At 42.5% G+C, this 72,089-nt stretch overlaps 2 long non-coding RNA genes across 18 annotated transcripts; both read right to left on the minus strand.

Moving 5' to 3' along the window:
- Positions 1-9,236: 9,236 nt before the first annotated feature.
- On the minus strand, positions 9,237-16,830 carry LOC127332323 (uncharacterized). Of its 9 annotated transcripts, none has more exons than XR_007870380.2 (15): positions 16,268-16,830; positions 15,807-15,830; positions 15,522-15,675; positions 15,168-15,224; positions 14,609-14,735; positions 14,461-14,524; positions 14,313-14,359; positions 13,657-13,765; positions 13,390-13,533; positions 12,974-13,139; positions 12,680-12,779; positions 11,640-12,311; positions 10,727-10,797; positions 10,581-10,644; positions 9,237-9,768 (listed from the first exon to the last, which is right to left on the minus strand). It is a non-coding gene; the product is annotated as an uncharacterized lncRNA (long non-coding RNA). The 9 variants fall into 9 exon arrangements; XR_007870381.2 differs by lacking the exon at positions 16,268-16,830 and adding an exon at positions 15,960-15,988; XR_011744263.1 differs by lacking the exon at positions 16,268-16,830 and adding an exon at positions 13,890-13,958 and having other exon boundaries at positions 15,807-15,944.
- An 815-nt stretch (positions 16,831-17,645) lies between these two features.
- Positions 17,646-23,688, minus strand: LOC127332324 (uncharacterized). Of its 9 annotated transcripts, none has more exons than XR_007870395.2 (6): positions 22,940-23,688; positions 22,530-22,631; positions 21,414-22,417; positions 20,736-20,862; positions 20,108-20,186; positions 17,646-20,015 (listed from the first exon to the last, which is right to left on the minus strand). It is a non-coding gene; the product is annotated as an uncharacterized lncRNA (long non-coding RNA). The 9 variants fall into 9 exon arrangements; XR_007870398.2 differs by having other exon boundaries at positions 21,414-21,577; positions 22,940-23,682; XR_007870394.2 differs by having other exon boundaries at positions 21,414-21,577; positions 22,374-22,417; positions 22,530-23,681.
- Positions 23,689-72,089: the final 48,401 nt, after the last annotated feature.

Below are 72,089 nucleotides of genomic sequence, written 5' to 3' on the forward strand. Positions count from 1 at the left end.
GGACATCACGAGGAGTTCCGGAATGGTCCGGAGAATAAGATTCATATATAGGATGTCATTTTATGTGAAATAAAATGTCGCGGAAGGTTCTATGGAAGGTTCTAGAAGGTTCTAGAAAAGTCCGGAAGAAACCACCAAGGAAGGTGGAGTCCACAAGGGACTCCACCTCCATGGCCGGCCAGCCCTAGTGGGGGTGGAGTCCCAAGTGGACTCCACCATAGGGGGCCGGCCACCCCCCACATGGGAGGTGGGAATCCCACCTTTGGGTGGGAGTCCTAGTTGGGCTAGGTTTGCCCCCTCCTATGGAAGGTTTTGGTTTCGGGTCTTATTCGAAGACTTGGACACCAACACTTGGGATCCACCTATATAATGAGGGGCCAAGGGAGGGGGCCGGCCACCCCAAAGACCACAAGCTGGCCGCCCCATTGAAGTGGCCGGCCACCCCCTCCCAAACCCTAGCCGCCCCCCTCTCCTCCATATCTCCCGCGTAGCTTAGCGAAGCTCCGCCGGACTTCTTCACCGCCACCGACACCACGCCGTCGTGCTGTCGGATTCAAGAGGAGCTACTACTTCCGCTGCCCGCTGGAACGGGGAGGTGGACGTCGTCTTCATCAACAACCGAACGTGTGACCGAGTACGGAGGTGCTGCCCGTTCGTGGCGCCGGAACCGATCGTGATCAAGATCTTCTACGCGCTTTTGCAAGCGGCAAGTGATCGTCTACCGCAGCAACAAGAGCCTCATCTTGTAGGCTTTGGAATCTCTTCAAGGGTGAGACTCGATACCCCCTCGTTGCTACCGTCTTCTAGATTGCATCTTGGCTTGGATTGCGTGTTCGCGGTAGGAAATTTTTTGTTTTCTATGCAACGTTATCCTACACATGACCCAAATGGGACTTTACAACAATGTTTCCTTGAACTTTGTCGCTTTTGCCCTTCTGGCATGGTTGGACAGCTCATTAGTGTGATTGGAATCTGCACACATCAGAGGACAACAAATTCATAGCAAAAATTACATATAAATTATATCTTAACTGATGAGGGAATGTAAATTATAAATAAAAACACCCTGAAGTGGGTATTCATTATTCCTTATGCAAATGGAAATAGATACTGTGGTCTACAAAAAGCAAAAACAGCATGAGAAACTGGTTTCTTCCTCGATAAACATTGAGGTACTAAGCTACTTAAAGTTTAAGGGGTTGTGATTAATGCAGAACTAAACACATATTAGGTACCTGAATGCCAAGTTCTATGATGACATATTTCTTCAATCCACGATTACCAAATGCACAGGACATTGCCATAATTCCATACACTCAAGGTATAACCTATAGATGAGCTCATATGAGAACAAAAGAACAAACAATAATTATACAGGTCTTCTAAATAACTTCAACTACTGGAAAAAAATACGAGGAATATGTGGGTGTTACACATGTACATAATTAGTTGTATACCAGCATTCTCAATTTTCTTTCGCTCATCTTCTCTGTTAGGTTTATGGTACTGTGAGAGTGGTATAGATACAAAACCAGAGAACAATAAGTGTTCATAGTTTGCACAGTATAGCAACATAATAAATTATGCAAGCATGAATGAATTTAGAAATCTGAGGTGAACACTTAATAAATTTTAGTAGGCCAAAGTTTCTATTCCTTACCAGTAGTAAAATAAATAAATCACTCATTTGGTAATTGAGACTCAAAAGGTACATCCCAAATCTCAAGAAAATACTATTTTAAGCAAGTTTGAAACTACCATCAACTACTTCAGAAACGTGAGGTGAGGCCCGCGGGATAATTTACTTCAGGAAACAACTCAATTATGATATTTTCGTATCTCTGTTGAACCAAAAGATAAAAAAACTGCAGAAAATCAAATAGATGGATACATCAACTATATTTAAGGGGAAACCTAATTCTAACACAGATACGCATGTATCTCACTATGGACAATCGTCGCTTGTCACATTTACAGAAGCAAGGTTAAAGACCATGATCAACAGAGGGCGATTAATCTATGCATGGATATTGTTTTTACAAATCATCTTGATCGGTTCAGCCAAGGGACCAATTTCTTAAACTCTTTCTACTAAGAAACTTAATGGAGAGCTCCTAATGTGCTTTCTTTAGACCGTGTTGTGGTTCGCGCCGCCGCTGCCATCGGGAACTGGCTGCAGGGAGGCAGCAGTGCCTGCTTCTGGAGTTTCGGATTCGCCATCACCGTTTGCCCGACCAACTGTACACATCACTGTTTTTCTAGAGACCAAATGTGAGATTTTGTGCCACCGAGATGCATCAGTTCGAACAAATTTTTCACACAATAATAGGAGTTAACTACCTTTCACTTTTACGTCTAGTAGCAAGTAGCTAAAAATGAGCCCATTGCTTGTATAATGAAAACCGCTAAACTGACAGTGCTCTTGGCAATATTTGCATCAACCTACATGTGTTGAAAAAAATCACATCTTTATGGATGAAGCATATAAAGAGATCACATGTTCAGCATGGGTGTGGGTGACGGAAACACCCACACCCACGCGTGGGTGTACAAAATCCACTCTCATAAAGAGATCACATGTTCAGCATGTACTCAACACTACACACTACTTATTATAGACCGAAGGCAAAAGATAAATTAGTATATAGACAAAAGGCTATATTTGCAATTGATTGTGTAAGTACCTCATTTCCTTTGTTGCCATAATATATGTATATCTCTGTCCCGGACCCAACAGAGCTTTCAATGGCTTGTGCTTGAGAAAAAAAAAAGAGGAAATTCGATCAATGACCTGCAAATATGTATCAATTTGGAAACACAATTAGTGTGAAGCTAAAAAATGATCGCTATGACCATGTGCGAGCCACTGAGGCACAAACATTGTTTCTTTCATGGTAATTATAGAACTGAAAGATACCTTACTCATTTGAGGTAATAAATAATTGCATTGGCATTACAAAATGCATTGCATAATAGATCGCATGGACTGAATTTTTCAAATAGCGAAGCCTGGTCGAAGATATCTAATATAAATGATAATCTCTGAAGAATTAGATTCATGCCCTTGAAAGGCTACAGACACAATCAACACCTATCATGCCAGAAAGTGATAGAAATGCAGGCGAGACAACATTCTCCAAGATGAAGAAATAAACCGTGGATAAATCTAAAAGTAAAACTGAAAAACATGAAAGAGGCATGCACAAGGTTACCTGATGACCAACGGCAGTGAATCACAAGTATATGCATATCATCCAGGATAGCTCTATGACATCATGATGATAGAGATGACATGTGGTTCTGCTCTTTCCTCTACTTCTCTTGCTCTGTACTACCCTTGTCCACTTCTCTATCTCTCTGCAACTTCGAGGCAAGAACAAAAATTGATTTAAAAAATCATACATGCAGCTAGCTTCACACAATAAATCTTGCAATGCGACCCAATCAATAATAAAGCAAGATAAGGAGGCGAATATGTCACTCACTCACCAAGATGCACGTCAATGTGGACTACTTTGCTACCTGGCAATTCTTTCAGGCAAGGATCAGCCATGGGCAGGAGAGAAAGGGCTGTGGGGTTTCTTTCTCTGCGCCATGGTTTATGAGTTTCCACTTTTCTCCATGGTTTCTTTTGAAAGCTATTTAAAAATCTACATTAATTTAAAGAACAAAATAGTGAATGGAATGTGCACATATTCAGAGTACTCACTCGACCCGATTTACATACTGAAAGTACTAAGCCCAAAATATTACTACCAAAGATACAATTTAATCTTAGATGATTTAGATCAGCAAACGATGAAGTTCTTTCTCTGCTGCTGGGGTAGAGATCATGGCCGCCAGATCATGGCCGCCACCATGCGTGTTCGCCATGAATAAATTTCCATGCCCATATTTTCTAGCAAAAATGGATGCAACATTCAGGAATGAGAATCTTATGAATGGGACATACAAGAAATTTATTCAAGGCAAAAGTCTTAATTTGCACAAAATCCATGGCGACATGGCTTTATACTTGAGAAATATTATCTGATGCATGTCTCATACAGTCAACCGAAGAATATTTTCGGACTACTCATATAGTTTATCAACAATAGCTTAAGGGGAAATATGTTGTATATTCAAGCCAAGTAACTAAGTGAGGTAATATGCTTTATACACAGAATATCTCTGTATACTGCTGATTAAGCATCTCAGTTGAATCATTAATACATGACAAGCAACCTCCCTCAGCCCCTTCTTCCTACCCTTCACAGCTTCCTCAGTAACAACAACGAATCACCCACACAACAACTGGTGTTGCACAGTACTCGCAAAAAAACAACTGATTGCACGAGAGAAAATTGCCTCAAAATTTAAGGGAAATCATGCCAAGAAAATTCAATGGGGAAGAAAACACTCACAGCGTCGGCCTCTCCCGTGGTGCAGCGGTGGCCCTTCCTCTGGTGCATCTTGGCGGCAGCCTGGCGGCTCCCCTCTCCACCAAGAACGACGGAGCCACAGCATCCGCCTCGCCGGCCTGAGGATCGGATGGTCCGCGCTCCCTTCCGGCGGATTGAGAGGAGGGTTGGCGGCGGGTCGAGGCGGCGGCCGACGCTGATGCTGTCCGGCGGCTCGAGGGAGCAGGGCTGGAGGCGCCTCGAGGCGGCGGCCGGCGACGACAACGGGGCAGGGGTGAGGGCGGGGCGGGGCCGCGAGGCGCGGCTGGAGCGGCGGCCGGCGACGGGGGCGGCGCGGTGGGCGCAAGGCAGCGGCCGGAGGCGGCGGCGGGCGAAGCGAGGCCGCGAGGCGGCGGCGGGCGACGGGGGCGGGCGCGGGGCAGGGGCGCGAGGAGGCTAGGGTTTTTTTTGCCCTGTGGGCTCGGTTTTATACCATGCCAGGATGAAATTACGAAAATACCCCTGCGGGGTGGAGATCACTGCCCGTTGACAATGTGCACCGACATAGACCCTACTGGCAGTGGCTGACATGTGGGGCCGGCAAAGGTGGGGCGCACATGCAGCCAGACGCGGGTAACAATCAGCCGTTGCATGGGGTTAGCTAGTAGATTCTGAGCCAGGAATCAACGGCTGAGATTCGTCACAAGGAAGATCTAACGGCTCACGTGCGAGGATCGCTGTGAAGCCCCCTATGGGGGGCATCCTTTATACCTTTAGACTAGATTTAGATGTGCGCCTTGGCGCACGATCCCGTGAGATTCGTGTATATGTAAGAAAATGATACGGAGTACTGGTTTTTTAGGTTTTAAAAAAACCTTATAACGAACCATAGTAAATTATAAATAGAAAAACAAACATTTATATACAACCAGGCAAACAAGAAGAATATATATTATAGAAACTAACAATTGTTGATTCTGCGGAGAGCAACAAAATCAAGAAACGATTTGGCAAAATCACCTGAAGCAATAAATTGCCACGGCATGGTCTTCAAAAGTCACGACACAAAGGAAATGTAAATCTAATAGGACTTGCAAACATTGAGCGGTATATGACCACACTCCCCCCATTTATCCCCCACTCTTGGACAACATTGCTGCGTAGCGACTGTCTGCCGCCGCCTGCGACCACCTCGTTCCTTCTGTCCACACTCCCGCAACCGGCTGTAGATGAATCTGTCCAACATAAGTGGTGACTCCTCGATAGATGTGTTGGTGTTAAAGGACACGGCAAAAGTGATCGTCAAATGTGCGGCAGATGTGGCGACGCGGCGGTTGATCTGGCCGTAGCCCCGATGTGGTAGCACCTGTTTCAAATAAGCATTAATTTTGTGGAGTGTCGTAACTAACTAATATATGGTATCCTAGGTTGCTCTATATTATCATGACATATTTTTCCCGCAAGCAGGAGAATAAATTGATAATTAAAATTTAGAGTGAATTCTACTTTTACCCTGTGTTTATGATTTTCTGACAATAGTTACCCAACAGCACAAACCTTTACCTCTCTCGTCTAGTAAAAGCACTTTGTCCTTATCTTACCCCTCGCTCTGACACTCACGTCCATATATTCTGGTTAGAATTTTTTTAGAGGAAAATTCTGGTTTTTTTTTTTTTTTTTTGAAACAGAGGAAAATTCTGGTTAGTACTATATCCCTTCATCATTATTCTCAAAAGGCACGGGAGCCTTCTCACCAGGCAGCATGAAGCAGGGAAGGTCAGCTTGTATGGAGGGGATGAATCGATGGAGCAAGGCGGGGCTGCAGGCACACGGATCACTGCGTTGCATTGCATAGGGAGAAGCCCCAAGACGGCTAACAGATAGCTTAATAAATTACGGTGCCACGTCGGCAGAATCTGCGATAAAAAACCGGCTTTGGGAACGGCCTAAGTTTACTGTCAGAATGCGGGTAGCCCATCAAGCTGATTTCGGTAGTATCGACAGAGTAGAGAGAATCGCTTGCTCTGAAGGAGCGGATGGACAAAAAAAAAGGCAACCAAAAAAGGAGAACGGAGTGGAGCTGCCGCGGTCCGAGCGAAGTGGAGCCACCGCGGCTGGTGCGGTACCCTGCAAGTCGGGGAAGCTACCTAATACTTACCTATACTAGATTTTGATGTGCGCCTTGGCGCACGGTCCCGTGAAGTTAGTGCCAATGTTCCCGTGGAATTAGGGGTGATTTATATTTCTTATAACAACAATAAAAAAAGCTGGTGGAAAATGAAGGTTATTGGATAAAATTATGCTAAAGCATGAGAAATCATGAACGGTGTAGCAAACACATATACAATCAGTAAAATAGGAGCTGCCTATGGCCATTGTCGCAGCATGGTCTTTAGAGGCCACGACACACACAAACGTGTAAACCTAATAGGTACTTGCACCACCAAAAATTAATATTACTACAACTGTAAAGGTAAATTAAGCAACAATTAGATCAAAGAAACATTAAGAGTAGAAGATTAACCCATGCTCGATATAATAAATCACCATAATGTACCTTGGTTCTAGATCTAAGAGAAGTAATGTTCCTCATTTTCTCCTAATTCTTTTCTAAAATGGCATGTTCATGTTTAAGGTGAAGCTCAAGTCTTTAAAAATAGAAAAAAGAGCTTGTTCCAAACCGCGTCAGTGTGCTCTATCCAACAAAATAATTAAGATACATTATATTGAGCACTTGTTTAGAGAATAAAAACATATGCCTCACAAAAAGAAACCAGCCTCTAGCAAGTCTTTTCTACTTTAGACTAGTCACAATGCATAGTATCATATAGAAGTATCATGCGTATGATACTACTAGATGTTACTATCTCCACAATGCAAGGTATCATATACTAGTATCATAGTCTTCATATATTAATTGTTTTGTAGAATCTCAATGCAAATATATGTACAAGATTTACTTGACATTAATTTTTTTAGTAGTATGTGCTATGATACAGTATCTACCTATGATACTAGTACCCTCTCTCTCATCCTTAAATGCACTGCCACATCAGCATTTTGCATGCATGGAATGCATGATACTACCTATGATACTCCCATTGTGGGTAGTCTCATGTGCTTGTTTTAGTTTACACATTAAGCATTTATTATGTCCTTTCACCTCTAGTAGCTAGCCGTCTCCTTTTGAGGAGAGTTATGCACTTGTTCTTCGTTAAAATTGTGGGTGTGTACAAAGGAAATTTCCCTCTCCTACAGGGTGTTTTAGCTCTTAAAGTTATTTGTACATGTCATAGAACGGAGGGTGATGCTTTGGCACATGGGAGTATATGGTTCCTTTATTTTGAAATGCATGTTAGATATATTTAAAATGTTAAAAAAATTGAAACAAAAAATTCGCGCGTACATCTTCATGTGCTACGCGCTCACAGTATCGTTTCATGAAAAATCAACTTGTCGTGTCGCGTGTGTAAAAAAGATAAAATTCAGTGCTGAAACAAAGCCGTATCACAATATAAGTTTTCTCTTTTTTACATAGACTACAGAAAGTCAGAAACTATGGGTTTTTCGTGAAACTTAACGAACAAACATATATTATAAAAATATACCTGTAATTTCTTTTGTTAAAATATTTTAATACTTTAAAATATGTTTTTTTAGTAGAGAGGTCATACAGATCCAGGAGCCGAATTGAGTTCTGGCATATAGCGTAAAATTTGTCGACGATGCTTTGTGTGAACTCGTCGGTCACACGACAAGGACACTGGGCAACCGAAGCCTCACGTGGAACGTAGCAGGAAGGAAGACGGTGACGCGTGCCTGCATGCAAACTTGGCTCGTTCTACTCGATTTTTTATTTTATTTTATCCTGGGCATGGAGCGAGCGAGCTCTGTGTGCTCCAACCAAGCCACCAGGCGACACCTCCTCCGCCCACCACAGTACCACACTGTCACTGTCCTCCCTCCTCCCGATCTCCCGCGGCGCAGCTCCGCGTCTCAAAAACTCGGCGGCGATTCCGGCAGCACGTGGCGTGCGATGGCAGGGGTTGGTATCGACAACAGGGCCCGCGGCGGCAAGGGAGATGTTGGGCAGCGGTGTACTGGCACGCAGGACGATGGCGTGCTGCTGCCCAAGGAAGAGGGCGCGGAGGATGCACATGAGAGTTACACCCTGCCGCCGTCTCCACCGATGCGGCTAGCTGCAGGCCAAGATCCGACAGCTCGGTGTCGCTAAGTTCATCAACGATCTTAGAGAGGACGAACCAGCGGCTGGTGGTGATAGTCGGCAGCGGATGGAGAGTAGCAGAACGTGAAGAAGGACCGGTCAGTAGTACTACCAACTTACCAAGCATCGGCAGGAAGAGCAGCGGAACGCGAAGAAGCACTATCAGTGTAGCAGGCTGCGGCAGATGGAGAGGAGCAAAAAGCGAATTGGGGGAAACGATTGAAGCGACCAGTCCAAGCGATGCAAGCAGATCCATCAGCTGACTGGTATGTTAATATTTCTTGAATAATTACTGTAAAGCCTTATACTGAAAGCGAGTATCTTGCTCTGCAACGCTAGAAGCATCAACATCTGAAAAGTGGGCTATATAATTTGAATGTCAATTTGACAGCATAGTACTATTTTGCTGTGAACAACTGAACTATTGTGTTTGCATATTAGCTAGTACCATCAAAATAAAGGAAACTAATAAGAAAATGTTTCAGGAGAAAAGTGACCGTAGTCTACTGAATTTTATTTTCGAGTTGGATAATTTATTGATTCTTGTTTTGGACAGTATATAAATATACTAAATCTAGAAAAGTAAGGCAAAACCAATTATATATAAAGATAGCTCATTGCCAAAGGAACCAAGCAGAAAAGTAAGAGATAATATTGAAACAAAAGAAGCAGAAGTTCTCCAATAGATACTGGTTATGTGACAAACATAGAAATGGACACTAAATTACAGAAGAGGGGTCACTGAACATGGCATATATCAACTGCTAATTTATTCTTGAAGTGCGGTAGTTCTTGTAGGTAGCCTAAGCAGTACAGTCATCTGCAGATACTTGAAGTTTGGTACTTAAGAAATATCAAGCTCCTGCAATCAGTTGTATCTATCTACTTATTGGCACCGGGGTTTCTGTGTTAAAATCCTGGTTTTGCATATCCAGTAATTAATGCCATCTTGCTAAGATAAGCTGATATGCTAAAACTGAAGCGTTGCAATTAAAACAGCTCCATAGCATCCATACAAACAGAACACATGATCTCAAAAGGTCCCAATACAAACTACTGGCTGCACTTGTATTCCAGAGGCAGCTATCCGGCATATTGCCATGAGAAACTCCAACAACAAATCGAATGAGCAGAAAACTCAATGTCATCAGTAGAAATTGAATTCTGTAGAAAAAAGAAAAGTGAAAAACAATGTTAATAAACTGATTATCCAAAATACATATACCTATAATCTAATAATATGAAAGGATAGTGTTTGGTAAGGCGTAGAAAAAAAATCAATATCATTTCAAAAGCTTAACTCGCACACGAACATCTGTGTGTATGTATGATGAATAATAAGTACTGGCCAAGGATGCAAAACCACCGCTGAAGAATATATTTCAATAGGTGGGTCCGAACACTACTTCATGGACATAGTCCGATTTTCCCACAAAAACGGTACATTTGCTTAAGAACTTAGAGCCAGACAGCCGTCTATTGAAGTTGCTGTGGTATCATTTTCACGAACCTGGATAGCAATCATGTATAGCTAGATGGGTTTTCCATTGCCTTATTTATTTTTTGATGTGCTCTATTGCAAAATAAGGTCCAAGCTCAACAATATTACTTGTCCACATATGCAAGGGTAGTTCTTTTAATGTAATGGATAACGACTGTTCATCAACAATTATAGTTCTTAGGTGTACTAATGTGTCACTTGCAGGTCCGGTAGGCACAACAATTAGTGCACAAAGTTTCTTCTCCTCCACCAAGATTAATAGTTCGTAATGATTCTCTGAAAAGGAAATCGTAACTTTTTCGGCGGTAGACAAATTAGCAGTCATACCATGACATATAACCAGCTTGTTGGCGATAGATTTAACCACTATACAAGCTGGCACCCTCTTACATTGAGAGTGGTTATGCATTGTATGCAGGATGAAGAAGTGCAACACGGTCATGTTTCATTCTGCTTACTGCCACTAAAAAATTACCTTGGTATGCAGACAACACCTGCTTCCACCATTCATTCTGACCCTTGCATAGATGGATATATCTCTACAAAAAAGTTCTAATTATAAAAGGTGGAATAGCAAAAGTGAAGTAACCGATGAGAAAAATGTATTTGTAGTACTCATACCTACGATAGCAATTGGTTGCTAAAATTGGAATGAATGCCCAATTCTGTGAGTTCTTTGTGAGAGGGCGCACCTGATAAAATACAGTCCTATATAAGGACAGCAGAATCTATATGGAATGCATTTTTTATTTACTGCAGTGAGTATTATAATTAAGCAACGTAAAACCCTAGAGTTAGTGTATATTATTTTATCCTTAAGTAAGAAGCCTGGCTATTCTTCTTTGACAATGATACTGCCGGTAAGAAAATAAATTTCACCATGCAATGTGATGATAAATAATGTGATGTTTCAGTATTAGCCTAATAGAGTTTTGTCTATCATTGCAATTTAGGAAACATATATGGAGCTAAGATAATCTAAAGAGTGGAAGAGCACAACATAATAACGTTTTTTTACTACTTCATACCAAATATTTCATGCTTTTTAGGTATGGGCAGGTTAAGTACACCAGCTTCGAAAAAGTATACACCGGCATGCTGCCTACGTCCATATTTTACTTCATTTCTAAAAACTACAACAAACTTCAGATATGAAGTCACCAGAAATTGTGATGTGCGGTAGGAAAATCACCTAAAATAAAGGCGATAATAGCAGTGCTAGTTAGATTTTGCTACAACCAACATATATTTACCTCACTTTACTTTCAAGAAACTACAACCAACTGTATATGGAATAAGAAAATAGCATAAAAGATGCATGTTGCTTGTATCCCTATTTCCCTTCAATTTCAATAGATTTTAAAAAACTTCAAATATGCATCAGTGGACAGTGTGATGTATAATAGATAACTCAACTGAAATAAAGGTAAAACAGGCTGTTAGATATTGCTGGAGCTGAGCCATCGATAGCATTGTGATGTCCTTTTTGAAAGATAAATTAAGAAAACAACATTGTAATGCACAACAAGAATACCTATAGAAACAATGTTGGGTACAACACCTATATCTTGCTGCAGCTGACATTGAAAAATTTATTTGTTACATCAATTCACAGGATCGAAATCCATTGTTAAGCAGCTGTAAAGAAAACCAAGTACTAAACCTGTCACATATAGGAAGAGAACAATCGGATGACAAAATCTGTACTAACCATGGATGGCATAGAAGATGTCCATAACAGAAATTGGATCTAGCTACTTAATGGATATAAGATGTGAAGAAGTAAATGAAAAATGGTAGGCGGCCATCTTAATAAATACTTCTGAACATAAAAAATAGCATGCATCTTTCATCAACTAATGCTATGCATCAATTGAATGCCCAAAAAATAAACAAACTCGCTTGGTTAGAAATCGTTCTTTTTTCTACATATGCTACATTCTGCTGTTTTGATACAATCTATAGGCAATGCACATTTTCCCCTTAAGTAACTAAAACCAAATTCAGAATTACCTGTAGAGCGAATATAAGAGATTGCAAAGGTAAAACCAAATCCATAGGTTACAACTATAACGAACTAACCAAGCTACAATAAAACATTGCCTACTTTCTTCATTGTGCCAGCAGATGCTGCCCATGGATGCTGTTGCTGGTCATACACTTCAGGCCTCCGTCATCGTGCTGCCCAGCGGTGTCATAGCGGAATCTGTTGGTCATGTCCAAATTGATGAGGTCCTTGATATTTAAAGTATAACCCAAAGATTCATCATTGAAAACATCTACTGTCATGCCAATAGGTTAACCATCCAAATCATAAACCTCTCTAGTGGATATAATGGAGAAAAAACATTGCTTCTGTTCTAAATACAAAATACTTTTACTCATTTCCTAACATATGCATTTATTCGAAGCAACTATCATAATCTAATCAAGTAGACCTAGGAACAAACCAAAGCTGCTACTTTAGCTTCACAAGAATTAAACATGGGATGGTATGCATTAGTCTAGGGAAACCGAGACGTGGCATGGAACAGAGATTCGTTGTGCTCAGCCAACCTCATTTAGCCAATTTACCTGCAGATGTACCGATGGCCATAAGAAGATCACCCAAACCAGAAATCCATCCTGAATTATGCATCCCTCAAGTTAAATACCAGTAGCATCAATCACCAACCTAGCAGGAAGCAAGCAAGCCAGTAGATCAACATCACCCCACAGGCAATCAAATAGGCAAACGGCTAGGCAAGCAAGCCAGCAGATCAACATCACCCCACAAGCAATCAAATAGGCAGACAGCTAGGCAAGCACACATGCATATATAGAAGCCAGCGCACAGGTCGTACACAACAAGCAACTATGAGAAGGTACCTTGTTAGGCAATGGTAACAATCACCATGGCGAGACAACTCCAGGTGGAGGCGACACATCAGAGACCCTAAATGCTGCACCTCCATTTGAAACCCGCGCACCCCCTCCTCCATCGAGCGGCAACGACGATTCCGCAGTCCTCTTGCCTGGTCAAGCAGTGGGGAATCTGTGAATCTAACAAATTCATTAGCAATGAGAAAACCAGTAGCATCAATCACCAACCTAGTAGGAAGCAAGCAAGATAGTAGATCAACATCACCACACAGGCAATCAAATAGACAAATGGCTAGGCAAACAGGCCAAGAGATCAAGATCACCCCACAAGCAATCAAATAGGCAGATATCTAGGCGCACACACATGCATATATAGTAGCCAGCACACAGGTCGCACACAACAAGCAACTATGCGAAGGTACCTTGTTAGACAATGGTAACAACCACGATGGCGAGGCGACTCCAGGTGGCGGCGACACATCAGATATCCTAAATGATGCACCTCCATTTGAAGCCCGCGTACCCCCTCCTCCATCGAGTGGCAGCGAAGATTCCAGTCCTCTTGCCTGGTCAAGCAATGGGGAATCTGTGAATCTACCAAATTCATTAGCAATGAGAAACCAGTAGCACCTTCAGATTGTTTTCCTAGCAAGATCTGGGAGAATCCGTTGCCCCAGTGCAGCTCTTACTCGAGGAGCATGGTAGTTTCTTCCGGTTGAATATCAGGGTGCCTCCCCGACCGGCTGGGGATGCGTCACCACGTTATCCATCCTCTCAAAGTTAACATCCAGCGCGTACCTGCGGGCACGGGACAATGAACAGGCATGAGCGGCGCCGCCGGCAGTAGTCTATAGTACACAAAAGTCACCAGGTTATGGATGGAGAACTTTTCTGAGCGGAATATCGAAATCTGGTAGTAAACCTATAAACTTGTAGACAAAAAGATTAGATGAAGATTATTTTTAGATTGCATGCTGCAAAATTGGTCGGCCTGCGGTCAGAAGGGGGTCATCAGCCACAGTCTATAGATACAACTGGCTTCTTCCAAGTCTATAGATACAGGGCATGAAAATTATTGCATCCTATGAATTTTCCTCTAATCACAATAATTGGCACTTCTCATTACTCCCCCTGCTAAACAATATGAGATATAGAAAGGAAATTCATTAGCAGCTGCTCCCATCGACGATTTTCTCAAAAAGCCTCGCATAAATAACTCATCTATTTAGAAAATAATAGCTTGTATAGAAAAGTCACAATCAAGGGACAATATAGTGTACATGTAAGTCACATATTTTAAGCTAGATTTCAGAAAATAAAATCTATTGAGGGGAATGAATAGTACATAGGTCAATCTTCCCCTCCATCCCACTTTCGTTTTCATGAAACAACCTGTAGGCATAAATAAAAAGAATCTAAATGAACAAAGATGAAATATTAGGGAATTAAACCAAAAGGGGGTAGTGGAAGATAGAATTGGAACAATTGCACACCTCACTCCTCACACAGTGTTTTCCAAGTGGAGATGGCAGTTCACCAGCCAAGCTTAAAATCCTCCTATGTGATTCATGAGAAAACATTAGGAAGTGATAGTGCAAAATCCTCACAGGATAGGAGATGTGCAGGGTGGAGGACACTCACCAGCGGCGACACACAGCAAGCAGCGGCCTAGGCTACTTCGCTCGGCCACCAACCGATTATCCGACAGCCAATCCCACTCCTCACACAATAGGTGTAGCATTTAAAAAATGTGTGCTTAACTCCAACACTAATTATCAAAAATACACAACCATGCTTTATTTATGTCGTGGCATAGTAAAACAACATTTAGAAAAGACTGAACATTGTACCAGAAAGATCCAATTTCAAAATAATATGAGCCACTACAATCATCGCAACAAACCAATTGACTGCTTGGATTATATGAGACCTACGACTTATTCTAGCGAAGAATACTGCTGTGACATATAACTGGAAAATCCACTTACGAAACTACAATTTTACCTTCACCACCAGCTGTGGCCTACCATGGACAGTAAATAAATTAGAGTAGCAATCGTTTGAAAAATGAAACTGGCCGAGACTATTAACTGAACCACGAAAACCAGTTACACACCAAAAGAAACCGCAACATAAACTAACTAAACCAGGCAGGATTGAACAGAAAATATTCGTCATCCTGGTACAGATAAATCATCACCTTGCACACAAAATGAGCGGCTTTCGCCCGAATAAGCCTGAATGATGATTAAGAATCCTGAAATCAAGTATTAAGAATGTATATAAATGTCATGAACAGGTCCTTATAGTTATATGCTATGACCTAAAATGTGCACATAAATGCTAACCAAATCGTTTCCTTCCTCACTTGATATCTATGCCAACTCTAAATCTGGCAAGAATTGATGCACAAGGGTACCTTAACACCTTGATAAGCTAAAGTGGTGTTTCCCTTTTCCATCTAAATTCTTATTTTATATTCTCACAACCATGTATCAGACCAACACAAAAGCAAGCCAGAAAACAGATTCTTGGCGCAAGCGTAAGGTTCTACCTGATTGTTTGAGGATTTGGAGACGTTATGGTTGCCTAAGCTCCGGATAATTTCTCATCGCCGGTGACAACTTGGATAATGGGTAGCGACAGGCTTGGCGTCCTCCACCGACGGGGTGATGCTACAGTCCTGATGCTCGAGACATCAGCCCCGACTTTCAATTGCACAGATTTAAAACAAAATATCATTCAATAAGGTCATCAAGCAAATGATGTGCAAATGAAAACATATATTAATGAGTTTCTAATTCAGCATAGCACAGGAGGACACTGCAGCTGCGTTTACCTTTTCACAACTGTAGTGAAACATCTGAATTAGAGAAAAACAAAAGATCACATGGAATTAGTAACACTTGATAAACCAAAGTTCATTGGATGTATATATTTCACATGGACAGCATGCGTGTACTTTTCTGAACCAAAACATGGGCGTACTTACTGGGGTCTTATACACACCATCTTTCAGCAGTGGTTAGACTTCACCAATTAAACAGGTTAACCTCAAAATTAGTAAGAATAAAATCTTCCGCATATAGTATTGAGAAAAAAAATTTCAGAGCGTGTGCAATATTATAAAAAGCAAACATATGCAATAGTTGCCCCATTATTTTTTAACACTCCAGAATAAGGCAATATATTTTTTAGTGGGAAATCAATCAATACTCCCCAAAAGACAAACCAGTGGTCGATTTAATTTCATTGTTCTACTCATTCAACTACGAAGTGAGGCAAAAGTTGTGCACATACCTAGATCTGTAGCAAAGGGGGACATGGAGAAAACCTGCACCCAAAATCAGCACAAACACAAACATTTCAGAGATTCAATTGAGAGAGAGAAAGTGGGAGAGGGGGGATAGAGAGGACGGAGAGCTGGAGGAGCCATTGATACGGAGGAAGAAGCTTCCATGGGAATGGTAATCAGTAGAGAGGGCTGCTCCTAATGCTCGCAGCAGCAGGTCGAGCTGGGGGCGAGTAGGGAGGGGCGTGGTGGAGGCCCTGCTGCCTTCTTCTGCTCCGGCCAAGGGGAAAGGGAGGGCTGGAGGAGAGGGAGCCTGGCCGGCCGCGCGGGCTCCCGCGCGCCCTCCCTCGCGCCCGCGAGACCATCAGCGGCGCCATTCCCGCACGCCTCCACCGACTGCGCTACTCCGGGGACGAGCACCGGGAGAGGAGATCAAGGAGGGAGAGGGACGCGTCCATGGAGAGCGGGAGCCAGGGAGGAAGACCAGCAGCGCGATGGGGATTGGCTAGGGTTTGAGAAGCATGGGAGGGGAGTGGAGGAGAAGAACGGGAGGGGATTGGAGGAGATGACCTTTTTTTTTTGAGATTAGGAGATGGCCTTTTTGTCTCCACGGGAAGGGGATTTTTGTCCTGCCCAACCACGGGCCTAACCGAAACCATTCTCACCCGCAGTCACCAACATGCGGGCCCGAACGATGGTGGGACCCAACAGCAGCCAGAGGCGGGTAGCACATGGCCATTGCATGGTTTTATCTAGTGGGAGGGGAGGCAACAATGAACGGACCAGATTGCACTGACTTGAGGATCCGACGGCTGAGAAGGTCAAAGCGCTGTGAGACCCCCATGGGGGGGCAGCTATTATACCTTTAGATACCTGACCGACGTTGTGCAGCTTTGAACTTGAAGAGCAACGATGCGGCTCATGAGCACCAGTGGAGATTGGATACGTACAGGAACAGTAGGATTCAGGATTAGAAGCTGGACCAGGACTCCGGACTGAGATGAGGAGCTCTGTGGGCATCAATTTATGGATCACCAGGAGGGAAAAGGTAGGCATGCAACTGATCGGTATGATCCTCTTTCTCGTATGTGTTATCTGGTTGGCCAAGCAAACTCTCAGATAATTAGAGAGGGAAAATCGTGGCGCTTTCAGATCTATCTTCAGTTTATTAAGTAAAGTGAGTTCTGTTCACCCTGCGTGCCTAAATGAAGTGTAATCGAAAAAGAAAAGTAAAAATTAAGCATATAGAGACCATATCTTGCCGCAGCGTGTAGTAAATCATAACTTGCCGCTGCGTAGAGTGAAACAACATTAGGAGAAAACACACAGATAGACAAAAATAATGATGGTCTTCACCGCGCTGATCATAGCTACAAAAACAATATGGAGCATAGACTCAGGAACCTTATATTCAACTTACCTATTATAAAATAGGATCCCTTAAGCTTTGTTATTTCTGTACAAAAAGACTAAATGCACAAAAATAAGGAATAGTCACCGGTAAACTGTATTTAGCCAAAGCAGTACAAACAAACTATAGCACAATACAATACCACATGCTAATAATAAAAAGCACACATAACGTAGCAGTAACACAATGTACCCTGAACAAATTTTTCTTCGTATTTCCTTTGACTGCCGATGGTAATTTAGACACTGAATAGCTACAGCCAGCATCTGTAGGCATTAAATATCAACTTCTCTTTGAGTCGTTGTACAGCCACCGAGTCGTTGTATATTTGCTCGCGACTATACAACGACTTGTGATGACTATAAAACGATTTTTGTCGGCTACACAATGAGTTGCAGGGGGTTGGCGATTCACTTTTGAGTCGCAACTTAAAAAGCTTGCTACTCGCCTCTGCATCCCGACACCTGTGGTAGAATTATACACCAAATGAAACCATGAGCAAACCGTTGATCAATCACAAGTACAACTGAAGAAGAAAATTTGGCAAGCAAACAATTCGAGAAAGCTCAACTTCATGATATGGGAAAAGTTCAGCCAAGAAACAACAAAAATATTATTTCTATTAGCTGGCAAGCAGCCATTAGAAGCTAAATGAAAGACCCCCATAATAAATATAGACTGGACGCATCTGAGTAGTTGGCTTCATATTCAATTAATTTCAAAAAAATAAAATGCAAGTTTTTGTGCCAACTGAACCTTTTGCAATTTTTATATATTATTTATTACAATACAGAGAAACAAAGTAACATAACAAAGTACATATTTGTTCCTTTTTTCAGGATAAATATATTTTATAAAAAATCAATAGAAAGAGGCACATTGGCGTGCATCTGTTTGGTCATCTGCACCATGCATATGTGTCCACGTCCGGCAAGCATATAACCGCCCTACATTATCTATCTTTTCTCACCAAGCCACTTGCAACAACAACGATCAAGATATGCGTAATTTACTAAAATGCATCCATTGAATTTAAATAATACATTAATTCTCTAAGAACTGCATAATAATTCTTTCACTGCAATCTAATCAAGAAACAGGGGTCTGTAGAAGGGTACCATGTTACTCACCAGGATTCGGTTGAACAAAATATGAGGACAAAAATTAGGCAGGCAATTGGTCAAATGGTAGAAGCCCAGGTAAGTATAATTATTCCAGCTTCATAAGTTCCCAGCATATTCATTTATTTAGCCATCCCAAAGCATATATTTAAACGCACAGAATACGAAGACTTTTATCAGTACAGAATTCAGAGATCAGGCCATCTGAAGAAGCCTTCGATGAAATATTAATGAATTCAGAGATATGCCAAAAACTATGCTCTCAATTATATGATAAAAATATAAGAGAATAGAAACAAATATTAATGATTGCATATTTAGCAGTACTACTATTGCATGTGCCATATATAGCTAGCTAGGAACTACTAAGTTATAAAAGAATAGAAACAAATACCAATGATTGCATATATTAAGGCATACATTCCGGTGTCTTTCCACATATTAATGAATCAGTTACTCCCTCCGATCAATAATAAGTGCCAGAAACTTTGTACTTATGTACAATATGGATCGGAGGGAGAATGTTTTTCTTGAACCTAAATGTAATTAAAAGCTCAGCCTTGATTTTCCTGTCGAAAACTATTAGAAACATAAGTAGACTTCCAATTATTATTACAATAGTTATGTGATAATAAGGTAGTAGGATAAATAAAAAATATATTGAAGCAAAATTCACCACAGAAATTAGCAGTGGACATAATGATACCAAAACATGAAACCTCTCTCTCACCGCGGCCTCATCATTCGTGAAGAACTGCAGGTCCACAGCCCCTTGTCAATGTCAACAAAGCTGAAATTTTTGTAACTTGCACTTACCAATAAAACGAACACAAGGAGAGAATGGAAGCTTTAGTGCAATAAATATGAAATATGAATTCACCAAACTATACAGATTATTAAGAAGCGATGAGCAGGAGTACCATGAGCTGTCTTAGGTGATGTTCCCACAAAATAGTAATGATTGGCTCTTTATGTCATATAGCACATACTGATTCTGCATCAAAATGAACCGCACGCTCATCTGAAAGAGCCAGCCACATTGCATTGCCCTTGCAGATTTACACAGCCAGAAACAGTAAGGTACATAAATCATCAGCAGAATCATCTTCCGTAAAAGAAACCAGAGGATCCTTGAGCATAATCGTCTCGGGTTCGTAGGCATTTTCTGATGCATGGTGTGGACAACTATGATGTCTGAGACCATACTGATCCTTCCAATAATATCTAGTAAAAGAAATTTGGAAATGGCTCGATAAAAACCTCCCATCAAATTAGACCAGGAACAAAAAGGATAGAAGAAAGTGGAAACAATATACCTTCAAATATATGGCTTACGCAAGTTTTTCAGTACCCCTTTATCCATCTTCAGCTGCAGCTATCACAATCTCCTTATCTCTGAGGTAAAGAGTACAGAATAAGCAGAACACCAAATGCTTGGGAACAGCAGAATTGTGAAACATCAGATTCACTATGAACTAAATTTCATGATGGAATCTATATTGGAACGCAGTTGGATATCTTAATAATATTAGTTCTTCTCATCATTTTCTAAAGAGCAAATACTGAGAAAACTCACTCTCTGGAATTAGACTACATGTAGCCTAAGCATCTTTTAAAAATTTGCAGCAGTTCAGAGGATAAAGAGAAAATTGATGAGACCCCACATTTATTTATCCAGGCCTATGTTTTAGTCACCATATTTCTTATAAAGAAAAGAAAAATTGCACAATATTCTTCTAAATTTTATGAACTGTATTTTAGTAACAAAGGAGAGCCTAACAACATGCACATTAGTAAAGATTGATAAGAGCAAACAATTTATATTACCGTCGAACACCTCCTGGATAAATCTAGTGTATTACCTTGGTAAGGCAATGGAGTGAAAAAAAGTTGCGAACTTCATAGTAAGCTCACGGTGGCCATTGTCTAAGGAGAGCAAGCTACCTGTAGCAGGGGCCAGAAAACCATAGCCTACCACCGCACCACGCTGCGGGAGGACATGGCCAGGCCAGGCCAGAATAGCAGAGGAGGTGAGCTCATAGAGGAGGTGCAGGCAGAGGCACGGGAGCACCTGCACCACATAGGCAACTACTGAAACCTTGTCACCGACAGTGTAAAAAGCTGCTACCACTCAAACCTAAGCAGTTGGGATCACACCTTAACATCTTCAAATAAATGCACACAAAAAAGAATATGCGCTCATGTTAACAACAACAATGATGCAGGGTTCTAAACATGCTATGGTACAGCCAATTCTTCACTTCAATGTTAATACTGACGAAATCCTAACTCAGCTTGATAATAATGAAGCTCACATGGGAGCATGCAGCGTTAGAGCAATCAAGTTGTGGCCATGTAAAATTCAGCAACAACACACATGCAGTTCCCAGGAAGTCTACAGGTCAGGCGTATCACACACAAGACACCAACCAAACAGGCTACTGGATTCAGTTCAGGAATCTGGATGCAAGTTGGTAGCCATAAATACACCTGCCGGCTATAGCAATAAACCGAAAATAAGTCATTTCAATGAACCGTAGGCTAATAGTGAACTGCACAAACAAATTAATGAAAGATAGTATGTAGTAATGCAAAAAAAGAGGCAAAAGGAGAAAATGCTACCTATATCTTGCTATCCAGGCCTGTAGGTCATTGTATACTCTTCTTTTCGTTCCGTAGAAGATCTTGTGCATCAAATCCTCAAGGATTCTCCCACATCTGTAAAGACTTGCTTCAGTTCCTTTGAATAAACTGCAATTTTTGCAGCAGCAGACACTCCACCACCACTGCAATAGTTTCCATGTCTATTAATGTTAATGTAAACAGAGTGGTATAGATGCAAAACATAGGAATCAACATGTCTTGTTATATCGTTCACGGGTAAAGACGAAACCAGAGAATAATTAGTGTTCATAGTTAGAAACAAAATAAATTATGCCAGCATGAATGAATTTAGAAATCTATGGTGAACACTTCAAAATTTTAATAGGCCAAAGTTATCATTCCTTACCATCAGTAAAATAAATAAATCACTCATTTGATAACTGAGAATCAAAAGGTACATCCTAAATCTCAAGAAAATACTATCTAAGCAAGTTTGAAACTACTATCATCTACTTCCGGAACGCGGGGTGAGGCCCGCTGGCTAATTTACTTCAGGAAACAACTCAATTCTGATATTTTCCTATCTCTCCTGAACCAAAAGATCAAAAAAATGCAGAAAATCAAATAGATGGATACATCAGCTATATTTATGGGGAACCAAAGCAAAGTTGGCTTCATGTAATTATTTAAAATATCTAGGCAACTACTAAGAAAGAAGCAGCTATCTCACTATGGACAATCGTAGCTTGTCACATTACAGAAGCAAGGTTAAAGGCCATGATCCACGGAGGATGATTCATCTATGCTTGGACATTGTTTTAACAAATCATCTTAATCGGTTCAGCTAATAAACTATGATTAACCAATTTCCTTAACTCTTTCAATTAAGAATTTTTTGTAAAAATAGGGGAGCTCGTAATGTGCTTTCTTTCATATATCAAATAGCTACATGTTTCTTTTTGTGGGGAGGATACTTACCTGATAGCCTGCAAAAGGTCAAACAAAACGTCAACAAATTCAACCTACGATTATAAAAATACCCAAAGCTTCAGTATATAAAGCAAAGGGCAGAAAAATAAAGAGGGAACAATCTGCAGCAATCTGAAATCTTTATGCCAAGTAAAATTCATGTACCTACTGCAGATTTCATAGACACATATGCAACAGTTCAATTCTACACTTTGTCGAGCTCGACATTGAATAACACATGAAGAGGAGGTCCATACAATACAAAATCTGCAAACCAAAATGTCATGTTCAGCGAGGTTAAATCTAGGCCGGATGATCCAAAAAATCTAGTCACCTAGCTTTTAGCTTTTCTGAGAGTAATGATGATCCAAAAAAATCTAGGGAACTTTTTAGACATGATGGTTATTAATGGAAACATATAAATAGGAACATGATGGTTTACCTAATTGCATGACCTTACATAGTGCGGATCTGTTTTCAGAGGAGGACTTTGGGAAACAAAAACAGAAAATAATAATCCTCTTCAAAAAACATGAGGAAAATTGTGCTGATAGGTAGAGGGGTGTGCTATAGACCTGTAGGTGGACATATTCTTGATGGTGAGGACGGCGGTTCAGAGAGGTTGGCCTCGATGTCCTCCTGAATCTTGTGGTAGAACTCAAAGAGTGGCTCCACGTGTTCACCGCCGCCGGCCAGCGTGCCGCCGAGCGGCCGATGCCCAAGTCCCTGCATCGACGGAGCCGATGAACACCGAGGAGATGGCGGCCGCGCCAGCCATGTCCTCTTGGATCCCATCACGGCCAGAAAGCCGCCGAGAACGGCCGCAGCCGACGCCCACGTCCCCTGCCTTGCCGGAGCCGATGAACACGGCATGGCCGTGCCAGCAGCGCCGAGCCCGCCACGGTGAGGCCCTTGTGGTTCAACACCAACCCCCACCGCTCGTCCTTGGCCTTGATGAGGGGGAGGACGCGGCCCACGGCGCTCGCCGGAGAGGAGATCGGCGGTGGGGAGCGAGGCGACGGCTGCGTCTGGGGAGGTGGCGGTGGGGAGTGAGGCGACGGCTGCGGCTGGGGAGGCGGCGGCAGGGAGCGAGGCGGCTGCTGCGGGAGCTGGGGAGGCGGCGGTTACGGGATTGGGGAGGATTGGGATAGGGTTTGGCCTGGGCACTCGTTTTGTCTCACTTTCGTTCTGTCTCTCTTCGCACGACTTCGTGTCCAACTGCTGTACGACGCGTGGCCCAATCGCTGGAAGGCTAGCGAGGCCAGCGGCCCAACCCGTGCAAGCGACGTGCCTAACGTGGATGCTCTGTGAAGCCCCCTATGGGGGGCATCGTTTATACCTTTAGATGCCTATGAGATCACGCAAACAGATCAAGTGACAAAAGATAAAGAGGATATAAAGCGCACGGGCTTTGCCAACAAATCGCCCTTGCTTTCCACATCACCCAGTCACAAATTCTAGTCACCTCCCATTACATTTCGCGCTAACTTGCTGCGGGCTACCTGTACCTGTCTTTCTATCCCTTCGATCTCCTTCTCCTTTCTATCCCTTAATCTCTTCATTTTTTCTACGAGCTTAACGCCGGAGCTGACACTGGTGCTCCTCCCACGTATACGTACTTTTGGGAGGTGACTAGCTGCTAGCTGCAAATGGCAACGACGACGAGGAACGCAACACGCGTGCTGGACGGCCGCTACGCTCCGACGACATTCTTAGGTCGTCGCCACTCGCCAGTCGCCACCGTCAACTCGACACTGCATCAATATATGTCGCTGGATCGATCGGTGTGCTTTTTCCAGGTGGCTGCGTTTATGCGTGGCGCGTGCGCGTGGTCTTATAGAAAACAAAGAGGAGATGTTCCGGCCGGTCTCGCGCAGACCTAACGACAATGGGCTTACTTTTGACCTCGGAGACAAGCAGAGAAATGTGTCAATTAGGGCATCTCTATAGAAATAAATGATGGACTGAAATTTTACACGTCTAACAGGCGGTCAGACCTAACTTATCTCTTAATTTCACACCTAAAACGAAGTGTTCCCACTTGAAAAACTACAGTAAAGCCACAAGGTGCCGATGGCCAAAACCCGCGCCGGCGTTTTTTTATCAGGTTTGTCGGCACATGTACGAACACGGCAGGCCGCGAAGAAGGCCGCCGGCACATGAAAGGCGTCGGCGGCCACCGTCGGCACAAAAAAAGACCGCACATGCCCGGTTTGGCCATCGGCACTCGGCACAGGGATCTCCACCGTGACAGTGAGGGAACAGCGTTAGGACTAGGCCCTAGCCTTCAGCACACCTTTATTCTTTTGCACCACGCACCCCCTCCCCCCAGGAATCGACTTTTCAGTTTTTTTTTTAATATAAGAAAAAATTAGAGATTTCAAAAAATAAAATCATTTGAGATAACCATGTATTATATGTTCTAGTTGTTAGGAAAATTAATAAACATGAATTTTGATATATTATGCAAAATGGCGTCATGTTTCGGTAAAACGGTTTTTCTGGTTGCATACGACAAAAACCTTTTTTATATGAAAATGTATCTACGGAAAAAGTTACATCTAATTTCAACGGTCGTGTTTACCAATTTTTTTGATATGCAAAATCAACAAGGAAATACGAGTTTTTTCAGGTTTTAGATTTTGATGAAAAAAATTATTTTGTTGTTTCTAGATTTATTATTAAACACGATAATGTATTCATTGTTCTTTAGTCAAATAATTGTTTGGAATTTAAAGAATAAAGAAGTGTGATGTCATATCCCAAGGGTTAATAGGATTGATAGGTACTATTATCAATAACGGATAAGTCCTATGCCGAAAGTTCATCCGAAAGGAACGAAGAAGTTAAGTGTGTGAAGATGAGAACAGTTTGAGAATTGGTGACCGGTTGGGAAGTTTGACTATTAATAACTCAACCTAATATTAAACATGCTTAGATATTAAATTGTCAAACAATTCAAAAAACTGAAATAATTTTTTAAAATAAATTTGAAAAAAAATAAAAAATTGAAAAATCATGCACCTGCGCCGATGGCATTGTCGTTTGCACATGACCTTTCATGGGCTAATGGTCGTTAGTCCTCCGCCGAGCGCACCTAGGGGCTATGCCGACGATAGTTGCTTTGCCGAGGACCAAATTGGTTGTGCCAACGGTGGCCATCGACACAGCCTATGTCGACAGCCAAAATGACATAGACTCGTTCCCAAAGTGAAGTCTCTCTACATATTCTTCCTCGATCTAATACAGATGAGATAAGGACGACGACAATATCATGGTCAAGAAGATTGAACCCCTTGGCGAGCACATGGACATGGATGCGGAGTAAGTGGGCAAGTGGCACCCGAGGAGCTCAACGAGGTACGAGGTCAAGGACCGGCTGAGCACCGCTACCCCCACGTTGGCCTCCAACAGTATGCTCCATACACCGAGGAAAGCCGTCATATCGGCCAGCTTGAGAACATGTAGGACAAAAACTACCTAGCAGATTGGATCTCAGTGGCGAGGAAGGCAAGGTCGTCCCACGATAGTCAGCGGTGCAACATATTCTCGCTCTCAGCTAGCTATGTCCCTGCCTCGATGGGTCAGAGGAGTGGGAGGCCACATAGTCACGCAACCTCGACACATTGGATTTGAGAGCCCCACACCCCCTTAGGACCGCGAGCTCTCGAACGATGGTTCCATTTTCCCGTGGCAACCGACTGCCGGCGGCAGACATGGGAAAAAGAAGGGAAAACTTTTAAGAAACCAGATGATTAAAAATAAGAGAGTCAACCTCCTTTTTAGGAGCAACTCTTAAAATTCAACACAAAAAATAATGGGAGGCTGGCTAGGTGCGGTTTTAGCCTCCTAAAATAAACACTAGTGGAAAACGGGCCTGTAATCCCGGTTCGTTTGGGCCTTTAGTCCCGGTTTCCAAACCGGGACCAATTAGACGGGACTAAAGGTCCTCCCTTTTAGTCCCGGTTGTAAAACAAACCGGGACTAATGGTCCCACGTGGAGCTCTTGGCGCGCGTCGAGGAAAATAACCTTTAGTCCCGGTTTGTAACACGAACCGGGACTAAAGGTTATTTCATTATTTTTTTAATCCATTTGGTTATGTCCAATTATTTTTCGCTCCTCTTTTTTTTTCTATTTTTTTCAGAATTTCTAATATTTCAGTTATTTAACTAGTTTAGTTTCTAACTACACTTAATCTTTTAACTATGCTTAATCAATAGTCAAATTACTTACCTGTGGTCCAACTTCCCGCTCGGTCACCCATCCTCCCACTACTCCAGCACTAGCACTAGCACGCTTAACTTCCAAGTTCCTTTCCCATCCCACTTCCAAGTGCTTCGCACGCATGTTGTGATACTAGTATCATATCAATCCTATTAACATGTTGGTCGATGTCACACTTATTTATTATTCCAATACAAATAATTATTTTAATAAACAAAACTAATGACGTAATAACATGTTGTGGTAATGGTATTATAATTTTAATTTGTATTATAATAGTTTTTTAATTTATTATTTTTAATATTTTTTTGCCAAACTTGAAAATTTGAAAATCTAAAAATTGGCTAAATTTATGGTTAAGTAATAGTAATCTTTATGCATGATGTAATTATTATTTTAAAAAATTTAAAATTTTAAAATTCCGAATTTCCGGCAAAAACTAAAATCTTCCTGCTTTCATATTTTCATTTGGAATTTTGAGAATCAAAAAATTGGCTAACCGGGTAAACCCTGGTGAATTCGGATGTAACTTTTTCCCACGATGATTTTGATACATTACACGCTTTTTTCCGACGTCGTATGCAAAAGTTAATGCGGTTTTACCATTTTTCAAACCTTTTTTGCAAAAAAAAATGAAAACTCAAATTTGTTAATTTTCCCTAATAGTAGTAGGTTGCATGACATACAAGAATCTGAAAAGATTTTATTTTTTGAATTTTCTATCATTTTCTTTTATATTTTACAGTGTTAAAAAAGGTGATCCACGGGGGAGGGGGGGTGGAGGTGCATGGGGAGGCAAAAAACCCTTTAGTCCCCCTTCGTATTACGAACCGGGACTAAAGGGTAGACCTTTAGTCCCGGTTGGTAATACGAACCGGGACTAAAGACTTTTGCCCCATAGACCACTCTTTAGTCCCGGTTCGTAATACGAAGGGGGACTAAAGGGTCCAAACGAACCGGGACTAAAGGGTTTTCATGAACCGGGACCAATGCCCCCCATTGGTCCCGGTTTGGTTCAAAACGGGGACATTTGCTTGGGACGAAAGGCCTCTTTTCCACTAGTGAAAATAAAACACTTCTAACAATTTTTAGGACATGTACAGTGGTAGGGAAGTCACACCTTCTCTTTGCAGTCCACATTATCTAGAGAAGACAGGGCAACTTTTGATTCACAGGATAGGAAAAACGTAGTAATAGAAAAGGCATAGGAATGAGATGACATGTCTAGTTGAATCCTAAAAGATGAAGTGAGTTTGATTGTCGCAAAGGAATTTTTCATGAGGCATGATCTAATATTTTTTTCCTATAGGATTTTCGTTACAAGATTCTTGTATGATTAGTTGTTATAGGATATGTTGGTATGAATGAAGCATCTTGTGTAGGAAATTTTCCTATAGGATTCAAATCCTACACAATATTTATGTACAAATAATATGAATCAAAGGAGTTGAAGTATAAGTGATAGAATGCATTATCTCTTATTATCATCTAGCAGTACATGAGAATTAATTAAATTTTAGAAGAAAAAAATTAGGTTGCTAATTGAAGACAAATGTTACAATGAAGAAAAAAACCTTCTCTCATTTTATAAGAGGTTATCACTTAGCTAAGAGAAAATAGTCTTCTCTTTCTTCAGAATCTCCTTTCAAACTAAGCAAAAAAAAAACCTACATATCAACCCTAAGAAAAATGGGATTTGCTAGTTCTCATCTAGCCGTGAACTAAGTTTAGGCTCAGTCAAGTCCTACACTGTTAGATTTTACCGTGATTCATGCATATGAGTTGCACGTCGGATTACAACTAGTTTTTTTCAGTTGCATCGAAATTGTAACTGTGATTTGTTCAGTTGTAAATGAGAATGATTTACTTCATGAATCATTAGATTTACTTCATGATTCGTGCTAGTAAACAATTACGATATGAGTAGTTGCAACATGAACTAAGATTGATAACTTCATCTAACTGAGAGCGAAGTTAGTTCTCAATTGATAACTTCATCTAACTGAGAGCGAAGTTAGTTCTCAATCAATTTAAAAATAGTCACACCTAAGAAAAATACATTATGCATGCCCTCAATGCTCTTACCGACGGGTTCTAGGCGTTTTTGGCTCGGGTGGAAGCTTCCGTCCAGCTCGATCGGACTCAACTCCTATATGTCCCGCGTTGCATGCAACAGAAGATTTTGGGGAATAGAAAACGGAGAGTTGAAACTGGGAAGAAATTACGGGCACGTCGGGATTATTGGTGGACGACACGCGTGATTGACTGCCCAGACAGCTACCTGGTTTTAGTTTAAGTCCACGTCGCCGTCGTCCTCCTCAATGCGACGGTTAAGGGTCCGGCGACCGTGGATGGGACTGTTCATCGACGAGCGAGACAGACTCCGCCGAATGGGTAACACGTCGTGGCGTAAACAAAACTCGTAAGGTGGTAAGTCAACCACCGACCGCTATGCCCATCGGCGACCGCGACGACGCCGGTCATCGATCCACGGCCGCGTGCGTACCTATGTGTAACGTGGTACAGTGGCTTTCAGCGTATGGGCTCCTCCTCCCGATCGACGTGCGTGTGTGCGAGCTACCCGCCGGCAGCTGCCGCACATGCATGTCCTTGTACATGTATGTATATGAAGCATTTGGTGCCTGTGGTTCACAAATTTTATTTTCATGTTAGTTTTAAATGGAAGGAGCAAGTTTTTTTTTCTCAGTGACAGTTCTTTTACCGGAGCACAGAGGTGCTTTTGGTTACCGCGAAATCTCGGGATTTTTTCGTCCAAGATTAATCAAATAAAATTTGAGATTCGACCTTTGGAAAGACTCCTGCGAGCCGAGCCACCATGCCACACCAAGCTTTGTGTAGAATACATCATACGTCATCTATTTAACCAAAAACAAGAGTTTAATTCAAATATAGTCGTCATTTTTGTCGGTATCACTAATTCTCGGGGCAACGGAATTTCCGGTTTCCGTCGAAATTTCAGAATTGCGGCCGAGAAAAAAAAAAACCTGGGAAGGAGACTAGCTTTCCGGGCTTGGAGGTAGATCTCTGGGGACTGGGGTGTTGCACTTATTGTACCTGAGTTTGCATAGTGTTCATTTAAACTGCAAGCACTCCGCATGAGTTCAATTTTTTGCTTTTGTTTTGCATATTTACCAATTGTTTCTCCATCGTTGTAATAAATAGCCAGTGCTTTTGTCAGATTTTGCTGGAAAGAGAACTTAATTAAGGCCCTAGCATACATCCTTTGACTTAGAAGTGGTTAGTATGGTAGCCACGAGTATATTATAAGATGCATCAACATGACCCTACATATAGTTGGTTCAAATCTCAACTAATAATCACACTCCAAAGACTAATAAATAAAGATTTGGACACCACTCACCGCAAAAGGGCTAAATAAAGGCGATCTTTTTCGTGAAGAGGGGAATTAGTTAGGAGCTACTACCTACTATGCTCCCAACAAGAGCAACTCATCAGCGAGTTACCACCTCGCACAGAATTGGTTGCAACCAACGCGATTTTTTTTTAAATAATACACTTTTTAATATTAATTCCAGGAATAATAGCCGTTTTCAGCTAATTTCAGAAATAATACACCGTCCGGGTGGGGGAACCCGAATTTACAAAATCGGGTTTGAGGAACCCGAAATTAGGAAATCGGGGTTGGGGAACCCGAAATTAGGATTCTTCTGCGCCTTCTGCGCCGTGATGGAAAAAGAAAAATAAAAAAAGCATAAATCGGGGTAGTTGAACCCGAATTCTGAAAATCGGGCAAGATGAACCCGATATCTAATAATCGGGCAATTTGAACCCGACTTCAATAAATCGGGTTTATTGAACCCGATTTTCTGCCCAGCACGAAATTTTCCCGCCTTTTCGCGTTCGCACCGCCGTGTTTCCCTCCCGCCTTTGCCGCCACCCTTCCCGCCACTTCTTCCCGCCACTCTTTCCCGCCATCATCTCCCGCCACTATCTCCCGCTAAATTTTCCCGCCACACTGTCGAATTTTTGCCTATAAAAGCAGGCATCGCTACTCTGGATTGCACAAGTTGTTGTATCTCAATTTTATCCCGTTTGCTCACTCTTAGCCATCATGAGTGTGCCGTGCTCTGACCAGGAGTTTAGGCCGGTGAAGGCGAAGGCTGCAAGTTTACCCCCGGGTGTGACTGCGGAGCGTTGTTGGTGCGGCCGTGTTGCTAAGGTTAAGCAGGTGGAGGATTTCTCCGACTGGTTCGGCATGAAATTTTTCATGTGTGCGAGCTATGAGCATGATCCACCCCGTAGTTCAGCTTCGTCGTCCACCAGGCCGCCGGTATGTTTCGACATAATTGTATGTTGGCTTAAATTTGTTTGTGAATTTGATTTAATCTTACTGTTTGTGTTGTAGTCTCCCCCGCCCCTATGCAAATGGTTTCACTGGATAGACACGGAGCAGCCGGATTGGGCGCGCGAGGAGGTTGAGGAGAAACATCTGTATGGCTCATGACCCTCTGCTGCGACATCTCCTCCACGAAGATATCGAAGATGATCTTCGCCTTCGTCATCCAGTAGGCCCAATCTCTGGTACACATGTTCGATATACCGCCTGGGTATGCCTCGTCGCGGTGGTCCTCACTGTATGGCTCCCAGGTGACATCGCTCTCTAGTAGTAGGTCAAACTGCTCTGTGAATGCTGGGTAGCAATTTCTTAGCTGATTATGCCCAAAATGTCTCTGCATAACATAACACAACTAAGTTAGTGTTACATCTTATATAAAAATATAAAGAAGGAGTAAATATTGCGAATACCTTCCGCGATGTCCATAGAGAACCAAACGTCGGCATGTCGATGCGCTCTGCGTCGTACAACTCGTCTGGCGGCCAAGATCCATCTCTAATCTCAGGACGGCCGATGGGAAACCTCGCCCATGACCAGAGCTGCAACAGGAGTGGACAACCAACGATGCCAGAACCATGCGAGGTTAGCTGGCAACCCTTACACATACCTCGGTACGTAGCGGCTAAGACCGCAGAACCCCAGCTCCTCTGAATGATGTGCTCTGCTTCGGTGGCCTCTGCTATCTCCTGAGCTATAGGGATGTACCGCGCACTGATCGTATTCCCGTGATTGTCCGTGAACATCGTCTTCCCGAGTAGCCACATGAGGTACGCCTCCAAGCTGCGAGTGATCTGGGCCGCAGTCATCGGTACATCGGGGTATCCGAACTGCTCGATCTGTCAAGAAATATTCAATGTTAGGACTACATATTACACGGTAATTAAGGCTTGATAAAATAAATGAAACTGTTACGAACCTGGAACTCGTGTAGCCACGCCTGACGAGGGCCGTGAGCCTCAAAAGAGATAGGCCCAACGCCCTCGCGAACACCAACGAAACGTGCATCCATGCTGTGCATCCATCCCACGGGTTCCTCCAATGGGCCGATGGGCTCACCAGCCAACGGAAGGCCCAGCAACATAGACACGTCCTGTAGAGTAGGAGCCATCTCACCCCAGCGAAAGTGGAAGGTGTGAGTCTCGGGCCTCCATCGATCCACTAAGCAGGTGATCAAAGCGACATCGTAGTTCAGACGCGAAACGTTCTCTCGGGCCTCCACTAATCGAGCGAAAGGTAGTAGTCCAGCCCACTTCAACCTGCAAAACAAATGATGAAAAAGGTAAAGCAAGGTCCAATTCGAAGGTAAATTTCAAATTAAAGCTAAAACACCTACCTGTCTTCCCACTGAGGGTGTATCATCCAGTTCTTCTTTGGAGTACGGGTCTGCAGTGGCTCCATGCTCTGCGGTCAGCCTCGAAGTGCGATGCACGATGTTTCGATCAATAAGTGGATCGAGCAACGATCGAGCCGCCATATCTCGCATAAAGATATCACAAATTGCTGCATAGTTCATAAATATTACAAATTATAACATAGTTCACAAATATTACAAATTATAGCATAGTTCATAAATATTACAAATTGTAGCATAGTTCATAAATATTACAAATTAAAGCATAGTTCATAAATATTACAAATTAAAGCATACTTCATAAGTATTACAAATATTACTATCTCCCTCTATTTCTTCCCCTCCCACGCCTTCCTCGGTTGCCTCGCCCACGGTTAGCCGCCGCCGCTGCAGCTGCTGGGTAGAAAGTGGGACATAGGGGGTCCCTGTGTCCAAATTGGTTGCACAGAAAACATTGCCTAGTTGGACCACCCGCTTCTGCTTCATCCATATCATTTCTAATGCGCCTTGTCTCCCGTCGACCTCTGTTCGTCCGCAATGATCTTGGGTCAGGGATGTACCGTCTTTCATTTGGTATCACCGTAGTAAAATTTCCCACAACTCTGTATCCGACCATCTCGCCGGTCCAGGTGTGCAGCACAGCCTCTTTCGCGTAATATGGAGAGACGAAAGAGATTGAGTCCAGCCCTAGTTGTCTGGTAGCTGCCAGCACATGGGAGCATGGAAGGTGAAGCAACCTCGGTTTGTTGCATGTGCACTCACACGATGGCCATTCTTCATTTCCAATTCTGACCTCATGTGTTCTCACCGCATTCACACAACCAAACTTGTCGGTTGGTAAGCGCACCTCAAACCTCCTTTCCTGATTACCGATGGCCAGAACAGTGTGTGACATACCCTTCTCCATCTTGACATCCATATATTCCATAATGGCCTTACAGTAAGGAGTGTTTGGATTTTCAAGCATATGGTTCAAAGCCAACTCCCGTCTCTCTTTGAAATAATTCATAGTGCCATATAAAATACCCTCCACAAGGGCTGTCAGCGGCAATGCCCTATTTCCCCTAAGCACGAAGTTGTATGACTCAGCTAGGTTGGTAGTCATCACACCATACCTAGCTCCATGTGTGTCATGCAGCAAAGACCACCTTTCTAATGGCTCGTGCTCTATCCACTCTGCAAAATTTTTAATCCGTCGTCTGTGCCTCCTTCTAGTATTGGGTGGGTCAAATCCAGGCAGGTCACATAGCCCAATAGGATGCGGCTGGGCCTGGAACCTGTGTACCCTGTGCCACAGCTGCTGCATGAGCTGCTACTAATGCAGCTCGGGCGGCTAACCTGTGCCGCACATGGTCCTTAGTGAACTCATCCAGCTTGCCGCGGAGAAAAGTGTACTTGCATGCTTGATTCTGCTTGCACAACTTCTTGAACAGATTCATAAGACCCTTGCTCCTAAACTGCGAGAAGAAATTGGCCCCTGTGTGGCGCATGCACCACCTACTCGCATATCCCGCCATGGCGTCTCTTCATCAGGTCCGGCTTCTACGAGTCTTGATAGCCGCAAGTATACCTGCATGCCTGTCATGTAGCACGCACACATTTTCGCGATCTTTCACTATCGATTTTTTTAACTGCCTGAAGAACCATAACCAGCTAGCAGTGTTCTCGCTCTCAACAAATGCAAATGCGAGAGGCACACATCGATTGTTGCCATCCACTCCAATTGCTGTCAGAATCTGTCCCTTGTACCTCCCAGTTAGAAAAGTTCCATCTACACACATCACCGGACGACAGTGCATGAAAGCCTCGATGCATATGCTGAATGCGAAAAACACCCTCTGCAGAACCCTGACATTAGGGAACTCTGGTATCACAAAGTCTTGTATGTCCACATGGGTGCCCGGATTCCGGTCCTTCAATGTGTGCAGGAGACGGACGACACCGTCATAAGCATCATAGAAGGTCCCGAATCTGTTCTCCGATGCCGTCTGTTTAGCCCTCCATGCCTTGCCATATTCAATTACATACTTATATTGAAGGTGAACTCTATTCGGATGGCTTTAACCCCCATTGCTGTATTCTCTACAATCTCCTTGTCGAACAAAGTAGCAATAAGAGTGGATGTAAGGTTTCGGTGATCCTTCAACATACTCGTAAGGACACATGTGTGCGGCACGAAGTCGCTCACCACCCATGTTGTGTCATACTTCGGACAGTACCCATGCACCCTTGATGGACATCTAGCATCGCTGAGACCACTGTCAAGAATTTCGACGTGAAACGGTGGTTCTGAATACCCTTTGTGTGTTCATTGCCCACTGAGTGATTGCTTCCTGCAGATGTCTCTTGTCAGCATATCTAGCACCAACTGAGATGGTGTTCATGCTGTACTCCCAGGCAGAATCATGCCGATCATCGACTATCATTGCCTCCGACAAATCATGGTTCCAAGAAGACGGGATCGGATCCGCCTCTTCGTTATCATCTGAAGTATCGGATCCACCGGATTCATCTGAGTCAACCTCATTGTCCACTCCATCCTCGTCTTCCTCGTCCATCATGTTCTGCATCTGTTCTTCTTCTTCGTCCACGCTTTCAAGCTCAACAAGATCGTCATGACCACCTGCTGCATGGCTACTCTGCCCGGATTGGAAACTGCTGCCGCCAGCATCAGAACTTTGACTGCTCTGGCCTGGATGGAACGCACCCTCGCCTTCTTGGAAATTCACCACCTTCGCCTCGGGAAGCATTAAGGCGATGGGGTGAGTTCCCCTGCGCTCGCACGCTTCCAACCAGTGCACCCACTGAGAGGTCCGCTCAATCGGCTTCAACCGCCAGAAAATCTGGGTACTGGAGCTGCTCCACAAAGCATGCACACCAACAGTGTATGCTTCGGGATTAAGCCCGAAATTCATGGTCAACCACTCCTTCAACTGACTAACTCGCCATGTTTTTGGGTTTGTCAGATGCAAATCCTCACACTGAAACTCGCTCAGATCAGCTCCCATCGGAGTTGTTCGGACCGTGCCATGACCGAAGTAAACAACGAATTTTACTCTATCTGACATATCTGCTCACCTATACAAATTACAGACTCGTCAAAAAAATCTAGCACCTACACTCTAAAATATATACTTTCTACCGGTACATATTTCAGTAACTAATCTGCGAAGCTAACGAACGCAACATGCATGATTACACCATCTAATATAAGGAATTAGGGTTTACCCTTGAAGCGTGCCAAACACCTCCGTCAGCAGATCAGCTCGTCCACCACGCAGCAGCTGCAACAATAACAACAGCACCACCACCAGCTCCTCCACCACCACCACCACCACCACCACCAACAGCACCTCCACCAAAACGCTTCAAAAACTAACCCATGTATAGATCAGATGATTCTACAGCTTTTGGTGGTCAAACTACAGCAAACGGCTGGACAAATTGCTCAGCAATGAGAGAAACACTGCTGGCCTAAGAGCAAACGAGAGAGAGAAAGCAGATGAACTGAGGCTGAAGGAGGAAGAAGAAGGGCAGAGGCAGCAGCGCGTTCGGGCGAGGCAGCAGCGCGCGCGACGCATTTATTATCGCTCGATTCGGGGTCCTCCTGCCCGACTCGGGATCAACGTGCCCGAAATTAGCGCTTCGGGATTCTTCGCCCCGACAGCATCTGCTCCTGCCCAGGAGACAGGCCGACACGGGCCGCGCGTGGCCGACAGCGCCGTCTCGGGCTCCTCGACCCCGACTTTGGCCTCGCATGCGAGATTCCCTCCGCTTCGGGATTCTCCACCCCGATTTTGTAAATTCGGGTTCACACACCCCGACGGTGTATTATTTCTGAAATTTGCTAAAAATGGCTATTATTCCTGGAATTAATAATAAAAAGTGTATTATTTAAAAAAAATTCGCGCAACCAACCAACAAAGTTTCACTTAGGGCAAGTTCAACGTTTCATTTTGAGCAGTAGCTTTATCAAGCAGTAATTTCGGACATGATAATCTGCTATACTGTGGCAATTTTGAGGTTGGTTTTTTACAATGTCGCTTGAACTAATTGCGCAAGTAACAACTTGTTATCTGTAATTCCATATGCAACTTCGACTCTAGTATTGCTACTGGTGGCAAAGCTAGAGCAGAAAGAAGACTGTTGTGTTAAGTTCTATTCTTCCTTATTTGACACTGGCTTAAAATATGGTTCCTTATTTGACACCGGACAACATTTTCTTCCCTTTTTGAAAACTTCTTAATGTTTTTTTTCTTTTTTTCGAAATGGAGCATCGCCCCAGCCTCTGCATCAAATGATGCACACGGCTTTTACTTTATTAAAAAGTGCAAGTACAATGTTGCCAAAGTTTATAATCATGGATCAGCTAAGGTCGATACATAAATCAACCACAGAAACATCAGGCGCATATAGAAGCTATCCATTTGATATTCTACTAATATGACGTCATCCAGTAGCCTGGACAAAGAAGTCCTGAGCAACCGTCAGCAGCCGGTTGCATCCAGTAACCATATCCTCCCGCTGGAAGTAAGAGAGCCCATAGTTGAATCGAGTGTGCAGCTCGACGAATAACCTGCAAAAAATCAGTAGACTTCTGCTTGTTAAAGACCATATCATTTCGACATGTCCAAATGAACCAGCACAAAGCTGAGATACCAATTCTTATCCTAGCTTTATCATGCTTGCTCACACCATTTAAGCATTTACCAAACATGTTATTAATATTTGAAGGGGCTGGAATATTATATGCAAAATAAATCACACGCCATACAATCTTTGTAAAAGGACAAGCAAGAAACAAACAGATGCTCGACTGTTTCATTGGAATCACAGAATTTAACGTGTTTTCCCTATATGACATTGTTGTTGCTTCCATTATACTGTAAATATTTGTGTGGATGGAACCAAAAAGCCCAAAAGCTGTCGAACCAGACGAACCATCTCTGTTCCCGTACTCCGACCGTACCGTAACCCTAGCGGCTAGCGATTGCTCGTCGCGGCGGCGTCGGCGTGTGCTGCGGGACATGGGCGTCGCGGAGGCGGGCGGTGGCCTAGGCAATGTCGCGGCGCCCTAGGCCACGGCGCGGCAGCGGACAGCGCCCCAGGCCATGAAGCAGCTGCTGCAAGGTTCGGCATCGACACAGCTGCTGCAAGGTTCGGATCGACACAGCTGCAGCAAGGTTCGGATCGACACAGCTGCAGCTTCAGGGAATATACCGAGATTGCTACTTGGAATGCAAGTGAAGGTGTGAAAACTTCAAGTTGAAGAACTCACCAGATCAGTAGACCAGACAGTTAGAAAGCCGTTTCTGAACTTCTGCTTGTTTTCAGTATTCAGATAGATTGTTGTCTCTCTGTCCAAATTCAGTTTAAACTGTAAAGGACGCAATCTAAAACGCGGATCCCAAATCTGAAATGTGAGATATGGCATCAAAAACCAGGGGAGGCTCTGCCCAAATTTTCATTTCTTTTTTAATTAAATTCAGAGGACTAAATTTTGTAATGAAATTTGTTCGTTGACAAAATTAATTCGTCTTAATTAGTCATTTAAACATGGCCAAATATGTATCATTACAGTAGCTATCGTCCTTTACAGATTTTGGTCACATAGCACTAGGGCTAAAAAGGTATTTTCATCTTTGTCTTTAACACCTTCAGTGAAAAAAATAAACTTGAGTGTTATATAGGGAAACAAACTAAGACAAGATGTCCAGTGTCGATTAAGGATTTTTCTCTTGTAGGACTATAACTTTGAAGAACAATTAATCAATGACAAACCTTTCTTAGTGAAGGATTTGGCAGACCATTGGGTTCGTCTACACCTAGTCTATGTATATACCAGCTCCGCCCCTGATTAGTGACCCCTATGAGTAGTAGTTGATTAAAAATGAGCATAATAACACAAAATTCAATTTAGCTCCCGACTGCGTATGCTCTTTCCACCTAAAAGTATATTTTTAATTATCAAAAAGTGCCAAAAAAAAAAATTGCTTGTACATCTCGATAACATATGTGTGTTCGTACAGTTCGCGAAAAACCATTATTTTTTGTGGTCGATGTAAAGAAAAAACATGGCACACAACAAGTCTATTTTTCCAGCATAAACGATAAGTCTATTTTTTATCGAAAGACTTGTGCGCATGTAGGATGTCAAGATGTAAACTTAAATTTTTCGTTTAGAATATTTGACATTTCAAAATGTTTGAAATATTCATTATCAGGTACTCCTTTGTTTCAAATACTTATTCATTAATTAGGATCATGACATGGTCTTCAGTTCATGATACTTTGGCCTAAAAGTTTTATTTTGACACATTGCTTTGAACAAAATTAATTATATGTTACTGAAGGATATTGTGTGATAAATTTGTTTGGACATGCTGTTGTTGATGTAAAAAATTGTTTATGGATTGATTGTCCAACATAACCAACCACAATTTTTGAAAGGACAAGTATTTGTAAAGGAGGGACTAAACAGTAAGATCATATTAGTACATTGTTACGCTTCCTTATGCTTCTGAGAGGGAATGGAGGGCCAACTCTTGGTGAGCGTTAGAATTGTGTGTAGTGGTATAGTTCCACTCATTTCTATGGTTACAATCGTAGCCTAAAAATCATTTACGGACAAAACATTTCTTTTATTATGATTGTGTAGAGCTCTTGGATTTATTTATATTATCTGTAAATTCTGGTGTATGATCAGAGGTGGGCAATCGCGCGGGGCTGTGCATGACGTATGTGATGATGCACGCATTTGCGTCATTCTTGTAGTCAAGAAAGAAATTAATCAGTAAAATGAGGTACGGAGATGATGATTCGGAACCAAAACAACATTATAACCGAAATATATGCGGTTGGTCCGTTTCACAACATGGGTGCTGAATAAATACTGTTAGAGCAACTTCAACATAGACGCTATATGGCGCGTACGCTAAAATAACTCTTAAGATACAGCTCGTGCGGTCGTTTTGCACCCTCCCGTAGACACGATAAAATTGCACGCTGTTGATTTTTTTTTTCGCGTTATTTTGCACCCTTCGATGTCCCAAAATTGACGCTTCCAATCCAGCATGCACTATTGCTGGGGGTCGCGCGCAAACACCCAACCGCCGCCCAGAAACTACCCCCGCGCCCGGGCTCTCGATTCCCCCTCGCCTCCGCGCAGTCGGCAACGATTGATGGGTCCTCAACCACTCAGCCGACCGCTCCCTACTCGGTCCCCGCCATAGGTGGCACGGTAGTTCTTTCGCCCCCCGCCAGGAGCTCCCACAACAGCGCATGAGTCCGCTTCGTGTCGATGCAGCCAAACTCACAGCCCGGCGCCGCGCCGCCTCCTCCACCGCCCGCATCGAGAGGAAGGGCCGGAGCTTCCAAGCACCCAGTCGCAACGGTGGGAGCCTAAATGCCGGTCAATAAGGGCAGCCAAGAACACCGTTTATCGTCACCCCGCTCGACCTCCTACACCGACAATGAGCGATCCACAACAGCCATCGCCGCCGCCGGTGCCATACCAAGTGCATATGGAGGCATGGGAGCACCACATAGAGGCTATGGAGGCATGGGAGCACCGCACAGAGGCTATGGAGGCAATGGTGACATGGAAGTCCGAGGCATGGGTGGCATGGGACTTTGAGGGATGAGTGCACCGGCGGGTCAAGTTGGAGGCATGGGTGGCATGGGAGCACCACCGGAGGTATCCATGGCCTCCTTGGTGGATCCAACACCTTCTACCAATGTTGATGCCTATGGAGATTCATCGGTTAATGTGTAACACCCCAAATTTCAAAACAAAGAGAAAATTAATTTCCTTTTTCCAAAAATGAGAACCAACAAAAACTTTTCTTACATAGAGTGCTATGCTTAGTGCTCCTACCTATTACTTGTGTTTTGCCATGATAAGTGTTATTATGCTTATGTGATAAACCCTAAAACCCTAAAGTGATCAAGTGAAGATCACAAACCAAATAAAATTAAAAGAGAAAGAAATCAAATAAGAAAAACCCTAAACCCTAACCTCCTCAAAAATCCTTTGGATATATTTTGAGAAACCTAACTTAAAGAAAAAGCCATATGTGGGCCTATAGCCCTAATATGGAGGTCTTGAACTCTATTTTTCTTACTTTGCTAAAATGATGGTGAGCCCTTGCAAAACTTACTAAACCCTAAACCTCATCCCTCTTGTCATCAATCTTTGAGAAATAAAATAAAAAGAAAAGATCTTATTTAAGAAAAAGGCATATGCAAGCCTATGGATACTTGTTGAAAAGGATGAGCTTTGCCTTGTCTACCTTGAGTAGATGAATTGAAATACCTCAACACACTCAACAAAGCACTTACCAACCAATTCAAGGGTGAAACAAAATAAAATCAAACATATGCATAGAGGCATATGTGCCTATGGCTATTTTTGTAAAACTTTACCCTAGGCCTTTCTACTTTATTTAGAGGATTGGAAAACCTTCATAAACCTTATCTAGTACTTCTAAAACCCAATCCAAAGTGAAACAAAAGATTTTAAAAAGAAAGTAATAATGCCATAAAGGCATATGAGAGCAAAATATCAAATTTGTGAAATTGAGGATCTTGACCCTAAGACTTGTAGTGAATGGTTGGATCACTCCTATATACCATTTCAACACTCCACAACATCAATTGGGTCAAGCCTAGTCAAATTAAAAATCAAATGCCACATATGCATAGAGGCATATGTGACACATAGCCATTTTCACCAATTCTTGTCCTATTTACTTCTACTTTGACCAAATGGTGTGAAACCATCTCTAAACCTAATATAACCCTAAATTGGCCCTCAACCTTGCCCAAGTGAAGCAAGGGGAGCACATTACAAGAATAAGAAAAATTGACATGTCACCTCTCATGTGTTATGGCCAATTTTGCAAATCTTTGAGCTAGACCTTTTGGAATGGTTTCAATGGTTGGGAAATATTCCTAAACTAGTAAGAATCACTTTGGAGTCAAGAAAAATCAAATCAAAAGGAGAGAAAACAAATAGGGAGAAAATCCCATTTTCACTCACATACACATTTAGCCAAATTATCAAATCTTGACCTAGCCACCTCCATTGCCTCAAAATGGTTTGAACCTTTCACCTAACTCAATCTAACACCAAATAAACCTCACTCTTGTCAAAATGAAGCAAAGAAAAATAAAAGAATAAAAGTTAGAAAACCACAAAACCCTCACATATGGCTTATGCCATTTTTATAAATTTTGACCCTAGACCATTTTGATCTTCACCATTAGTTGAATAAAGTTACTAAACACTTATTACAACTTTTGGAATCAAAGAAACACAATTCAAATCAAATCTCAACTCAAATTTGGCTCACATACAATAATGGTCAAAACTGCCATTTATATTCTGGTCACTACTTTGAGCCTCTCTATTTCAAGTTTTTCAAACTAAACTTTCCCAACTCTTTACATGTCATCCAAGAGCACATCAAGGTGAACAACTTTGGTAAAGACCACCATGCCAAATTCATCTTTGATCAATAGCTAGGTTCATCCAAAGTTGGAACTTTTTATTATGATCAACAATCTCACTTTGTCACCTTTTGCAATTCTTTGAATTTCTAAATTCCACCAACACACCTCATCTTCTCTGGTCAAATACAACTCAACTAAAAACCACTTTTCCAAATCTTGCCACCTTTTGAATCAAACCAAATTTGGTGAGTTACATCAAAATTCAATTATGGAACAATACAACACTATTTGAAATAGTGTCCTAGCTAACCCTACCCTGCCCCAAATCTCTCCACCTTGTTCCCTTGACCTTTCTCACCCTAGCCAACCCATAGAAAACCTAAGGGGACAAGAAAACCTAGTGTGTGCATGGCCATGCCGGCCATGTCACACATGGACATGCATCCCTCCTCTCCTTCCCTCACCAGCCGTGCCCACCATGTCCTGGAGCTCCACCTCGACCTCCTACACCTACCTATACCCGCCATGGCCGGAGGAATGCACCACAGCCACGGCACGCGTCACGCCCAGATCAGCCCAGGGCCATGCCGAGGGCGTCGTGCGCGCGCCACGGACACCCACAGAGCACGCGTCGCCCCATCCCTCTGCGCCTCCCCTGGACCACCGCGGAGCACCTTGAGCATCACCGTCGCCGCGCCAACCCACCAGACACGCTCCCGTGCTCTCGCGCTGCCTGTCGCCGACGACCAGCTCGCCGGACCCACGTGATCTTGCCGCCAGTACCTCGCCTCTCGCGCGCTCGCCAGACCGTCCCCCACCTCATTCTCTAGCCCCCTAGCACCGCCGGGACGCCGCCTAGCTCGCGCTAACGTCGCCGACCCGATTCCTTCGCCGGAGCCACCGCGATGCTGTCACCCTCGCCGCACCCCGCACGGCCACCTCGCCATTATAAATAGAGCCATCCCCGCGCTTTCACCTCCACACCAAACCTGCTCGCCTCCTTCTCCTAGATCTCCTCGACCCATTTCCCCTCTCCAAGCCTCACCGGAGCTCGCCAATTGCTCCGTCGATCGCCGGAACCCGACGCAGAAGCCGCCATCGATTGACGCCTCCCCGAGCGACGCCACTGGTACCAGCGCACTCCTCATCGTCGACAACGCCGTCCTGCGCCGCCTCTGACCCTCGCCGGAGCCCCAGCTCGCCGTCGACCCCCTACCTCCGCCGTGCCAGCACCACCTTCTCGTCGACGACGACGACGATCCACCACTGCTCGATCCTCTTCTGATCCAACGCTCCTCAGCGCCCCGTACCGATTCGGTAAGTCTCACTCGCTGACAAGTGGGGCCTGCTGTCAGCTGGCCCGCAGCGTAACTGGGCCGGCCCAACTCTGCTCTGCCGCATTTCAAACAGATTCGGCCCAGTTTCTTTCCCGCCAAGCCCATCCAACTTAATTCAAATAAATTGATTCAGCAAATATTTCAACTCTAGTCTGTGCCATATTTTGAATAAATTCGAATCTACAAATCCAAATCTAGCAAATCAAATTGTTCCAGAAAGATTATGAATTTATCTAGCTAACCTCACTGGTTTCAACCCCATTTGTGGTGTAGATTTTGAATAGCAAAAATAACAAAACAGGTACTTTACAGCATTCAAATAAATCTCAAAAATCAACCATTATGAATTTCGAAGTGAATCCAATTGCAATAATTCACATTTAACAAACCCTAATTTACTATGTAAAAATATGATATGTGTTCTGTACATGATCATGGGCTAGAACCAAAATATTGGCTATGTAGTCAATACTAGCCCATTTAAACTATATCCAAATTTTAGGATTTTGAATCTATGAGGTGTAGCACCTCATTTAAATCATGTCTCAAGTGATATGAAGTAATGTGATGACCTTTAATTGCTTAGGCTCATACTTGCTCACTTGTAGAATTTAAATCTAAATAGAATTTAAATTTTCCAAAGTTTAATTAAATCACATGAGATGATGAATCTCATTTAACTCACTTTGCTCAAATAATAAGTGTGAAGTGTTGACCTTGGTCAACATGGGATCATCCCTGGTTATTTGAGAATATTAAAGCACCTCAATAGTAGTTGTTAACTTAGCTACAACTATGTGTTAAATCATATGAGAGGTATTCCTCTCATTTAAATCTTGTTCTCAATTAATTCAACATGAGGTAGTGACCATGGTCTATATAATCTCATATTGAGTTATTTGGTGATATTAAATCACTACCGTGTTAGTATTAAATTGTATGAGGTATGGAATCTCATTTAAATCATTTTCTCAGATGATAAGTATGAAGAGGTTGACTTTGGTCAACCTAGGTCATATATTATTCATAAGAGAAATTAAATCTTAATAAGATAATGAGAGGAAATTATTTCTCTAAATAATTAAAATTAACACCTAAGTTAGTATGAGAGGAAATTATTTTTCTTGAATAAGAAAAACACATTCACCAACTTAATAGTAAGGTGTGATGCTAGTTTAAGTTGTGTGAATCATGTGTGTGCTTAGTTTAGTAAATAAGTTTGGTATGATGATTGTGTATCCCGTATTGTATTTTAGACGCTAGTACCGGAGACTATCAAGAGGAAGAGGTCTTCTACCAAGAGGAAGAGCAAGAAAACTTTGATCACATCACCAACCAAAGCAAGCTATTACCAATGCAAGCTAGATTGATGCAAACCATTTTGGTTGCAAGATAATACTCTTGCAAAGTGCAAAGCTCTCTATGAGCAAGGCATTCCCCTATTTACTTTATGCTTATGATCCTATTTCCCAGTTTTACCTTACAAGCTTTATTTACTTTTGTTTTATCAAAGTACCTTTTTGATTCATGATTCACTTGGTTAGTATTGGATTAGTACAAGAGTATCGAAGTTAGCCTAGAAGCAAAGCAAAGTACTTAGCACCCCATCATACTTAGATGCTAGTGCTAAATTAAAGATGACTAGTCTAGATGGGAACAAGTGTGTGTGAAATGACTTTGAAAACCTTGGAATGATGAGTCATTCTATTGAAAGATTTTGAAGGTGAATATGACTGGTGAATGACTTGGTGAATTTTACAAAAACACTGATGGTTGGGTTCGGATGCGATACCATTCCAATTTTATAAGTACCCCCACAATACCTGAATCTGGGTAAGGCTTAGCTGGAAACTTATGTATTTTAGTATGGGTTCCCTCTGAACAAGCGTCATAGGGGTTATGCCGAGGCTGCCTCCGTACTGGTGAAGTGATATGAAATGACGTGAAATGAGGTGAATGTCCGGCCCAAGCCCTGTGCAGTTCCCAGGCTGACTGTCTGTCTTCACTGGGAGGCCAAGCTCATGGGGAGAGGTGCCTATACTAGAATATGTAAATGAAAGGTTAAGATTGGTAGTTCGCGTACTGCGTACGATAAATCAGGGCCAGTTACCCCTGACGAGCTATTGCAATTGTTGTGGCACAAGTGTACAACCTCTGCAGAGTTAAACCTATTCGAATAGCCGCGTCCGCGGTTATGGACAGTTGGAAAGGCCATACTGTTCCATCATCAGAACTTTTCTAAAAACTATGAATGGTGAATGGTGACTTGTGGTTTTGAACTTGAAAGGTGACACTGACTTTGAATCACAACGAGTTGTGGGAATGACACTAATGTTCCCACTTGAGTTAGTTAGCACATGAAGAGTTGTTTACTAAAATGTTTGTGAACTAAAATTGGCTTTACGCAAAATAAACTAGAGCTTAGCACCCCTTACTAGAATTGTTAGCACTTACATTAGTATTAGTTTGCGAGTACTTTAAAGTACTCACGGCTGTGTCCCTGGCTATTCAAATGGCCAGACTATGAAGAGGAGCAGAACTATCAAGATGACGACCAGCAGGACGCCTACGACAACTAGGGAATTTTCTGACGTCAGACGTTGGCCTGTGGACTAGAGAGTCCCTTCTACTTACGCTTCCGCTATGAAACTATGAACTTTGTGTCTGTTGATCAATAGATCAACTAGTGGTGTAATATTGGATCATGTGATCTCTATTTGTAAGACGACTATGGTATGTAATGAATGATGACTTATGATATTCAACTGTTATGTCTCGCAACAACAATATTCCTGGGATTGCGATGTATGGCATAACAGGCTGGACTTAAAAATCCGGGTGTTGACAAGTTGGTATCAGAGCCATTGTTTGACCTTAGAAGACCCTAGTTAGAATGGACGTCTGCAAAACTTAGTTTCAAAACCAAAGAAGTGAATATTTGCGAAAAACTTATTCTCACTCTTATCCTTGAGATCTTTTTTTCAAAAGGAGAAATTCATGCCCTACTTTTCCTTGCCATTCCTACATAAAATTTTGCACACTGGAATACTTCTCTAATTTTCTCCTCCTCTTTGTTCATAGATGGAGTACCAATGGGAGTGCTATCAGCTTGGTCCCGGAGGCGACCTAAGGTTCGAGAAGGATTTGAAGCAACTAGTGGAATATCTAGGACACCAGTATCCCGAGTTCTTCGGAATACCCCTCAACAACCACTCCGGAGAAATACCTCGGTGGGAAGTTTCTACTGATCTACGAAAAAAGCTTGGAGCCCCGGTATGGGAAACCATCTGGATTTCTGTAACGGGAAACACTTGGAAGGAAGGACTAGTCAGAGCTATGCAAGAAGCAATTTCCCGTCTGTGTGGACAAAATGAGAACAAGATCAAGAACACTCGCTTCATCTACTACCCAAGACATGACTCCATGGGACGATCGATGACCATGCCCCCACCCACGAAGATGAACCCCTATGTAGCACACCAGGACTTCAGGCTGTACAAAACCCGCAGGGATTTGGACAACGCCCTCGCCTCTCGCCAAGCACATCACCCGTGAAGACGAAGAACCCACCCGGAAGAGTAGTATCACCCCAGCACTTAAGTAGGTGTGAGTTGTATCAGGATCCCCTTGTATCGTAGAGCGAAGGAATGGTTCTTCAAACCAACGGTGTGTTAGATTTGTAATGTGTGATGTTTGGTATGAATGAAAAAGTGTTGTTGGTTATACCCCCCTCAACACTACTCAAATGTTTAAGTTTTGAACTTCGTTAACTCTAATTAAAAACAAACCGTAGAAATTTCCCTCTTATCTTATCATCCCCTCCGATGTTCAGATGGCCCCACCAACCCGCAACGCCACCCAAGACGCCATGCGGCAGATGCTAGAGATGATGATGGCCGACCGAGAAGCCGAGAGAGCTGAACGCCAAGCCAACATTGCTGCACTGCAACAGCTCGCTCAGAACAACAACGGACATGGGAACCACGACCACCCTGGGTCAAAACTGAAGAACTTTCAGAACACCAACCCACCTATCTTCAACAAGACCGAAGAGCCCCTCGACGCCGACGACTGGCTTCAGACTATGGAGAACAACTTGGAAGTAGCCGGAGTGGAAGCCAATGAGAAGGTCTTATTTGCAACCCACTATCTTGCCGGACCAGCCCGCGCTTGGTGGACAAGCACCCGTGCCATGAACGGAGGTCAGTTCATGACTTGGGAGGATTTCAAGCTCAAGTTTAGCAAGTACCATGTGCCCCAAGGACTGATCAAGATGATGAGAGACGAGTTCCGCGAACTCAAGCAAGGCAGAATGTCCGTGGTAGAATACCGCGACAAGTTCCTTACACTGTCAAGGTACGCCCCGGACGAGACCGATACCAATGAGAAAAGGAAAGAAAGATTTCTGAACGGACTCCATGACGAGATGCAGACCGTACTGGTCAACATTCCCTTTGCTGACCTGGAAGCTCTGGTGGACTCCGCCATCCAGATGGAAGGGAAGCTTCACCAAGCCAATGAGAACCGCAAGCGCCGGATGATGAATCAGCATGGGTCCAGCAATACCCAGAAGTACCGCAACAACTCATCTGGAGGATATACTCCAAAGTACAACAAGCCCCCTGCTCAGAACTACCGCTCAAACTACACCAACAACCACGGAGGACCCCCGAAACCCGGAGGCAACAACAACAACACCAATCACACCAACAACAACAATAATGGCCCTAGGACCGGAAGCAACGCCGTCCCCGTTGCGAACAAGCAGGACAAGACCACCATCACTTGTTATGAGTGTGGAGTGGTTGGGCATTACTCCAATGAGTGCCCCAAGAGACTGGCCAAGATTGCCGGCAACACCGCTGCACCTGCTCAGAACCAACGCCGCTTTGCCGCAAGAAAGAACCCGAACAACAACGGCCGCTACTACAACATGATGGCCACCGAAGCTCAAGAAGCACCTCAGAACATGCCAAGTATGTTCCCTGCTAAATCATATCGCCCAATCTCTCTTAGGAACCTAACTTTTCTTAAAATCTCGGGACGAGATTTGTTTAAGGGGGAAGGGTTTGTAACACCCCAAATTTCAAAACAAAGAGAAAATTAATTTCCTTTTTCCAAAAATGAGAACCAACAAAAACTTTTCTTACATAGAGTGCTATGCTTAGTGCTCCTACCTATTACTTGTGTTTTGCCATGATAAGTGTTATTATGCTTATGTGATAAACCCTAAAACCCTAAAGTGATCAAGTGAAGATCACAAACCAAATAAAATTAAAAGAGAAAGAAATCAAATAAGAAAAACCCTAAACCCTAACCTCCTCAAAAATCCTTTGGATATATTTTGAGAAACCTAACTTAAAGAAAAAGCCATATGTGGGCCTATAGCCCTAATATGGAGGTCTTGAACTCTATTTTTCTTACTTTGCTAAAATGATGGTGAGCCCTTGCAAAACTTACTAAACCCTAAACCTCATCCCTCTTGTCATCAATCTTTGAGAAATAAAATAAAAAGAAAAGATCTTATTTAAGAAAAAGGCATATGCAAGCCTATGGATACTTGTTGAAAAGGATGAGCTTTGCCTTGTCTACCTTGAGTAGATGAATTGAAATACCTCAACACACTCAACAAAGCACTTACCAACCAATTCAAGGGTGAAACAAAATAAAATCAAACATATGCATAGAGGCATATGTGCCTATGGCTATTTTTGTAAAACTTTACCCTAGGCCTTTCTACTTTATTTAGAGGATTGGAAAACCTTCATAAACCTTATCTACTACTTCTAAAACCCAATCCAAAGTGAAACAAAAGATTTTAAAAAGAAAGTAATAATGCCATAAAGGCATATGAGAGCAAAATATCAAATTTGTGAAATTGAGGATCTTGACCCTAAGACTTGTAGTGAATGGTTGGATCACTCCTATATACCATTTCAACACTCCACAACATCAATTGGGTCAAGCCTAGTCAAATTAAAAATCAAATGCCACATATGCATAGAGGCATATGTGACACATAGCCATTTTCACCAATTCTTGTCCTATTTACTTCTACTTTGACCAAATGGTGTGAAACCATCTCTAAACCTAATATAACCCTAAATTGGCCCTCAACCTTGCCCAAGTGAAGCAAGGGGAGCACATTACAAGAATAAGAAAAATTGACATGTCACCTCTCATGTGTTATGGCCAATTTTGCAAATCTTTGAGCTAGACCTTTTGGAATGGTTTCAATGGTTGGGAAATATTCCTAAACTAGTAAGAATCACTTTGGAGTCAAGAAAAATCAAATCAAAAGGAGAGAAAACAAATAGGGAGAAAATCCCATTTTCACTCACATACACATTTAGCCAAATTATCAAATCTTGACCTAGCCACCTCCATTGCCTCAAAATGGTTTGAACCTTTCACCTAACTCAATCTAACACCAAATAAACCTCACTCTTGTCAAAATGAAGCAAAGAAAAATAAAAGAATAAAAGTTAGAAAACCACAAAACCCTCACATATGGCTTATGCCATTTTTATAAATTTTGACCCTAGACCATTTTGATCTTCACCATTAGTTGAATAAAGTTACTAAACACTTATTACAACTTTTGGAATCAAAGAAACACAATTCAAATCAAATCTCAACTCAAATTTGGCTCACATACAATAATGGTCAAAACTGCCATTTATATTCTGGTCACTACTTTGAGCCTCTCTATTTCAAGTTTTTCAAACTAAACTTTCCCAACTCTTTACATGTCATCCAAGAGCACATCAAGGTGAACAACTTTGGTAAAGACCACCATGCCAAATTCATCTTTGATCAATAGCTAGGTTCATCCAAAGTTGGAACTTTTTATTATGATCAACAATCTCACTTTGTCACCTTTTGCAATTCTTTGAATTTCTAAATTCCACCAACACACCTCATCTTCTCTGGTCAAATACAACTCAACTAAAAACCACTTTTCCAAATCTTGCCACCTTTTGAATCAAACCAAATTTGGTGAGTTACATCAAAATTCAATTATGGAACAATACAACACTATTTGAAATAGTGTCCTAGCTAACCCTACCCTGCCCCAAATCTCTCCACCTTGTTCCCTTGACCTTTCTCACCCTAGCCAACCCACAGAAAACCTAAGGGGACAAGAAAACCTAGTGTGTGCATGGCCATGCCGGCCATGTCACACATGGACATGCATCCCTCCTCTCCTTCCCTCACCAGCCGTGCCCACCATGTCCTGGAGCTCCACCTCGACCTCCTACACCTACCTATACCCGCCATGGCCGGAGGAATGCACCACAGCCACGGCACGCGTCACGCCCAGATCAGCCCAGGGCCATGCCGAGGGCGTCGTGCGCGCGCCACGGACACCCACAGAGCACGCGTCGCCCCATCCCTCTGCGCCTCCCCTGGACCACCGCGGAGCACCTTGAGCATCACCGTCGCCGCGCCAACCCACCAGACACGCTCCCGTGCTCTCGCGCTGCCTGTCGCCGACGACCAGCTCGCCGGACCCCCGTGATCTTGCCGCCAGTACCTCGCCTCTCGCGCGCTCGCCAGACCGTCCCCCACCTCATTCTCTAGCTCCCTAGCACCGCCTGGACGCCGCCTAGCTCGCGCTAACATCGCCGACCCGATTCCTTCGCCGGAGCCGCCGCGATGCTGTCACCCTCGCCGCACCCCGCACGGCCACCTCGCCATTATAAATAGAGCCATCCCCGCGCTTTCACCTCCACACCAAACCTGCTCGCCTCCTTCTCCTAGATCTCCTCGACCCATTTCCCCTCTCCAAGCCTCACCGGAGCTCGCCAATTGCTCCGTCGATCGCCGGAACCCGACGCAGAAGCCACCGTCGATTGACGCCTCCCCGAGCGACGCCACTGGTACCAGCGCAATCCTCATCGTCGACAACGTCGTCCTGCACCGCCTCTGACCCTCGCCGGAGCCCAAGCTCGCCGTCGACCCCCTACCTCCGCCGTGCCAGCACCACCTTCTCGTCGACGACGACGACGATCCTCCACCGCTCGATCCTCTTCTGATCCAACGCTCCTCAGCGCCCCGTACCGATTCGGTAAGTCTCACCCGCTGACAAGTGGGGCCTGCTGTCAGCTGGCCCGCAGCGTAACTGGGCCGGCCCAACTCTGCTCTGCCGCATTTCAAACAGATTCGGCCCAGTTTCTTTCCCGCCAAGCCCATCCAACTTAATTCAAATAAATTGATTCAGCAAATATTTCAACTCTGGTCTGTGCCATATTTTGAATAAATTCGAATCTACAAATCCAAATCTAGCAAATCAAATTGTTACAGAAAGATTATGAATTTATCTAGCTAACCTCACTGGTTTCAACCCCATTTGTGGTGTAGATTTTGAATAGCAAAAATAACAAAACAGGTACTTTACAGCATTCAAATAAATCTCAAAAATCAACCATTATGAATTTCGAAGTGAATCCAATTGCAATAATTCACATTTAATAAAACCTAATTTACTATGTAAAAATATGATATGTGTTCTGTACATGATCATGGGCTAGAACCAAAATATTGGCTATGTAGTCAATACTAGCCCATTTAAACTATATCCAAATTTTAGGATTTTGAATCTATGAGGTGTAGCACCTCATTTAAATCATGTCTCAAGTGATATGAAGTAATGTGATGACCTTTAATTGCTTAGGCTCATACTTGCTCACTTGTAGAATTTAAATCTAAATAGAATTTAAATTTTCCAAAGTTTAATTAAATCACATGAGATGATGAATCTCATTTAACTCACTTTGCTCAAATAATAAGTGTGAAGTGTTGACCTTGGTCAACATGGGATCATCCCTGGTTATTTGAGAATATTAAAGCACCTCAATAGTAGTTGTTAACTTAGCTACAACTATGTGTTAAATCATATGAGAGGTATTCCTCTCATTTAAATCTTGTTCTCAATTAATTCAACATGAGGTAGTGACCATGGTCTATATAATCTCATATTGAGTTATTTGGTGACATTAAATCACTACCGTGTTAGTATTAAATTGTATGAGGTATGGAATCTCATTTAAATCATTTTCTCAGATGATAAGTATGAAGAGGTTGACTTTGGTCAACCTAGGTCATATATTATTCATAAGAGAAATTAAATCTTAATAAGATAATGAGAGGAAATTATTTCTCTAAATAATTAAAATTAACACCTAAGTTAGTATGAGAGGAAATTATTTTTCTTGAATAAGAAAAACACATTCACCAACTTAATAGTAAGGTGTGATGCTAGTTTAAGTTGTGTGAATCATGTGTGTGCTTAGTTTAGTAAATAAGTTTGGTATGATGATTGTGTATCCCGTATTGTATTTTAGACGCTAGTACCGGAGACTATCAAGAGGAAGAGGTCTTCTACCAAGAGGAAGAGCAAGAAAACTTTGATCACATCACCAACCAAGGCAAGCTATTACCAATTCAAGCTAGATTGATGCAAACCATTTTGGTTGCAAGATAATACTCTTGCAAAGTGCAAAGCTCTCTATGAGCAAGGCATTCCCCTATTTACTTTATGCTTATGATCCTATTTCCCAGTTTTACCTTACAAGCTTTATTTACTTTTGTTTTATCAAAGTACCTTTTTGATTCATGATTCACTTGGTTAGTATTGAATTAGTACAAGAGTATCGAAGTTAGCCTAGAAGCAAAGCAAAGTACTTAGCACCCCATCATACTTAGATGCTAGTGCTAAATTAAAGATGACTAGTCTAGATGGGAACAAGTGTGTGTGAAATGACTTTGAAAACCTTGGAATGATGAGTCATTCTATTGAAAGATTTTGAAGGTGAATATGACTGGTGAATGACTTGGTGAATTTTACAAAAACACTGATGGTTGGGTTCGGATGCGATACCATTCCAATTTTATAAGTACCCCCACAATACCTGAATCTGGGTAAGGCTTAGCTGGAAACTTATGTATTTTAGTATGGGTTCCCTCTGAACAAGCGTCATAGGGGTTATGCCGAGGCTGCCTCCGTACTGGTGAAGTGATATGAAATGACGTGAAATGAGGTGAATGTCCGGCCCAAGCCCTGTGCAGTTCCCAGTGGTATCTGTCTTCACTGGGAGGCCAAGCTCATGGGGAGAGGTGCCTATACTAGAATATGTAAATGAAAGGTTAAGATTGGTAGTTCGCGCATCGCGTACGATAAATCAGGACGATTACCACCCGACGAGCTATTGCAATTGTTGTGGCACAAGTGTACAACCTCTGCAGAGTTAAACCTATTCGAATAGCCGCGTCCGCGGTTATGGACAGTTGGAAAGGCCATACTGTTCCGTCATCAGAACTTTTCTAAAAACTATGAATGGTGAATGGTGACTTGTGGTTTTGAACTTGAAAGGTGACACTGACTTTGAATCACAACGAGTTGTGGGAATGACACTAATGTTCCCACTTGAGTTAGTTAGCACATGAAGAGTTGTTTACTAAAATGTTTGTGAACTAAAATTGGCTTTACGCAAAATAAACTAGAGCTTAGCACCCCTTACTAGAATTGTTAGCACTTACATTAGTATTAGTTTGCGAGTACTTTAAAGTACTCACGGCTGTGTCCCTGGCTATTCAAATGGCCAGACTATGAAGAGGAGCAGAACTATCAAGATGACGACCAGCAGGACGCCTACGACAACTAGGGAATCTTCTGACGTCAGACGTTGGCCTGTGGACTAGAGAGTCCCTTCTACTTACGCTTCCGCTATGAATCTATGAACTTTGTGTCTGTTGATCAATAGATCAACTAGTGGTGTAATATTGGATCATGTGATCTCTATTTGTAAGACGACTATGGTATGTAATGAATGATGACTTATGATATTCAACTGTTATGTCTCGCAACAACAATATTTCTGGGATTGCGATGTATGGCATAACAGGCATCTGGACTTAAAAATACGGGTGTTGACATAATGCCAACAGCACCGTCCAAAACTCACAAAATGATGTGTTTGTGTGTGTTTGATTCAAATTTGTGTTGAACTTGGTTGTGTGGAATTTTCCTTTGCATTTAAACTATGTCATGAATTTAAACTATGCTATCTAGGTTGTGATTTGGAGATTTTAGTGCCATTTATTGTTCTATTATTTTGATTTGTTGATCATTTTTGGTTGTGAAACCTGGTTGCGCTGGCGCCGGCACTGCATTTTACCGTCTCCGGTGGTGGTGGGGGGGGGGGGGGGGGGGGGGTTTCTGTCATTGCCGCACGATACGTTGTAGCGCCGGATAAACGGACAGCGCACGCTAAAAAGGGATGCAGTACGCTGCAAAGCCATTTTAGGCTGCCGAGATATAACGCTTCATTGAAGTTGCTCTTAGAACCATGCTAACATTTGTGATTTCTCTCGAGTCTAACCACCCATCAGCCTAAAACCAAAATTCAGAACAAAAAATCTGAGTAAAGCTGAGGAGCTTGCGCAATTATTTTGTACATTAATTTGTGATATTACCTCAGTTTAAGAAACTTGAGCTTGTGCAGTTATCTTCTTGGGCAGTTTGGATTCCGTATACGTGCACTTTACGGAATGGTACAAGTGTAAATGGTGTGGAGACAGAGAACACATGACAGAGAAATATGAGCCTGGCCGGTTTGGCGTGTAGTAAATGCCTGCATTAGAGACTTTGACCGGCGAATATTAAGAACGGCTGTGAATCTGAATGTGAATCTTTTATATGCTAAAATAGATGTTTCTTTATTTTTACCTTTCACGTTCCCATGCATCGACGTGCGTGCTGCTTGGAATCTTGAAGGCAAAGAATTGTCCTGTCCAGTCCACACCTTGCCAACGTCAGTAAAGTTCCAGTCTATACAGAAGTTTGATCGGAGATATTTCGAAAATCCTATTTCCCGGGGAACAAAAAAACCCTAGTCCATACAGTGATCCCTTGCCGCCGCCGGGAGTCAATGTCAGGCAAAGCCCGCGCGTTTGACAGCGGCGACAAGGCCTTCTTCTTCGGGCAGCGATCCCTCGATCCCACAGTGGCAGTGATGAAACCACGAGCGTCGGCGGCCGCGTGGTGCCACGACCTTCCAAATGCGATCCCGTGTCGGCGGATGACGATGGTCGGGCCTGGTGGTCACGGCCCCATGGCTGCAACAGATGGATCGGGATCCGCCATTCGCGGGTTTTGGGCCTGACGTCGTGGTTGTGGGCAGCGTGGAGGCTCATGGGTGCGCTGGCAGACGAGCACCGCGGTGGTGTGTCGGTGGTTTGGAGTTGATGCACCTGGCTGGCGAGTCTGCAAGGAGACAAGGTGTGGTGACCCGGCATACCACTGCATGGTGTAGTATGCAAGTCTGATATAACACCAATGAAACACCGTTCCACTAGTATTATATCGCTCAGAGTGGTACAACAGAAACATATGCGGGTCCAAGGCATGTCTATAGAATTACAACATTGTCTCTGTTACATAAGATCATCACAGCCTCCTACTTTACAATGAGGTAAATCTGCAAATAAACTCCAGAAGAACGACTCGTAGTCTAATCCTATCACGAACTCTATTTGTAGAGTATTTGACTAGCTATAGAGGCTATGAGTAGATTCTAGCTAAGTAGGAGCTAGGTTTAGGAAGCTAGTTCCATTCTATGGTTAAACTAGGTTTTCTCCTTCTTGGATATGGTACCTGACTCTTCTGACAGGATCCTGTCTCTTGAATTAGTTGTTGACTCCTCGGCCTTCGAGTTGCACTGTAGATCCTCCTTCGATGCCTCCATATCTAAGCAGGGGATTTAAGAGTGGGATGAGTACGAGCGTACTCAACAAGTTCATTATAGGAAAGAGGTGTTTAATGCACTAGCTACAGCATTAGACCAGAAAGTCTAATACCAATGCAAGTTTTCATAACCATTTCTTCAAAAGGTTGCTTTTATTCAGAAGAACTATGTCCGTCAGCCTTTACCGGTTTACTAGAACTTCATGGAGCTCCTTTCCGGCCGCGTTCGCAGTTCCATATCCCGGAACAGGGAGTGACAGGTCACGGTTCTTTACACTCTGCAGAGGTGTGTTGCTTTACCCATAAGAGATCTTAACCTTGGTGCCAACCGGGTGATCTTCCCGTCCACACTTCCTATGGTGTGAGGCCCGGTATAAGGTCATAGCCAATCATATTCCTCCGCTACCTCGCACACCCACCCGTTGTTGCAAACCCCGACCCTGGGTCCTCGTCGGTCCACTTACACCATTTAAGGATGGACCCCGACCACGACAACAGTCTGGGATCGAACCAAACTCCTTCGCCGGTAGCTGCAACCCATCATAGACCACATTACCGTGGGGAATTAGAGTGGGATCCCCACCCTCAAGTTGTTCCGCAAGCCGCAACCGCTACGGTATGCACAGCATAACCGTGGGGACTTAGAATGGGTTCCCCACCCACAAGTTGCTCCGCAAGATACAACTGCTACGGTAAGCGCATCCGTTGATGTACAAGAGGTGGAAATACAATTGACTAGTTCGTCCCATTTCAGATCTTATGGTTAACACGGTTATTACGGCACAAGAATCACTGGCGACATTTGTTGTTAAATCCTAGATGGATATAAACCCTTGCAATGGAACCTCCACCATATCAACACAATCCATGGTTCCATTGCCCACCACATAGTCATATTCATAGTTATGAAAGTAGTGGTTTTGGTTTTTATGCAATAGTGATTATCATAGTACTTTGCAAGTAATTTGATAAAGATACTCAAATGACATGAGCAAGCGATGAACTTGCCTTTCTTGGCTGCAAGATTATGCAGACAAGGTCTTCGATACGCAATAACTCCAAATTCTGAAATAGCATCATCGTCCGGTAAGGACGATGTTTAAAAGATTGGCAAGGATGCAATAATGCATAAGAATGAGATGCAATCGCTCTAAGCGTGACCTAACCCCGAGGATTTAGGATCAGTGAGTGATAATGATTGGTTTAGGGTGTGTTGCACTTTTAGAGTGATTCACATACAAGGTTCTTATTCAGGTGTGATTACTTGGTATTATAAACAGGTAGATAATAGGGCATAGTAATTAATTGAGCACATAAAGAATGATAATTGGCATAATGTTAACAAGTAAAGAACAGTGGTTAGTTTTGACACAATATGGCATGGTGAATGATTAATTATCATATACTTCAAAAGAATAACTTTTGAAGAACATGTTCTTTGATAAAGAACAAGTATGATAATTAGGATTGTGGGGTTTTATGGTTTACTGTGGTTCTAATTGGTTGCTGGAGTAAGTAGTAGATGGATCACAACAACGTTGGATTCATCGACACCTAGGGCTTGTAAGGTTAAGATGAGCCTAGGCATCCTAAGCAATTCATTATACATGGTTGTTGTCAAGGTTGGTTTATCTTGCTAGTGATAGCTGGCTAGGGTTTATAGGTCCTTATAAGCAGGGTTGATGATGATTCTTTCTTTACTTCAAAAGAATAACTTTTGAAGAACATACTTCTTAAATAATAAGAAGTATTACAATTAAGGTTGAGGTTGTCTAGGTTTTGTTATTGGATTCACTAAGTAAGGAATGGTGGTTTCCTAAATAGGATGTTTAATAATTACCTCACACTAATAGGGTTTAGTGTGTATGGGATATGATGTCAATATTAACATGGTTGCTAATGGAGTTCATCACAATGATGTGATGCCAAACATGGATAATTAAGGTTGTTGCCTCTAAGGATAGGAACTATGGTTGGTTCTATTTGATCATCTAGGTTTGATTAAGATGAATACATGGGATACTAATTTAGTAATGCTGGTTGCTACATTTTATGTGATCAAGGTAAACATTTAGAAGCTACTATGGTTCTATGAATGAAATCAAAATGCCATGATCACATGTTCTAACCTCGGGTTTAGGTTAGAAGCAAACTGGAATTCATATGAATTACTGGAGCTAGGATTTGGTGCATAATTGAATTAGGGTTTTAGTATCCCACATAAAATTATGGGTTTGTGTTCTTATTCAATATGGAACTTAGGGTTTCCTAATTGTCAATTAGTTCTTGGATTAATAACTTCATTTGAAAAGTTGAAGTTATTACTAACTTTGAAATAAGAATAATATTGAATTTGGCATTTTAATATTTTTAAATAATTAATAATTAAGATAATAATTAATTAGGGTTTAAATCCTTCTAATAAGGATTTAACAAAATAATAAATAAAGAAAATTAGTTTTCATGTTTTCTTTATTTACTTACTGGTTTTATTTATTTTATAAATGTTTTCTTAATTTCTGAATTTTAATTGTATTTAGAATTAAAATTAAAGGCTTTAAATAACAAGTATTAAACAATTAAATTTTTATTAAAAATAAAAATTTCATATTATATTTTTATTAAATAGAATTTATCTTTATAAGAATTTTGATATCTTATATTTATTTTTCTGAGTTTTTATTAATTTTTTACAATTATTTGAAGTTGCAGTAATTAAATGAGATTTAAATTAAAACGGAACAACTAAATACACCCGGGCTGCCTACCCACAGGGTCACTGACTCGTGGGCCATCGGCCAGGTCATCAGCCACGGTGGCTTTGACCGTGGTCAAAATCGCCACGGTGGCCAGGGGGCTTCCTGCCGGCGGAAACTGGTGATGGTCGCCGGCGATTGAGGCTACCCGCGGCGATGTGCGTGTGCTCGTTGGAACCGGGACTGAAGGAGATATGCCCTAGAGGCAATAATAAAGTGGTTATTATTTATATCTTTATGTTTATGATAAATGTTTATATATCATGCTAGAATTGTATTAACCGAAACATTAGTACATGTGTGATATGTAGACAAACAAGAAGTCCCTAGTATGCCTCTTAAACTAGCTTGTTGATTAATGGATGATTAGTTTCATAATCATGAACATTGGATGTTATTAATAACAAGGTTATGTCATTGTATGAATGATGTAATGGACACACCCAATTAAGCGTAGCATAAGATCTCGTCATTAAGTTATTTGCTATAAGCTTTCGATACATAGTTACCTAGTCCTTATGACCATGAGATCATGTAAATCACTTATACCGGAAAGGTACTTTGATTACACCAAACACCACTGCGTAAATGGGTGGCTATAAAGGTGGGATTAAGTATCCGGAAAGTATGAGTTGAGGCATATGGATCAACAGTGGGATTTGTCCATCCCGATGACGGATAGATATACTCTGGGCCCTCTCGGTGGAATGTCGTCTAATGTCTTGCAAGCATATGAATGAGTTCATAAGAGACCACATACCACGCATCGAGTAAAGAGTACTTGTCGGAGACGAGGTTGAACAAGGTATAGAGTGATACCGAAGATCAAACCTCGGACAAGTAAAATATCGCGAGACAAAGGGAATTGGTAATATATGTGTATGGTTCATTCGATCACTAAAGTCATCGTTGAATATGTGGGAGCCATTATGGATCTCCAGATCCCGCTATTGGTTATTGGTCGGAGTGAGTACTCAACCATGTCCGCATAGTTCTCGAACCGTAGGGTGACACACTTAAAGTTGGATGTTGAAATGGTAGTTCTTGAATTATGGAATGAAGTTCGAATATTTGTTCGGAGTCCCGGATGAGATCCCGGACATCACGAGGAGTTCCGGAATGGTCCGGAGAATAAGATTCATATATAGGATGTCATTTTATGTGAAATAAAATGTCGCAGAAGGTTCTATGGAAGGTTCTAGAAGGTTCTAGAAAAGTCCGGAAGAAACCACCAAGGAAGGTGGAGTCCACAAGGGACTCCACCTCCATGGCCGGCCAGCCCTAGTGGGGGTGGAGTCCCAAGTGGACTCCACCATAGGGGGCCGCCACCCCCACATGGGAGGTGGGAATCCCACCTTTGGGTGGGAGTCCTAGTTGGGCTAGGTTTGCCCCCTCCTATGGAAGGTTTTGGTTTCGGGTCTTATTCGAAGACTTGGACACCAACACTTGGGATCCACCTATATAATGAGGGGCCAAGGGAGGGGGCCGGCCACCCCAAAGACCATAGCTTGGCCGCCCCCCTTGAGTGGCCGGCCACCCCCTCCCAAACCCTCGCTTTGCTCCTCCACGTCATATTGTCCGGTTTGCTTAGCGAAGCTCCGCCGGACTTGTACCGCCACCGACACCACGCCGTCGTGCTGTCGGATTCAAGAGGAGCTACTACTTCCGCTGCCCGCTGGAACGGGGAGGTGGACGTCGTCTTCATCAACAACCGAACGTGTGACCGAGTACGGAGGTGCTGCCCGTTCGTGGCGCGGAACCGATCGTGATCAAGATCTTCTACGCGCTTTTGCAAGCGGCAAGTGATCGTCTACCGCAGCAACAAGAGCCTCATCTTGTAGGCTTTGGAATCTCTTCAAGGGTGAGACTCGATACCCCCTCGTTGCTACCGTCTTCTAGATTGCATCTTGGCTTGGATTGCGTGTTCGCGGTAGGAAAATTTTTGTTTTCTATGCAACGTTATCCTACAGTGGTATCAAAGCCGTGTCTATGCATAGATGGTTGCACGAGTAGAACACAATGGTTTGTGGGCGTTGATGCTCTTGTTATCTTTAGTTTGAGTACTTTGCATCTTTATGGCATAGTGGGATGAAGCGGCTCGGACTAACTTTACATGACCGCGTTCATGAGACTTGTTCCTCGATTCGACATGCAACTTGTATTGCATAAGAGGCTTTGCGGGTGTCTGTCTCTCCTACTATAGTAAAGATTCAATTTACTCTTCTATTGAAAACATTAGTATCAACGTTGTGGTTCATGTTCGTAGGTAGATTAGATCTCTCTCGAAAACCCTAAACCACGTAAAATATGCAAACCAAATTAGAGACGTCTAACTTGTTTTTGCAGGGTTTGGTGATGTGATATGGCCATGATATGATGATGAATATGTATGAGATGATCATTATTGTATTGTGGCAACCGGCGGGCGCCTTATGGTTGTCTTTAAATTTCATGTTGAGTAGTATTTCAAAGTAGTTGTAATAGTTGCTACATGGAGGACAAACATGAAGACGGTGCCATTGACCTTGGTGCTACGCCGACGATGATGGAGATCATGCCCGAAGATGATGGAGATCATATCCGTGCTTTGGAGATGAAGATCAAAGGCACAAGAACAAAAGGGCCATATCATATCACATATGAACTGCATGTGATGTTAATCCTTTTTATGCATCTTATTTTGCTTAGATCGCGACGGTAGCATTATAAGATGATCCTCGATAAAATCTCAAGATAATAAAGTGTTCATCCTTAGTAGCACCGTTATTAAGTCTTATCGTTTGAAGCATCTCGTGATGATCGGGTGTGATGGATTGGGTAAGTACATCCAACGGGTGGACGTGAGGTTTGGTCAGGCGGATACTGAGGTGGCCTTGACGAGGCTCGCAGGTACCGACCTGGTCTCGGAACACGTGATACCGAAAGGTAGAGCATGAATCATATGGTTGATATGATGAACACTATGAGTGTTCGCCATTGAAATCACACCTTTTCTCGTGATGATCGGGTTTAGGTGCGGTGGATTTGGTTCGTGTGATCACTAAGACAATGCGAGGGATATTGTTTTGAGTGGGAGTTCACCTAGGGTTTTAATTATGTTGAATTAAAATTTGAACTCAATTTGTCATAAACTTAGTCTAAACTATTGCAAATATATGTTGTAGAGATGGCGTCCTCAATCAATTTTAATCAGTTCCTAGAGAAAGAGAAACTTAAGAGCAACGGTAGCAACTTCACCGACTGGTTCCGTCATGTGAGGATCTTCCTCTCTGGCGGAAATCTGCAATTTGTGCTTGATGCACCGCTAGGTGACCCTCCTGCAGAAGATGAATCCGATGAAGTAAAAGCTGTTTACGCAACTCGGAAAACTCGGTACTCTCAAGTTCAGTGTGCCATCGTGTGCAGTGCGGAATCCGATCTTCAAAAACGTTTTGAGCACCATGATCCTCATGAGTTGATGAATGAGCTGAAAGCTATATTCGAGACTCATGCGGCGATGGAATGCTATGAAGCATCGAAACATTTCTTCAGCTGTATGATGGAAGAAGGCAGCTCCGTTAGTGAGCACATGCTCGCCATGACCGGGCATGCGAAGAAACTCAGTGACTTGGGAATAGTGATTCCTAACAGACTGGGGATTAATCGTGTCCTTCAATCACTGCCACCAAGTTACAAGAACTTTGTGATGAACTACAATATGCGAACATGAACAAGGAGTTACACGAACTCTTTGGCATGCTAAAAGCTGCTGAGATTGAGATCAAGAAAGAGCACCAAGTGTTGATGGTCAACAAGACCACCAGTTTCAAGAAACAGGGCAAGTCTAAGGGAAAATTCAAGAAGGGTGGCAAGAAAGCTGCCACGCCTCCTCAGAAACCTAAGAACGGCCCTAAGCCCGATCTTGAGTGCTATTACGCAAGGAGAAGGGACAACTGGAAGCGTAATTGCTCCAAGTATCTGGCTGATCTAAAGAGCGGCCTTGTCAAGAAGAAGAAAGAAGGTATATCCGATATACATGTTATAGATGTTTATCTCACTAGTTCTCGTTCTAGTACCCGGGTATTTGATACCGGTTCGGTTGCTCATATTTGTAACTCGAAACAGGAACTAAAGAATAAACGACAACTGCTGAAAGATGAAGTGACGATGCGCGTTGGAAACGGATCCAAGGTCAATGTGATCGCAGTCGGGACACTTCCTCTACATCTACCTTCGGGATTAGTTTTAAGCCTAAATAATTGTTATTATGTACTGCGTTGAGCATGAACATTATATCTCGGATCTTGTTTAATGCAAGACGGTTATTCATTCAAGTCTGAGAATAATGGTTGTTCTATTTTTATGAATAATATCTTTTATGGTCGAGCACCACAAAAGAATGGCTTATTTCTGTTAGATCTCGATAGTAGTGATACACATATACATAACATTGATGCTAAGCGAATTAAACTAAATGATAATTCTACTTATATGTGGCACTGTCGTCTTGGTCATATTGGAGTGAAACGCATGAAGAAACTCCCTCCTGATGGCGTACTTGAAACACTTGACGTTGAGTCACTTGATAGATGCGAAGCGTGTGTAATGTGACAAATGACAATGACTCCATTCTCGGTATGATGGAGCGAACTCGACTGATTGGAAATCATACATACCGATGTATGTGGACCAATGAGCGTAGCATCGCGCGGTGGTTATCGTTATGTTCTAACCTTCACAGATGATCTGAGTAGATATGGGTATATCTATTTCATGAAACATAAATCCGAAACTTTCGAGAAGTTTAAGGAATTTCAAAGTGAAGTAGAAAATCAACGTAACAAGAAGATCAAATTTCTACGATCTGATCGTGGAGGTGAATATCTGAGTTATGAGTTTGGCATGCATTTAAAGAAATGCGGAATACTTTCACAATTGACACCGCCGGGAACACCTCAACGAAACGGTGTGTCCGAACGTCGTAATCGAACTCTCTTAGATATGGTTCGTAGTATGATGTCTCTTACTGATTTGCCGTTATCATTTTGGAGTTATGCATTAGAGACAGCCGCATTCACTTTAAATAGAGCACCATCAAAATCTGTAGAAACGACACCGTATGAATTATGGTTTAATAAGAAACCTAAGTCATCGTTCCTGAAAGTTTGGGGTTGCGAAGCCTATGTAAAGAAGTTACAACCGGACAAGCTAGAACCCAAAGCGGAGAAATGCGTCTTCATAGGTTATCCTAAGGAAACTATAGGATACACTTTCTATCACAGATCCGAAGGCAAAATCTTTGTTGCTAAGAACGGAACCTTTCTTGAGAAAGAATTTCTCACTAAAGAAGTGACTGGAAGAAAAGTAGAACTCGATGAGATTGATGAATCTATACTCGTTGATCAGAGTAGCGCAATACCGGAAGTTGTACTGTACCGCCTACACCGGCAACGAGGAAGCTAATGATAATGATCATGAAACTTCGAACGAGGAAACTACTGAACCTCGCAGATCGACAAGGAACGTGCCACTCCTGATTGGTATGATCCTTGTCTAAATGTCATGATTGTGGATAACAATGATGAGGACCTGCGACGTATGAAGAAGCGATGATGAGCCCAGATTCCAACAAATGGCAAGAAGCCATGAAATCCGAAATGGGATCCATGTATGATAACAAAGTATGGACTTTGGTAGACTTACCCGATAGCCGAAAGGCTGTCGAAAATAAATGGATCTTCAAGAGAAAAACAGATGTTGATGGTAATATTACTGTCTATAAAGCTCGACTTGTCGCAAAGGGTTTCCGACAAATTCAAGGAGTTGACTACGATGAGACTTTCTCACTGTAGCGAAGCTGAAATCTGTGAGGATTTTGTTAGCAATAGCTGCATTTTTCGATTATGAGATTTGGCGATGGATGTCAAAACGGCGTTCCTTAATGGAGACATTGAGGAAGAGTTGTATATGGTACAACCCAAAGGTTTTGTCGATCCTAAAAATCGACAAAGTATGCAAACTTCAGCGTTCAATCTATGGACTGAAGCAAGCATCGAGAAGTTGGAACCGACGCTTTGATAAGGTGATCAAAGACTTCGGGTTTATACGATGTCATGGAGAGGCCTGTATTTACAAGAAAGTGAGTGGGAGCTCTAGCATTCTGATATTATATGTAGATGACATATTATTGATCGGGAATGATATAGAACTATTAAGCAGTGTTAAGGGTTATTTGAATAATAGTTTTTCAATGAAAGACCTTGGTGAAGCATCGTATATATTAGGCATCAAGATTTATAGAGATAGATCAAGACGTCTAATAGGGCTATCAGAGAGTACATATCTGGACAAGATTCTAAAGAAGTTTAGAATGGACGAAAGTAAGAAAGGGTTCTTACCTATGTTACCAGGCAAGGTATTGAGTAATACTCAAGGACCGGCTACGGCAGAAGAAAGAGAAAGGATGTGTAACATCCCCTATGCCTCGGCAGTAGGGATCTATCATGTATGCCATGCTATGTACTAGACCGGATATAGCACATGCCGTTAGTTTGACTAGCAGATATCAAAGTGATCCAGAATGGAACACCGGACAGCGGTCAAGAATATCCTGAAGTACTTGAAAAGAACTAAGGATATGTTTCTTTGTTATGGAGGTGACCAAGAGCTCGTTGTAAACGGTTACACCGATGCAAGTTGGAACACTGATCCGATGACTCTAAGTCACAATCTGGGTACGTGTTTATATTGAATGGTGCTGCGATGGGCTGGGCAAGCTCGAAGCAGTGCACGGTGGCGAAGTCTTCAACAGAATCAGAGTACATAGCGGCTTCAGAGGCTTCATCAGAAGCGGTATGGATGAAGAGGTTCATTGTAGAGCTCGGTGTGGTTCCGAGTGCATTGGACCCATTAATCATTTCTTGTGATAACATGGGTGCCATCGCCAATGCACAAGAGCCAAGGTCACACAAGAGGCTGAAGCATATCAAGCTGCGTTACCACTCGATTAGCGAGTACATCGAAGATGGAGAAGTAAAGATTTGCAAACTACACACGGATCTGAATGTAGCAGCTCCGGTGACTAAAGCTCTCCCTAGGGCAAAGCATGACCAACACCAGAATGCCATGGGTGTTAGGTATATTACAATGTAATCTAGATTATTGACTCTAGTGCAAGTGGGAGACTCAAGGAGATATGCCCTAGAGGCAATAATAAAGTGGTTATTATTTATATCTTTATGTTTATGATAAATGTTTATATATCATGCTAGAATTGTATTAACCGAAACATTAGTACATGTGTGATATGTAGACAAACAAGAAGTCCCTAGTATGCCTCTTAAACTAGCTTGTTGATTAATGGATGATTAGTTTCATAATCATGAACATTGGATGTTATTAATAACAAGGTTATGTCATTGTATGAATGATGTAATGGACACACCCAATTAAGCGTAGCATAAGATCTCGTCATTAAGTTATTTGCTATAAGCTTTCGATACATAGTTACCTAGTCCTTATGACCATGAGATCATGTAAATCACTTATACCGGAAAGGTACTTTGATTACACCAAACACCACTGCGTAAATGGGTGGCTATAAAGGTGGGATTAAGTATCCTAAAGTATGAGTTGAGGCATATGGATCAACGGTGGGATTTGTCCATCCCGATGACGGATAGATATACTCTGGGCCCTCTCGGTGGAATGTCGTCTAATGTCTTGCAAGCATATGAATGAGTTCATAAGAGACCACATACCACGGTACGAGTAAAGAGTACTTGTCAGAGACGAGGTTGAACAAGGTATAGAGTGATACCGAAGATCAAACCTCGGACAAGTAAAATATCGCGAGACAAAGGGAATTGGTAATATATGTGTATGGTTCATTCGATCACTAAAGTCATCGTTGAATATGTGGGAGCCATTATGGATCTCCAGGATCCCGCTATTGGTTATTGGTCGGAGTGAGTACTCAACCATGTCCGCATAGTTCTCGAACCGTAGGGTGACACACTTAAAGTTGGATGTTGAAATGGTAGTTCTTGAATTATGGAATGAAGTTCGAATATTTGTTCGGAGTCCCGGATGAGATCCCGGACATCACGAGGAGTTCCGGAATGGTCCGGAGAATAAGATTCATATATAGGATGTCATTTTATGTGAAATAAAATGTCGCAGAAGGTTCTATGGAAGGTTCTAGAAGGTTCTAGAAAAGTCCGGAAGAAACCACCAAGGAAGGTGGAGTCCACAAGGGACTCCACCTCCATGGCCGGCCAGCCCTAGTGGGGGTGGAGTCCCAAGTGGACTCCACCATAGGGGGCCGGCCACCCCCCACATGGGAGGTGGGAATCCCACCTTTGGGTGGGAGTCCTAGTTGGGCTAGGTTTGCCCCCTCCTATGGAAGGTTTTGGTTTCGGGTCTTATTCGAAGACTTGGACACCAACACTTGGGATCCACCTATATAATGAGGGGCCAAGGGAGGGGGCCGGCCACCCCAAAGACCATAGCTTGGCCGCCCCCCTTGAGTGGCCGGCCACCCCCTCCCAAACCCTAGCTTTGCTCCTCCACTTCATATTGTCCGGTTTGCTTAGCGAAGCTCCGCCGGACTTCTACACCGCCACCGACACCACGCCGTCGTGCTGTCGGATTCAAGAGGAGCTACTACTTCCGCTGCCCGCTGGAACGGGGAGGTGGACGTCGTCTTCATCAACAACCGAACGTGTGACCGAGTACGGAGGTGCTGCCCGTTCGTGGCGCCGGAACCGATCGTGATCAAGATCTTCTACGCGCTTTTGCAAGCGGCAAGTGATCGTCTACCGCAGCAACAAGAGCCTCATCTTGTAGGCTTTGGAATCTCTTCAAGGGTGAGACTCGATACCCCCTCGTTGCTACCGTCTTCTAGATTGCATCTTGGCTTGGATTGCGTGTTCGCGGTAGGAAAATTTTTGTTTTCTATGCAACGTTATCCTACAGGGACGACGAGACGAACCTAGTGCTAGCGGCGCCGCCCCCTATTGGTCACCGGTGTAACTCCGGCGAGCACAAACAGCGGCGGCGGTCACGGGTTCACGGCGCGGCGATGCTACGGCGGTCTAGGAAACAAGGCGAGCATGCCATTCGATGGAGAAGCTCACCGCGAGTACAGCAAGCGTGTCGGCGAGGCCTGCGGGGTCCCACATCGACGGTGAACGTCGATGCTTGCTGGTGACTGGCGGTGAAAGGAGGTCTCGATTCGCCGGCCACAGAGCTTCCCGGCAAGCGTACGTTGGCGAGGAGGAAGCTGAAGACGCGGCGGAGCTCTTGGGCTTCACGGCGGTGCTTGGGGTGGCCCCTAACGGCGGCGAGAGAAATCGGCCGGCGAGCTAGGGTTTGAGAATTAGGGGAAATCGAAGAACAGGAGCGAGGGGGGCTTGGCCGAGTATTTATAGGGTCGCGGCGGGTCGTTGATGGTCGCGCGGAAGTCCTCGCTGGCGGTCGGGACGTGGCTCGCCGGCGTCGTGGCGCTCACCAGCGCGTCGAGCAGGCAGAGACGAAGACGAAGACGTTGTCTTCGCTCTTATCCGAGCGAAACGTTACACGGGCTGGGCTGGGCCGTGATACTGGGTTGCCTCATGGGCCACTGCTGGGCTGCTCGGGTGGTCTGGTGCTGGGCTGCTGTGGCCTGGCAGGGTAAGTCCTTTTCCCTCTTTTTTTTCTGTTTTCAAATTCTTGTTCTATTTACTGATTTGAATTTGCTATTTGATTTTAAATTTGAATTCTATCTTATTTTGCAGGTTCTAATCTATTTGAATATCAAAACAATTTGATAATCTTGCTCACTGTATTGTTTTGTTACTAAACAATCTTTTATAATTGATTACCTTTGTGTTCTTATGAGGCACACTTCAAAATTCAAAATAGTCATGAATTTAGGGTACACCTCAATTGCCCTTTAATTTAGGAATCAAATCTGTTTAAATGGTTTGAATTTTAGAACATGTGCTTAGTGAACACATTATTAAGGTTTGCTAGTATTAGCAATATTAATGTTTCACATATATTTGGATTAAGGCTAGGTTTTTAAAATGAATGGTAATGAGGAGGTATTGGACCATGATTTTATGTGAAGAATTATCTCTAGGATCTTGTAAGGTTTATCCTATTTCAAGGTTAGCACTATTATCATATTTTAATAGCACTATGAAATAAAGATACTACTCTCATCATTGTTTGGTCTAGTTATAAGGATAAGTGGTTGATCACCACTGTTGGGTTTTAATCAAATGGTTTAGCACTAGGTTATTCTTAATTTCCATATTTAAGCATAAACTTTAACTAGTGAGCAATTCTAGGGTTCTCATCATATTCACATAATGGCCATTGGTTTGCATCTCAATTATGCCTAGGTTCATGTTATGATCATCATAGTGATACATAGACTATGGTTGAGATATACCCTAGTTTGTAGATTTGGAATGCTATCATATTGCATTTGCTAGGGTTTAATCTCCCCTAACCAAGGTAATATGATTACTTGCTTGATTGTTCATGTGCTCTTTTAATTATTAAGGACTAGAGAATTAGTTTTGTCTTCTCCCAATTAACTTCTATTGATATCCTCAATTTATCACTAAAGTAACTAAAGTTGTTATAGTTCTTTTTATAGTTAACTTTGGTCATATGGATAGATGGTTCCTCACCATTTAGAGTAGAGAGTTTGACTCTAAAGGTTTTCTTGTGGTTCTTAAGTGAAGAATAGGTGGAATGTAGTTGTGGTAGAATTCTACTTATGATCACCAAGTGGTTCACAAGTAAAGGTTGAAATATAAGTCTAGAGTTGCTTACTAGTTACCTTCCTATGATTTCATGTGAAGAATAATATCTATTAATCACATAAATGTTAGTATTTGGATTATTCTCTTATTTCTCCAAATCATGGTCATGGCATTATCATGGACAACTTGTTTATAATATATCTACCTCAAGTTCTTAGGTTTTATGATCATCACTCAATTTATAATGATCAAGGTTTGAATTCCTAGGGATCTCTCATTAAATGGGTTCTCACTTCCATGATCAAGCATTGTCTAGATCAATCAAGGTATAGCACTTCTATTTGACTTTCTAGGACATGCATATTATGGTTGTCTCAATAATTTGTACCCCAGAAGAATTGTCTGAGATATACACTTAGAGTTATTCTTAATCAATGATGATATGATCATCTGGTTATATGGATAGTTCTCTTCCTTACTTTATCAATTCATGGATATGGTATTATTTCATGTAATATTAGGTTATCTCACCCCTCCAAGGGAAATGGTTTACAACCTAATACTTTAGTTCAATTGTTGTCCTTTATTCTTAAATAGATAAAGCTATGTTTTGTATGATTGGTCTCTCTCATTTTGGAAAGGACTTTAATACTAACTTAAGGTTAGGCTCTATAGAGATTGATGTGATCATCAATGTCTATGTTAAATGTAAATGGTTTATCTCTCTAGGAATTGTCTTGGATAATATCCTAGGGTTTCTCTTAGAAATGATGATTTGAATACTTGGATGTATATCCAAGGTTTAGCTCAATGTTTGTTATTGCTTCTCTAATAATTATAATAGAACTCTCACCTCTCTAGGTTTGATGCTTAATAATTTGGAATAGAGAAGAATATATACTTCTAGAGTTGATCTCCATGTCATGCTTCCAGGATTCAAGTGGAATGGATATCATAGGGTTTATGATAAGGATATGGATTAGTTTAAGACATGGAAAAGCTAAGTCAATAATAGTTTCTCAATTTTATTGTTACTTGATTTGCAATTGAATTGATGTTCATATGCCATGACAAGGATTACCATATTATAATCTTTTATAAGATCAAGAAATTGATCATTGAGTAAAGTGTTGTTGTGTTGATTATTAGTTCCATTTGATCTAACCCCTTAGACCAAATCATCTCTACCCAAAACAAGGTTTAAGCAAAGTCACATTGAGGTTTATAGCGCTTGACTTGATGAGCTACTTCAATTCCACCAAGGTCAAGTGAAACTTCAGTTACTGTGACTGTTTTACTTTAAAGCGCGAAAATTCCCCAGATTTTCTATGCATGAATGCAATGCACACATCTGTTTCCTCTATTTTTGTAACCCCATTACCTGGGATATTACAGTCTCTACCCCTTAAACTAAACTTCGTCCTCGAAGTTTGATCTCTCTCACGTTTCCGAGGTGTGGATCTGACTTGTGCAGACTACGACTTTTCTAGAACTCCGTGGTGATCTTACTGGATATAATTAAATATATCCCTTGTCCAGATTCTTCCTGGGATCCATTAGGGTTTGTCTCTGAACATTAGTTTCTTACTCCAGTTCTATGATTTTTCTCAGGTATCTAATAATACATGTCTCTGAGCCATGGCTTTTAATTATTTGATTTCTTTCAACTCTATAAGCTTGTTTCCTTTCTCATTGAAGAATCCATGATAGGACTTCTTCTGGTGCTGCTAGTCTTAACTGAAGACTGATTTGATAGTACACTCCTAATTGATAAATAGGTCTTTGTTTTCCCTTACTACCAAAACTGCAATAATGGTACTAAGTAAGGTACTTAACATGGAAATGGTCTTGATGGTTTATTTCCCTAAGAATGGATTAGACTCATTTAGTCCATCCAATCATGGCTTATTATTGATACCTATAACTATTTTGGTTTATTTAGGTTCCATGAAAGGAATCATTCTATTAGGCTTTGGTATTGGTATGTTCAATCTTCTTCGGTCTTTGGCCCTTTTGAACTGTATTTGGTCTATGGTATTTCCTTCATCCAACTTCATTAACCTTAGATTACTTGAGCTATCGAACTGCTGAGTGAATATTACTCACTTTCTCAAGTTATAGTCTACTTCTTACTTCCTCGAGGTATAATTCTCGACTTCTGGTCTGACATCCTTCTGAAAGTAATGTTCAACAATCTTATGAAAATAAGATCGAACTTCCTCTCAGTTCAGACCTTCTGCTTCGATCTAGCTTAAAGTATTGAGTACTTGTATATCCAACTCAATCTTTACTCTACCCCTTAGAATTTTCTTATGGTCTTCAACTCCTTTTCTTCCAACTATTGGATTGATGGTTAGAATATTAGTCTAGGTGTAGCTTATGGTTTATATTCTTCTAAGGTCTCGTGAAGAATCCTTGTGGTGTATCCACTCAATTGTGGACATCCAATGTGAATCCTTCGACTAAATGATTATAGATCATAGTTATTTGGCTGACAAACTTTTATTTGTTCACAACTTCTTGGTACAAATGATCCAATGGTGGACTACTTGATACCAATTGTGGCTATTTGTTATCTAAAAATGAATTCTATTATAGGTCCTGATCAACTGAACGAGACATCTTCTACTTTATCTCGCAGTATTGATTCTATACCAATTGGGGTCTTCTGATATCAACTATGGTCTTCTTATATCTGCTACGGTTTCATAGGTCATCTTCCTTCTGTCAGGGTTTATTTT

This window comes from Lolium perenne, chromosome 4 (genome assembly GCF_019359855.2).
Source record: "Lolium perenne isolate Kyuss_39 chromosome 4, Kyuss_2.0, whole genome shotgun sequence".
Classification (NCBI taxonomy): domain Eukaryota; kingdom Viridiplantae; phylum Streptophyta; class Magnoliopsida; order Poales; family Poaceae; genus Lolium; species Lolium perenne.